This window comes from Hordeum vulgare, chromosome 2H (assembly GCF_904849725.1).
Source record: "Hordeum vulgare subsp. vulgare chromosome 2H, MorexV3_pseudomolecules_assembly, whole genome shotgun sequence".
Classification (NCBI taxonomy): Eukaryota; Viridiplantae; Streptophyta; class Magnoliopsida; order Poales; family Poaceae; genus Hordeum; species Hordeum vulgare.
The window spans coordinates 609,973,342-610,045,430 of record NC_058519.1 but is presented as its reverse complement, the minus strand read 5'-3'; the positions used below and the strand labels follow the sequence as shown (position 1 = coordinate 610,045,430).

At 46.5% G+C, this 72,089-nt stretch overlaps 3 protein-coding genes and 1 non-coding gene across 4 annotated transcripts; all 4 read right to left on the bottom strand.

The window, feature by feature from the left end:
• Positions 1-17,671: 17,671 nt before the first annotated feature.
• LOC123427775 (oligopeptide transporter 4-like) lies at positions 17,672-20,555 on the bottom strand. Its single transcript, XM_045111890.1, has 7 exons — positions 20,337-20,555; positions 19,941-20,198; positions 19,729-19,826; positions 19,039-19,602; positions 18,661-18,913; positions 18,380-18,562; positions 17,672-18,289 (listed from the first exon to the last, which is right to left on the bottom strand). Exons 1-7 carry the CDS (start codon positions 20,553-20,555, stop codon positions 17,672-17,674), a joined length of 2,193 nt encoding a protein of 730 aa, XP_044967825.1.
• A 2,180-nt stretch (positions 20,556-22,735) lies between these two features.
• LOC123433622 lies at positions 22,736-22,896 on the bottom strand. Its single transcript, XR_006624968.1, has one exon. It is a non-coding gene; the product is annotated as a U1 spliceosomal RNA (small nuclear RNA).
• Positions 22,897-23,453: 557 nt separating this feature from the next.
• Positions 23,454-26,232, bottom strand: LOC123427776 (UV-B-induced protein At3g17800, chloroplastic). The gene is made up of 3 exons (XM_045111891.1): positions 25,914-26,232; positions 24,461-24,738; positions 23,454-24,297 (listed from the first exon to the last, which is right to left on the bottom strand). Exons 1-3 carry the CDS (start codon positions 26,007-26,009, stop codon positions 23,493-23,495), a joined length of 1,179 nt encoding a protein of 392 aa, XP_044967826.1. The 5' UTR covers positions 26,010-26,232; the 3' UTR covers positions 23,454-23,492.
• A 411-nt stretch (positions 26,233-26,643) lies between these two features.
• LOC123427777 (protein AE7-like) lies at positions 26,644-29,428 on the bottom strand (the record flags this gene model as incomplete). The annotated part of the gene is made up of 6 exons (XM_045111893.1): positions 26,644-27,092; positions 27,526-27,571; positions 28,565-28,664; positions 28,760-28,865; positions 28,976-29,116; positions 29,293-29,428. Coding segments are annotated over 6 exons (630 nt in total), but the record flags the coding sequence as incomplete, so codon positions are not given.
• Between the last annotated feature and the right edge of the window lie 42,661 nt (positions 29,429-72,089).

The following is a 72,089-nucleotide window of genomic DNA, read 5'->3' as shown; positions in this document are numbered from 1 at the left end:
AATTCATAAGTGACATGATATGGCCATCATCATGTGCTTCTTGATCTCCATCACCAAAGCACCGGCACGATCTTCTTGTCACCGGCGTCACACCATGATCTCCATCAACGTGTCGCCATCGGGGTTGTCGTGCTACTCATGCTATTACTACTAAAGCTACATCCTAGCAAAATAGTAAACGCATCTGCAAGCACAAACGTTAGTTTAAAGACAACCCTATGGCTCCTACCGGTTGCCGTACCATCGACGTACAAGTCGATATTAACTATTACAACATGATCATCTCATACATCCAATATATCACATCACATCGTTGGCCATATCACATCACAAGCATACCCTGCAAAAACAAGTTAGACGTCCTCTAATTTTGTTGTTGCATGTTTTACGTGGTGACCATGGGTATCTAGTAGGATCGCATCTTACTTACGCAAACACCACAACAGAGATATATGAATTGCTATTTAACCTCATCCAAGGACCTCCTCGGTCAATTCCGATTCAACTAAAGTTGGAGAAACTGACACCCGCCAGTCATCTTTGAGCAACGGAGTTACTCGTAGCGATGAAACCAGTCTCTCGTAAGCGTACGAGTAATGTTGGTCCGAGCCGCTTCATCCAACAATACCGCGGAATCAAGAAAAGACTAAGGAGGGCAGCAAAACGCACATCATCGCCCACAAAAACTTTTTTGTTCTACTCGAGAAGACATCTACGCATGAACCTAGCTCATGATGCCACTGTTGGGGAACGACGCATGGAAAACAAAAAATTTCCTACGCGCACGAAGACCTATCATGGTGATGTCCATCTACGAGAGGGGATATTCGATCTACGTACCCTTGTAGATCGCACAGCAGAAGCGTTAGTGAACGCGGTTGATGTAGTGGAACGTCCTCACGTCCCTCGATCCGCCCCGCGAACTGTCCCGCGATCAGTCCCACGATCTAGTGCCGAACGGATGGCACCTCCGCGTTCAGCACACGTACAGCTCCACGATGATCTCAGCCTTCTTGATCCAGCAAAGAGAGACGGAGAGGTAGATGAGTTCTCCGGCAGCGTGATGGCGCTCCGGAGGTTGGTGGTGATCTTATCTCAGCAGGGCTCCGCCCGAGCCCCGCAGAAACGCGATCTAGAGGTAAAACCGTGGAGATATGTGGTCGGGCTGCCGTGGCAAAGTTGTGTCAAATCAGCCCTAAAACCTCCGTATATATAGGGGGAAGAGGGGAAGCCTTGCCTTGGGGTCCAAGGACCCCCAAGGGGTTCGGCCGAGCCAAGGGGGGCAACCCTCCCCTTCCAAACCGAGTCCAACTAGGTTTGGAAGGAGGAGTCCTTCCCCCTTTTCCCACCTCCTCTTTTTTTCTTTTCTCTTTGATTTTCTTCCTATGGCGCATAGGGCCTTCTTGGGCTGTCCCACCAGCCCACCAAGGGCTGGTGCGCCACCCCCAAGGCCTATGGGCTTCCCCGGGGTGGGTTGCCCCCCGGTGAATACCCGGAACCCATTCGTCATTCCCGGTACATTCCCGGTAACTCCGAACACCTTCCGGTAATCAAATGAGGTCATCCTATATATCAATCTTCATTTCTGGACCATTCCGGAAACCCTCGTGATGTCCGTGATCTCATCCGGGACTCCGAACAACATTCGGTAACCAACCATATAACTCAAATACGCATAAAACAACGTCGAACCTTAAGTGTGCAGACCCTGCGGGTTCGAGAACTATGTAGACATGACCCGAGAGACTCCTCGGTCAATATCCAATAGCGGGACCTGGATGCCCATATTGGATCCTACATATTCTACGAAGATCTTATCGTTTGAACCTCAGTGCCAAGGATTCATATAATCCCGTATGTCATTCCCTTTGTCCTTCGGTATGTTACTTGCCCGAGATTCGATCGTCAGTATCCGCATACCTATTTCAATCTCGTTTACTGGCAAGTCTCTTTACTCGTTCCGTAATACAAGATCCCGCAACTTACACTAAGTTACATTGCTTGCAAGGCTTGTGTGTGATGTTGTATTACCGAGTGGGCTCCGAGATACCTCTCCGTCACACGGAGTGACAAATCCCAGTCTTGATCCATACTAACTCAACTAACACCTTCGGAGATACATGTAGAGCATCTTTATAGTCACCCAGTTACGTTGCGACGTTTGATACACACAAAGTATTCCTCCGGTGTCAGTGAGTTATATGATCTCATGGTCATAGGAACAAATACTTGACACGCAGAAAACAGTAGCAACAAAATGACACGATCAACATGCTACGTCTATTAGTTTGGGTCTATTCCATCACGTGATTCTCCTAATGACGTGATCCAGTTATCAAGCAACAACTCCTTGTTCATAATCAGAAGACCCTGACTATCTTTGATCAACTGGCTAGCCTACTAGAGGCTTGCTAGGGACAGTGTTTTGTCTATGTATCCACACATGTATATATGTCTTCATTTAATACAATTATAGCATGGATAATAAACGATTATCATGAACTAAGAAATGTAATAATAACTAATTTATTATTGCCTCTAGGGCATATTTCCAACACATAACATGATGCAACAAACAATATGATGCATGAGATGAGAAGGGAGCATGCATCACTATTCTAGTCACTTTCATATGCATGAGATGAGAAGATAAACTTCTGGACAGAACTTCACACTAAGCTATCTTTACATGCATGAAGATGGCATGAACAGGTGCATCACGAGAAAACGATGCAAAAACATATAAAGAACGTTGAGAACGGAGCTACGGATAAACCGGAAACTACGAAACAAGATATGGAGTCCTACGGTTTAAATCCACCACAAGCACACTCCAATGGAACTCTTCTGGTGTTCCGAGGTTTCCACTGTTGGGGAAGGTCACATGGGAAACAAAAATTTTCCTACGCGCACGAATACCTATCATGGTGATGTCCATCTACGAGAGGGGATGAGTGATCTACGTACCCTTGTAGACCATACAGCAGAAGCGTTAGAGAACGCGGTTGATGTAGTGGAACGTCCTCAAGTCCCTCGATCCGCCCCGCGAACAATCCCGCGATCAGTCCCACGATCTAGTACCGAACGGACGACACCTCCGCGTTCAGCACACGTACAGCTCGACGATGATCTCGGCCTTCTTGATCCAGCAAGAGAGACAGAGAGGTAGAAGAGTTCTCCGGCAGCGTGACGGCGCTCCGGAGGTTGGTGATGACCTTGTCTCAGCAGGGCTCCGCCCGAGCTCTGCAGAAACGCGATCTAGAGGAAAAACTGTGGAGGTATGTGGTCGGGCTGCCGTGGAAAAGTCGTATCAAATCAGCCCTAAAACCTCCGTATATATAGGTGGGAGGGAGGGGACCTTGCCTTGGGGCTCAAGGAGCCCCAAGGGGGTCGGCCGAGTCCAAGGGGGGAGGACTCCCCCCCCCAAACCGAGTTGGACTTGGTTTGGTGGGAGGGAGTCCCCCTTCCTTCCCACTTCCTCCTTTTTTTTTCTTTTCCTCTTGATTTTTCTCCTCTTGGCGCATAGAGCCCTTTTGGGCTGTCCCACCAGCCCACTAAGGGCTGGTGTGCCACCCTCAAGGCCTATGGGCTTCCCCGGGGTGGGTTGCCCCCCCCCCCGGTGAACTCCCGGAACCCATTCGTCATTCCCGGTACATTCCCGGTAACTCCGAAAACCTTCCGGTAATCAAATGAGGTCATCCTGTATATCAATCTTCGTTTCCGGACTATTCCGTAAACCCTCGTGACGTCCGTGATCTCATCCGGGACTCCGAACAACATTCGGTAACCAACCATATAACTCTAATACGCATAAAACAACGTCGAACCTTAAGTGTGCAGACCCTGCGGGTTCGAGAACTATGTAGACATGACCCGAGAGACTCCTCGGTCAATATCCAATAGCGGGACCTGGATGCCCATATTGGATCCTACATATTCTACGAAGATCTTATCGTTTGAACCTGAGTTCCAAGGATTCATATAATCCCGTATGTCATTCCCTTTGTCCTTCGGTATGTTACTTGCCCGAGATTCGATCGTTAGTATCAGTATACCTATTTCAATCTCGTTTACCGGCAAGTCTCTTTACTCGTTCCGTAATACAAGATCCCGCAACTTTACACTAAGTCACATTGCTTGCAAGGCTTGTGTGTGATGTTGTATTACCGAGTGGGCCCCGAGATACCTCTCCGTCACATAGAGTGACAAATCCCAGTCTCGATCCATACTAACTCAACGAACACCCTCGGAGATACCTGTAGAGCATCTTTATAGTCACCCAGTTTCGTTGCGACGTTTGATACACACAAAGCATTCCTCCGGTGTCCGTGAGTTATATGATCTCAAGGTCATAGGAACAAATACTTGACACGCAGAAAACAGTGCAACAAAATGACACGATCAACATGCTACGTCTATTAGTTTGGGTCTAGTCCATCACATGATTCTCCTAATGATGTGATCCCGTTATCAAGTGACAATACTTGCCTATGGCCAGGAAACCTTGACCATCTTTGATCAACGAGATAGTCAACTAGAGGCTTACTAGGGACAGTGTTTTGTCTATGTATCCACACAAGTATTGTGTTTCCAATCAATACAATTATAGCATGGATAATAAACGATTATCATGAACTAAGAAATATAATAATAACTAATTTATTATTGCCTCTAGGGCATATTTCCAACATCCACATGATCAAACAAACAAATATAAGTGGGGTGGTGCAAAGAAACACACAACACCATCAACAATGCTCACACAAGCTTCAAAACAACTAAAACATGCAATCTGTCCTAACCAGCATCATAGCAGTTTGTCTACAACATTCAAAGTACCTACAACCACCCAAATGAGCCAAACAATATATGTGGCAAAATCCATTCGAAAGCTCTACAAGCATGAGCAAGAATCTACTGCAAAGGCATCACACATGGGAAGATCTATGGACACAAACTTGGACAAAAATAACCGATTCTGGGACTTAGTGAAAATCTCAGATTTTCACCAGCTGCTTATGCTCTGAAGCATTTTGGCAGCCTCCAAAATGATATCTACAGGAAGTTAAAGAGCATGAAATTTAACAGAGAGCTAGACAAACACAAAAGCTCACAAACCTTAGTTTGTTGCATTGGGCTTATTCCCAACACATGAGCTTGTGCAAACAAAACAACAAGGGAAGAAAATAACAGCAGTTTCTCAGACTTAGTGAAAATCACAGATTTTCACAAAGCTAACAATTTCAGCCAAGTGTCAACTTTGACAAGGCACAACAAGTTCATACAAACTCCTATGTATAAAACAAAGACTCCATGTTGTAGAGGGGTTCACCCACTACTGCCACATCAAGGATTCATCCTCATAGGGCCAAGACACCACATGACACTAAGCTCTAAACATGGCATCAAGACAGAAAAATGATAGTTTATGAAGTTGCTCTAAAGTGAAATCTTATTCCACCGTGGATTCCTGGGATGATTCTATCCCAAAAGCATATATAATACATGGGTACTTGCATGGAACATGTAGGCACAAAGCTATCTCGAAAAACAACATAGAAAACAACATGCTTGTATAAGACATCATCACATGTGAACAAAGCATATGTGGCATACACCATCACCTCAACATATTGGCAAGCATGAGGGGTTAGCCCTCATGCACAAGTGCATAGGTGCACTCATTGTTGGAAATATGCCCTAGAGGCGATAATAAATTAGTTATTATTATATTTCTTTGTTCATGATAATCGTTTATTATCCATGCTATAATTGTATTGATTGGAAACACAATACTTGTGTGGATACATAGACAAAACACTATCCCTAGTAAGCCTCTAGTTGACTAGCTCGTTGATCAAAGATGGCCAAGGTTTCCTGGCCATAGGCAAGTGTTGTTACTTGATAACGGGATCACATCATTAGGAGAATCATGTGATGGACTAGACCCAAACTAATAGACGTAGCATGTTGATCGTGTCATTTTGTTGCTACTGTTTTCTGCGTGTCAAGTATTTGTTCCTATGACCATGAGATCATATAACTCACTGACACCGGAGGAATGCTTTGTGTGTATCAAACGTCGCAACATAACTGGGTGACTATAAAGATGCTCTACAGGTATCTCCGAAGGTATTAGTTGAGTTAGTACGGATCGAGACTGGGATTTGTCACTCCGTGTGACGGAGAGGTATCTCGGGGCCCACTCGGTAATACAACATCACACACAAGCCTTGCAAGCAATGTGACTTAGTGTAAGTTGCGGGATCTTGTATTACGGAACGAGTAAAGAGACTTGCCGGTAAACGAGATTGAAATAGGTATGCGGATACTGACGATCGAATCTCGGGCAAGTAACATACCGAAGGACAAAGGGAATGACATACGGGATTATATGAATCCTTGGCACTGAGGTTCAAACGATAAGATCTTCGTAGAATATGTAGGATCCAATATGGGCATCCAGGTCCCGCTATTGGATATTGACCGAGGAGTCACTCGGGTCATGTCTACATAGTTCTCGAACCCGCAGGGTCTGCACACTTAAGGTTCGACGTTGTTTTATGCGTATTCGAGTTATATGGTTGGTTACCGAATGTTGTTCGGAGTCCCGGATGAGATCCAGGACGTCACGAGGAGCTCCGGAATGGTCCGGAGGTAAAGATTGATATATAGGAAGTCCTGTTTTGGTCACCGGAAAAGTTTCGGGCTCATCGGTAGTGTACCGGGAGTGCCGGGAGGGGTGCCGGGGACCATCGGGAGGGGTGTCACGCCCCAAGGGGTCTCATGGGCTATGGGAAGAGACAAACCAGCCCCTAGTGGGCTGGAATAAGTTCCCACTAAGGCCCATAAGGTTTGAGAAGGAAAAAACACAAGGTGGGAAGAGTTTCCAAGTGGGAAGGTGGAATCCTACTCCAACTAGGATTGGAGTAGGACTCCTCCACCTCCAATTTCGGCCAAACCTTGAGGGTTTGAGGCTGCCTCTTCCCTCCCCCTCCCTCCTATATATACTGAGGTATTAGGGCTGATTTGAGACAACTTTTGCCACGGCAGCCCGACCACATACCTCCACGGTTTTTCCTCTAGATCGCGTTTCTGCGGAGCTCGGGCGGAGCCCTGCCGAGATTAGATCATCACCAACCTCCGGAGCGCCGTCACGCTGCCGGAGAACTCTTCTACCTCTCCGTCTCTCTTGCTGGATCAAGAAGGCCAAGATCATCGTCGAGCTGCATGTGTGCTGAACGCGGAGGTGCTGTCCGTTCAGCACTAGATCGTGGGACGGATCGCGGGACGGTTCGCGGGGCGGATCGAGGGACGTGAGGACGTTCCACTACATCAACCGCGTTCACTAACGCTTCTGCTGTACGATCTACAAGGGTACGTAGATCACTCATCCCCTCTCGTAGATGGACATCACCATGATAGGTCTTCGTGCGCGTAGGAAAATTTTTGTTTCCCATGCGACATTCCCCAACAGTGGCATCATGAGCTAGGTTCATGCGTAGATGTCTTCTCGAGTAGAACACAAAAGTTTTTGTGGGCGGTGATGTGCGTTTTGCTGCCCTCCTTAGTCTTTTCTTGATTCCGCGGTATTGTTGGATCGAAGCGGCTCGGACCGACATTACTCGTACGCTTACGAGAGACTGGTTTCATCGCTACGAGTAACTCCGTTGCTCAAAGATGACTAGCGGGTGTCAGTTTCTCCAACTTTAGTTGAATCGGAATTGACCGAGGAGGTCCTTGGATGAGGTTAAATAGCAATTCATATATCTCCGTTGTGGTGTTTGCGTAAGTAAGATGCGATCCTACTAGATACCCATGGTCACCACGTAAAACATGCAACAACAAAATTAGAGGACGTCTAACTTGTTTTTGCAGGGTATGCTTGTGATGTGATATGGCCAACGATGTGATGTGATATATTGGATGTATGAGATGATCATGTTGTAATAGTTAATATCGACTTGCACGTCGATGGTACGACAACCGGCAGGAGCCATAGGGTTGTCTTTATAACTAACGTTTGTGCTTGCAGATGCGTTTACTATTTTGCTAGGACGTAGCTTTAGTAGTAATAGCATGAGTAGCACGACAACCCCAATGGCGACACGTTGATGGAGATCATGATGATGGAGATCATGGTGTGACGCCGGTGACAAGAAGATCGTGCCGGTGCTTTGGTGATGGAGATCAAGAAGCACGTGATGGTGGCCATATCATGTCACTTATGAATTGCATGTGATGTTAATCCTTTTATGCACCTTATTTTGCTTAGAACGACGGTAGCATTATGAGGTGATCTCTCACTAAAATTTCAAGACGAAATTGTGTTCTCCCCGACTGTGCACCGTTGCTACAGTTCGTCGTTTCGAGACACCACGTGATGATCGGGTGTGATAGACTCAACGTTCACATACAACGGGTGCAAAACAGTTGCGCACGCGGAACACTCGGGTTAAGCTTGACGAGCCTAGCATGTGCAGACATGGCCTCGGAACACATGAGACCGAAAGGTCGAGCATGAATCGTATAGTTGATATGATTAGCATAGAGATGCTTACCACTGAAACTATTCTCGACTCACGTGATGATCGGACTTGAGATAGTGGATTTGGATCATGTACCACTCAAATGACTAGAGAGATGTACTTTTTGAGTGCGAGTTCTTAAGTAATATGATTAATTGAACTAATTGTCATGAACATAGTCTAATGGTCTTTGCGAATTACGATGTAGCTTGCGCTATAGCTCTACTATTTTTATATGTTCCTAGAGAAAATTTAGTTGAAAGTTGATAGTAGCAAACTTTGCAGACTGAGTCTGTAAAACCGAGGATTGTCCTCGTTGCTGCGCAGAAGGCTTATGTCCTTAATGCAACACTCGGTGTGCTGCACCTCGAGCGTCGTCTGTGGATGCTGTGAACATCCGACATACACGTTTCTGATGACTACACGATAGTTCAGTGCAAAATACTTAAATGGCTTAGAAGCAAGGCGCCGAAAACGTTTTAAAACGTCACGGAACATAAGTGATGTTCTAAAGAGATGAAATTGTGATTTCATGCTTGTGCCCTTGTTAAGAGGTACGAGACCTCCAACAAGATTCTTTGTCCACAAAGTAAAGGAGAAAAGCTCAATCGTTGAGCATGTGCTCAGATTGTCTGAGTACGACAATCACTTGAATCAAGTGGGAGTTAATCTTCCAGATGAGATAGTGATGGTTCTCCAATGTCACTGCCACCAAGCTGTGAGAGCTTAGTGATGAACTATAACATATCAAGGATAGATACAATGATCCTTGAGCGATTCACGATGTTTGACACTGCGAAAGTAGAAATCAAGAAGGAGCGTCAATAGTTGATGGTTTGTAAAACCACTAAGTTTCAAGAAAGGCAAGGGCTAGAAGGGATACTTCGTGAAACGGCAAAACAGTTGCTGCACTAATGAAGAGACCCAAGATTAAACCCAAACCCGAGACTAAGTGCTTCTGTAATGAGGGGAACAGTCATTGAGGAGGAGCAACTCTAGATACTTGGTAGATAAGAAGGCTGGCAAAAGTCGAAAGAAGTGTATTTGATATACATGATGTTGATGTGTACTTTACTAGTACTCCTAGTAGCATGAGGGTATTGGATACCGGTTCGGTTGCTAAGTGATTAGTAACACGAAATGAAAGCTACGACATAAACGGAGACTAGCTAAAGGCGAGGTGACGATACGTGTTGGAAGTGTTTCCAAGGTTGATATGATCAAACGTCGCACGCTCCCTCTACCATCGGGATTGGTATTAAACCTAAATAATTGTTATTTGGTGCTTGTGTTAAGCATGAACATGATTGGATCGTGTTTATTGCAATACGATTATTCATTTAAAGAGAATAATGGTTACTCTGTTTTCTTGAATAATCACCTTCAATGGTTTATTGGATCTCGATCGTAGTGTTACACATGTTCATGATATTGGTGCCAAAAGATACGAGTTGATGATGATAGTACCACTTACTTGTGGCATTGCCGCTTGAGTCATGTTAGTATAAATTGCATGAAGAGGCTCCATGCTGATGGATCTTTGTACTCACCTGATTTCGAATCACTAGTGACATGCAAATCATACCACATGAGCAAGGCCTTGTTTTCATTGAGATGAAATAAGATAGTAACTTGTTGGAAGTGATACATTTTGATGTATGCAGTCCAATGGGTGCTGAGGCACGCAGTGGATATCATTATGTTCTTACTTCACTGACGATTTGAGTAGATACTAGAGTATTTACTTAATGAATCACAAGTCTGAAATACTGAAAAGTTCAATTCTGTTTCGGAGTGAAGTTCGTCGTAACAAGAGGATAAACTGTCTACGATATGATCATAGAAATGAATATCTGAGTTACGAGTTTTGGTACGCAGTTAAGACAATGTAGAAATTGTTTCGCAGTTCATGCCACCTGGAACATCATAGTGTGATAATGTGTCTGAACGTCATAGCCACGCACTATTTGGTATGGTGCATACTATGATGTCTCTTATCGAATTACCACTATCGTTTATGGGTTATGCATTAGAGACAACCGCACTCACTTTAAATAGGGCACCGCGTATTTCCGTTGAGATGACACAGTATAGACTGAGGTTTAGAGAAATCTAAACTGTCGTTTCTTGAAAGTTTGGGCTTAGACACTTATGTGAAAAAGTTTCAGTCTGATAAGCTCGAACCCAAAGCGGATAAATGCATCTTCATAGGATATCCAAAATAGTTGGGTACATCTCCTATCTCAGATCCGAAAGCAAAGTGTTTGTTTCTAGAAACGGATCCTTTCTTGAGGAAAGGTTTCTCTCGAAAGAATTGAGTGGGAGAGTGGTAGAACTTGATGAGGTTATTGAACCATCACTTCAACCAGTGTGTAGCAGGGCGCAGGAAGTTGTTCCTGTGGCACCTACACCAATTGAAGTGGAAGCTGATGATGGTGATCATCAAGCATCGGATCAAGTTACTACAAGCCTCGTAGGTTGACAAGGTCGCGTACTACTACAGAGTGGTACGGTAACCATGTCTTGGAGGTCATGTTGTTGAGCAACAGTGAACCTACGAGTTATGGAGAAAGCGATGGTGGGCCCAGATTCCGACAAATGGCTGGAAGCCATGAAATCCGAGAGAGGATCCATGTATGAAAACAAAGTGTAGACTTTGGAAGAACTACTTGATGGTCAGAGGACTATTGAGTAAAGATGGGTCTTTAAAAGAAAGACAGACGATGATGGTGATAAATCACTATTAAGAAAAGCTCGACTTGTCGCAAAGATGTTTCCGACAAGATCAAACTGTTGACTATGATGAGTCTTTCTCACTCGTAGCGATGCTAAAGGTCTGTTAGAATTATGTTAGTTGTTGATACATTATTTATGAAATATTGCACATAGGATGTCAAAACATTGTTTTCTCAACGGTTTCTTTGAGCAAACATTGTATGTGATACAACCAGAAGGTTTTGTCGATCCTAAAGATACTAGCAAGTATGCAAGCTCCAGTGATCCTTCAATGGACTGGTGCAAGCATCTCGGAGTTGGAATATACACTTTGATGAGATGATCAAAGATTTTGGGTTTGTACAAGGTTTATGAGAAACTTGTATTTCCAAAGAAGTGAGTGGGAGCACTATAGAATTTCTGATAAGTATATGTGGTTGACATATTGTGGATCAGAAGTAATGTAGAATTTCTGTAAAGCATACAAGGTTGTTTGAAAGGAGTTTTCAAAGGAATACCTGGATTGAGCTACTTGAACGCTGAGCATCAAAGATCTATGGAGATAGATCAAAAGCGCTTAATAGAAGTTTCAACAAGATGCATGCCTTGACAAGTTTTTGAAAGAGTTCAAAAATAGATCAGCAAAGAAGGAGTTCTTGGTTGCGTTGTGAGGTGTGAATTTGAGTAAGACTCAAAACCCGACCACGGCAGAATAAAGAGAATAGACGAAGGTCGTCTTCTATGCCTTAGCGGTAGAATCTAAAGTATGCCATGCTGTGTGCCGCACCAGATGTGTGCCTTGACTCAAAATCTGTTGATAGGTACAGAGAGTGATCCATGATTGAATCACTAGCAGCGGTCAAAATTTATCCTTAGTAACTAATGGACTAAGGAATTTTTCTCGATTATGGAGGTGCTTAAAGAGTTCATCGTAAAGGGTTACGTCGATGCAAGCTTTGACACTAATCCGAATAACTATGAGTAGTGAAACGGATTCGTATAGTAGAGTAGATATTTGGAGTATTTCCGAATAGCACATAGTAGCAGCATCTATAAGATGACATAAAGATTTGTAAAGAACACACGGATCTGAAAGTTTCAGAACCGTTGACTAAAACCTCTCTCAAGAGCAAGATGTGATCAGACCCCATAACAATATGGGTGTTGGATTCGTTGGAATCACATGGTGATGTGAACTAGATTATTGACTCTAGTGCAAGTGGGAGACTGTTGGAAATATGCCCTAGAGGCGATAATAAATTAGTTATTATTATATTTCTTTGTTCATGATAATCGTTTATTATCCATGCTATAATTGTATTGATTGGAAACACAATACTTGTGTGGATACATAGACAAAACACTATCCCTAGTAAGCCTCTAGTTGACTAGCTCGTTGATCAAAGATGGCCAAGGTTTCCTGGCCATAGGCAAGTGTTGTTACTTGATAACGGGATCACATCATTAGGAGAATCATGTGATGGACTAGACCCAAACTAATAGACGTAGCATGTTGATCGTGTCATTTTGTTGCTACTGTTTTCTGCGTGTCAAGTATTTGTTCCTATGACCATGAGATCATATAACTCACTGACACCGGAGGAATGCTTTGTGTGTATCAAACGTCGCAACGTAACTGGGTGACTATAAAGATGCTCTACAGGTATCTCCGAAGGTGTTAGTTGAGTTAGTACGGATCGAGACTGGGATTTGTCACTCCGTGTGACGGAGAGGTATCTCGGGGCCCACTCGGTAATACAACATCACACACAAGCCTTGCAAGCAATGTGACTTAGTGTAAGTTGCGGGATCTTGTATTACGGAACGAGTAAAGAGACTTGCCGGTAAACGAGATTGAAATAGGTATGCGGATACTGACGATCGAATCTCGGGCAAGTAACATACCGAAGGACAAAGGGAATGACATACGGGATTATATGAGTCCTTGGCACTGAGGTTCAAACGATAAGATCTTCGTAGAATATGTAGGATCCAATATGGGCATCCAGGTCCCGCTATTGGATATTGACCGAGGAGTCACTCGGGTCATGTCTACATAGTTCTCGAACCCGCAGGGTCTGCACACTTAAGGTTCGACGTTGTTTTATGCGTATTCGAGTTATATGGTTGGTTACCGAATGTTGTTCGGAGTCCCGGATGAGATCCAGGACGTCACGAGGAGCTCCGGAATGGTCCGGAGGTAAAGATTGATATATAGGAAGTCCTGTTTTGGTCACCGGAAAAGTTTCGGGCTCATCGGTAGTGTACCGGGAGTGCCGGGAGGGGTGCCAGGGACCATCGGGAGGGGTGTCACGCCCCAAGGGGTCTCATGGGCTATGGGAAGAGACAAACCAGCCCCTAGTGGGCTGGAATAAGTTCCCACTAAGGCCCATAAGGTTTGAGAAGGAAAAAACACAAGGTGGAAAGAGTTTCCAAGTGGGAAGGTGGAATCCTACTCCAACTAGGATTGGAGTAGGACTCCTCCACCTCCTATTTCGTCCAAACCTTGAGGGTTTGAGGCTGCCTCTTCCCTCCCCCTCCCTCCTATATATACTGAGGTATTAGGGCTGATTTGAGACAACTTTTGCCACGGCAGCCCGACCACATACCTCCACGGTTTTTCCTCTACATCGCGTTTCTGCGGAGCTCGGGCGGAGCCCTGCCGAGATTAGATCATCACCAACCTCCGGAGCGCCGTCACACTGCCGGAGAACTCTTCTACCTCTCCGTCTCTCTTGCTGGATCAAGAAGGCCAAGATCATCGTCGAGCTGCATGTGTGCTGAACGCGGAGGTGCTGTCCGTTCAGCACTAGATCGTGGGACGGATCGCGGGACGGTTCGCGGGGCGGATCGAGGGACGTGAGGACGTTCCACTACATCAACCGCGTTCACTAACGCTTCTGCTGTACGATCTACAAGGGTACGTAGATCACTCATCCCCTCTCGTAGATGGACATCACCATGATAGGTCTTCGTGCGCGTAGGAAAATTTTTGTTTCCCATGCGACGTTCCCCAACACTCATGCCCACCCAAACACATGCATGACCACCTACACACAAATACATACCAACACACACACAAGAATGGACTCATAAGGGGGTAGACCCTCATGCACATGTGCATGGGTGCACCCACGTGCACACACACACACATATGTATTTCCTCATCCCTTCACATATACACTAAAGCACATACGCACACTCATCACATACACACCACCTACACACACTAGTGCATGCTCAAGCACTTGCACACACATACACACATATGGGTTTGTGCAAATTTGCACAAGTATGTGGGGGTAACCCACACACACATGCACACACTAGTGCATATGCTCTCATGCACACATACACACAAACACCCACAAGTGCCCACATACACACATGCACCAAACATGGGCATATCCACCCTACTCACCACATACACAACCCACATGTCTATATCACCTACACACACCACATATACACTCACAAGCTAAATTGAAAGGGGTAAAACCCACTGGTTTGTGATGAAAACACAAACACACTTGCTGCCCAAGATAATGCAACAGAAAATAAAATGACCAAGGGGGGTACATGGATTCGAACCCAGGACCCCCCCCCCCCCCCCGGTCTACACACCACACCATACCACTGGGCTACTGCCTGCTCTTCAACAGAGAAGAGGAGGGACACAGGGTATCATCTCCTGTCGAGCCACTGTACCACAAAAACAAAGAATAAAAAGGGGCGCCTTCGGGGATTCGAACCCACGACCAACATGCGCCAAAACCACCTACACACCACTCTGCTATGATGCGGAACTTAATAGAGAGGGGGAAGTAACTCTTTTGAGTATCCCCTCTGATCCATCTACAGAACGACGACGGCCGGAACTGGGGAGCCTCAACGGCATTGCTACGGGCCAAATTGGCACGGCGGCTCTAGCGGGGAGGAAGAGGAGTCTCCCAGGGATCCATTCCCGTGCCAACCGCAGCAGGAGGAGGCCCGCTACGGCGGCGCACCTGTGCGCCTCATCACGACGGCGACGGCGACAGAAGCAGCGACGCTACGGCATTTGGAGATGCTACGCGCGAGGGGAAGAGGAAGGAGGGGATGAGCTGCTCACCCTGGCGTGCTCGGGGAAGGCTCGCTACCGCGTAGAGGAAGAAGAGGAAGCAGCCTTCGTGACGACCCGCGGCTTGCTCCAGCGACGACGACGCGGAGGAGACGCGAGGAAGGAGGAGCGGCCCCGCTAGCGTCGGAAATGGAACGGGGAAAGGACGCCCATCCTCGCGGACGCCTCGGACGCTGCGGGGAGAGGCTGTCGACAACGAGGGGGATGCGAGATCGACGGTGGCAACACTCTGAATCTTTGAAACTCACTGGACTTACCTGTCGAGGGAGAGGGAGAGAGATGGGAACGAGGGGTGGCGGCAGCTAGGAGGAACCCTAGGCACACTGGCGAAGGGGAGGCACTAAATAGGGCGGATGGGACGGCCTCGACGTCCGTGAGGGGGACGGCGCGCGCTCTCTCTCTCTCAGAACTGACGGAAAGCAGGCGAGGACGACAACGCCATCACACAAGAAGAGAGGAACGGAGGAGATGGGCTGCTGCGCGAGAGAATAGGAGAGATGGGCCAGAGGGAGGGAGGAAGCCCATCCACTGGCGCCAGATAACAGAGAGCGAAAAACCTTCTGGTTTTTCCATTTAAAACAAAACCGCAGCAATTAAATCACCTAGGGAAATCTAGGTCTCCAAAAACAAAAAGAAAATAACCATGGTCATAAGGGAATTATGACCCAATTAAATAAAATACAAAGATGAGTTTTGGAGCAAATAAAATAATTACAAAACAGAATTAATTTAATCTATTTTGTAAATAAAACCCCATTTAAGATAAGTTTTGAAATTCCCTAGTCACATCTCCACATCCACAAGAAAAGGCACTAAATGATCTACATTTTTAAAACAGGAATGGAGCAAGTAAAATTTGAGCTCAAAAGAATAAAGAAGAAGGGACCTTTTGAAATCTAGTTTGAAAACTAACATAGTTTGAAACCCCAACTTGCAAACACCACATCATCACACCATATACCACATGCACTCATCACACCACACATATGGATCAACAACACAAGAAATGGCATGAATGCAATGAATGGTATGATGCAAAGGAGAAGACATGAAATGCCCACATGAAATGACAGCTCTCATATAGCATGACCACATGAATCCAAACATGAAATGTTTCCAAATATGGCGAGGTTACACTTGGGGCATTACAGATACTCTACTGGGGGAGGAGAGAAACCCATTTTTGCTGAAGCTTCGATTCCTCCCTCGATGCTCGACTAAGGGCTCAACTCATTTTTGTCGCTCTTGCAACATGCAATTCGGCTCGACCCTTTTTTACCCTAGTTGTAAGTCCACCCCTCGACGTGCAACTGGGTGTGGCATCTTTTTGTCCCAGTTGCAAGTCAACTCTCGACACGCAACCATATACGTACAACGGAGACTGCAATTAGGGGCAATAGAAGGGTTGTCTAGAAGTTGTATGTCCACATTTAAAAAATATTCATATTTTTCTTTATTTTTCCCTTTTTTGTATTTTATAAAATATCGTGAAACCTTTGCTTAAAATTATGAAGCTTTTTAAAATCATATTTTTTTCAAATTCATGTTTTATTGTTTTAGAAAATAACGGTTTTCCCCAATATGTCGTCATTTTCTTTCACAAACATATGTTTGTATTTGCTAAATTTTAAAATTCATGAAAATTTTCAAAATTTCTATTCCATTCTAATTTGTGTACTTTCAAAAATCACAAATATTTTTTTATTTCACCAAATTGTTTGTAAGAAAAATAGAAAAAAAATTACACCATTTCTCACGTGCTCTACATCGAGACGCCTCATACTTTCGCCAATGAGACCCAATGTTTTACCAAATTCTTCGTGCATTTATTTGGTGCGTCCGCTCGCGCCGCAGGTGGGTCGTTGGATTACGCGTCGCGCTAGCGCGCGTCTATTGAAGATGATCTGGTCCATGCGCATTAAAAATGCTACAGTGACGCGTTAAAACTTTTATTGAATGTGAAATTTTTGTGCGGCTGTTGAAAATGTTATGAGTGTATATATAAGAGCTTACGTTGTACCGTGCTCAAAAAAAAATAATGGAAATGTATTTGGCTCAAGGATTTTGTGTCTCATAAAATAAGGGCAATTTCCGAATCTTTACACAAAATTAAACCAGACGGGCATCCTCTCCCATCAAACAAACCGCAGCTCTAATACCTACGAACTGAACAGTCTAACAGCTACACAATCTAATTTTCCAATTGACAAGGAGCAGCACACAGTCTATGATAATTCTACACGTTATGCTAGCGTTAAGCTAGGTGCATGCTTCATGTGTTGATCAAGACTTGAACTCTCGCCTGGTCTCAGAGGACGGGGCATCCGTCCACCATCACGCCCTTGGCGGTGGGGCAGGCGGCGAGGTCGCAGTACTCGCCCCTGGAACCCCACCAATCGAGCTGGCTGCCCCAGCTGGTGAGCGCGAAGTAGAGGAGCACCCCCATGATGGCCACGCCGCCGTCCATGGCCGCCGACAGCACGTAGTTGTACCGCTTCCACCACCCCTTGCGGTAGCGGAACAGGAAGAAGTTGAAGACCATGCCGACGAAGCCCCACGCCGTGTAGTTGAGCGCCGACGCCGGCGGCATCATGCCCGTGGCCCCCAGGATGACGGGCAGGTTTATGAGGCTGATCCAGCCGGCGTGCCGCGGCAGCGCCCTGGCCAAGAGCCACACCACCACCGGCCCGGCCAACCCGAAGAGGAAGAACCAGTTGAGCGCCGAGTAGTAGCCGAGCGGCCCGAAGATGCGGCGTGGGCCGACGAGGCCCCAGATCACCGACGCGTCGAAGAAGACGTGGTCGCCCGGGCACGTCCACGGGCTGCCCTCCGGGAGCTGGCCCTTCTCGCAGATGTGCGGCACGGTGGTCAGCAGCCACCACGCCACCACCGTGTTCACCGTCGACGCCACCACCGTCCCCACGAACTGAACGAACATGAACACGTTGGTTGGACTTGGACGTACGTGCAGGATTAATCTTCATAATTTGTAATCAGCGTGCAGTTAATTACGTACCTGCACCAGGAACATGGATCTTGGGGGGATCTTCATGTAGTGGCCGAGCTTGAAGTCGGTAAGGAAGGAGACGGCCTGGTTCATGCTCATGTAGCCGTACACCTTGAAGCACACGTTGGCGATCGGCTTCCCCGGCATGATCAGACCCCAGCAATACTCCGTGATGATATTCAACCCCGGCGTCTGCAATTGATGATTAATCCAACGCCACACAACTGATTAACGATATGATTGTGCACGTCCATCGATCCGTATACGGTGGGTCAGCATTTAGCATGTACCGTGTTTGTGGTTGCGGTGATGACACTGATGGGGAGCGTGAAGACGAAGGCCATGGCGCAGGCCACGAGGAGGCCCCACCACGGCAGCTGCACCTCCTCCTTGAACACGGTGCAGAGGACCATGGATACCGCCATGGACGCCGCGAGCAGGATGTAGAACCACCAGTTGGGGATGTCGTTGTATCTCTTCATCAGCCTCGCGTGCACGTCCATCTTGCCCTTGTAAGACTCCCGGAACCTCTGGTACATCTCCCTTAACGCAGAAATTAACAAATCAATCAAACAGGCAACACACAGACACAGTACGTACATAGCTGCAACACGAGCAGCTGAGATCCATATATGTAAAATGTGGTCGATTTAATAACAAAGACATACTTGCCGTAGAAGAATGTGACGTGGCTCAAGGTGGCGGCGATGGTGGCGAAGCCGAGGCCGTAGCTGACGGCGAAGAAGAGGCTGAGGTGTATCCTGCCCTGCTTCGTGTAGGCGTCCATGTCGATCTCGAACTTGTCGTTGACGATGTTGTGGATGTTGTAGAGCTGGCCGGAGGCGTCGAAGAGCTCGTTGGAGAAGAGGGGGTACCTGCTGGCGCTGTAGAGGTTGAGCACCCAGTAGGCGACGGGCAGCATGATGTAGACGAGCAGAACGTAGCCGACGAGGACGTTGGCGGTGGCGAAGAAGGGCGTCACCAGCGGGCTCCCCAGCCAAGAGACCACCGTAGACCAGTCGAGGGTGAAGGCGCCGATGCCGAGCCCGTTCAGGCCGGACCCGATCTGCTGCATCGTGATCGACTTTGGGAACACCCAGCACACCCACGACACCGCCGTCAACGTCGGGAACAGGTACCCCGGCACCGTGTACCACGCGAAGCTGCAGATGAGCGCGATCAGGAAGAACTTGCCCCGCGTCATCCGCCGCTTCTCCTTCTCATGCATCGCCCTGCCATCAAATTTCAGTTTCAATCTCAGTCCCTCAGATCAGATCATTTCCTTCTCGTCACTTGAATAAATTGATTAGGCTACACCTTGACGAAATAAATCATCGATCAGGGACGCACGGACGTACCTCATGAGAGAAACCTGCACCAGGCTCGCCGGCCACCACATGTGCGCAGGCTCCACCACGTACTTCCTCATGAGCCCTGCCCAGCCGTACCCCAACACCTACGTACGTGTGGTATGCATGGATGAAACACCGGTCAGATTCATAAACATACAGTTAGATCGATCGACTGAAACATCAAACGGATCTAACTATAATAGGTCAGTCGACGTCACCTGGGTCGTGATGACGAGGAGCAGGCTGGTGACGAAAGAGATGTTGCGCTTGTAAAAAGCCTTGATGATGGTGACGATGCCGATGGCGTAGGCGTTGCCGCCGCCGAAGGAGGCGCCGGCGTTGGCGAAGATGGAGATCAGCACGTGCTCCTTCACGTTGAAGGGCCCCGGGTTCAGCGAGCACTCCCGTCCGAAGACCCTGAACTTCTTCTCCGGCAGCACCCGCGCCAGGAAATGCCCGATCGGCAGCGCCACCACCTGCATCCATATCCATATCCATGCATGCATGAGCGATCCGCGAATCACCCCAATCAGCATGGGTGTGCATGGACATGGAGTAGTGCTGAGTACGTAGAGTAGAGTAGAGCAGTACGTAGAGTAGAGTAGAGCACTGACCTGGATGGAGATCTGGCTTATGACGATGGGCTCGGAGCGGTAGGCGAAGAACTGGTTGAGGAAGGAGAGGAGCGCGCAGGAGAGGAAGCCCATCGTCCACATCCGGAACGTCCACACCGGCAGTGACGGGTCGTCGGTCACCGGGACGGTCAGCCGGACCTGCTCCACCGGGGACACGTCGTCCTCGTCGCCCGCGCAGCCGGCACTTTCGATCTCCATTGCCGCTTGCGAGATAGATCAGAGTCTGAATAGTTCAAGAACGAGGTTGAGGTTGTCGGCTATAAATACAAGTGGTTTGTTAAGATCCATTGACCAGAATCTCAGATTCTCTAACTAACCCTACACTTCTGTCGATATTTCTGCGTTTTTTATGTTCGTCCGATAGCGCGTAGCTATCCCTGCCTTCTTTTCTTTTTTTGCGGGTGAGCTATCCCTGCATTCTACCGACGGGTTTCTTCTTCTTCTTCTTTTTTTTTTTTTTTTGAGAAAAGTTGGGTGCAGTGCTTTTTTTAGGGGTAGTTTGGGGCAGTGCTATCCCTGCAGTCTATGATGAGCTCGCTATTGCCCGTCAAAACTCGCCCTCTTAAATTGCTATATGGACATACTTATCTCCGTATGCTGGAACATCTAAATGCAACAAAAGGAAAAATTCTTTAGAAGTATCAACCCCAAATTACCTCTTGGAAAATCATATTCAATAATGACATTCAGCTTCTTGAACACGGGATCAAGCAGAAGTATGCAGAAACTCTCAAGACTTGGATATATATATAATGAAACTGTCATATAACACTCGGCAACCTTAGAAATACTTGAGTTACCGCAACGAGCCTTTTGTTGGCGCTCCTCTAGGCCTACGCGACCTTGGACAATCCGACCCCGGCTATCGGGTAGTTGCGTCCATGCCATCTTCATCGGCTCGCCAACATCTTAGAGGCTTAGATATGTGTCCTCTCCAATTCCTTGCTTGTCGGCGTCGTTGGTTTACGCTGCTTCACTTGCGCCGGCTCTCTCCACCTTGCTACGTCCTTGCCCTATCCACCTCCATGCCTTGCCTTGTGCCAAATCCAAAGCTCGTCTGTGCAGCGATGCTTGGTGCCACCCTCTATAGGCATGTGTAGCCCCACCCTCCTCATGTAGTGGTGGTTCCAACCAACAACATGACTTCCTCATCTTCGGTTCTTGTTCCGAAAGCTATGGGATCGCTTAGACTTAGGCAGGGTGAAATCCCTCCTCGACTTGCCAATGCTGACATCGGCAACACTTCGGATGTCGTTTCCCTTTGTGGAGGCATTGTCATGGCCTTTATCTGTGCTCCTCTTTGAACTCGGGGAAACCCTATAGGCCTAATTCTTCGAATCGGATGATGACGGCGTCACAACTCGTTATCCTTCATGACGCCATCTTGCTCACTCACAGCGTCCCGTGGATAGCACTAGTGATGTTGGATGTTGTTTGGGCTGAGCGTTCCATATCTCTATGGTTTGGGACACCAAGCCCTCGTACAATGTGTTTTATCCCTTTATTCTCATCCTCTTTTCTTCTATCAATCAAAAGATACGCAAGCTGGTTTCAAAAAAAAAGATACGCAAGCTTTGCGTGTTAGAAAAATTATAGGGGCCACGCGAATGTTTATCTTGGTGACACAAATTAGGCCCTAAGACTTAGATCGTCTTGATTTGAATTTGGGAAATGATTCCCTTCAACCAGCAGATCCTCCTCGCTCATCGACCGCGTCCCTCGTGTTATGCGTGTCTCCATGGGACCCATCATGACATCATCCCCTTCGTGCTTACCTGCAGCTTTCAGCTCCCGAACGAACCCCAGCCACTCGTCTACCTCATCTTGATTCCCTCTTCCTCTCGCTCGATCCAGAGAGGGGCAAAAGCGCGCCTGATCCCGCATCAACTGGCACCACCCCTTTTCGTCGGAGCACCCTCCAGCCACCGCTCTCCTGCGCAACCATAATCTCCTTCCCTTCCTCTTACCCTCTCGTTCGCCTCCCATCTTCTTCATTTCATCTTTCATTGAAAAAAATTATGCAACATCATTCATGTTGCAAGTATCCTCTAGCAACAACATCTATGTTCAGAAAAAGTTTAGACAAAAAAAAAAAAAAATCTGCAACATCATCTTTGTTGCAAAGATCTCCCGTAACAGCATCTATGTTGAAAAAATGGTGAAGACCAAGACAAAAAAAAATCTGCAGCAACGCCCCTATTGTAAATGTTTCTAGAAGATCAGATGGCTAGCTGGCTAAATCCGACGACAAAGTAGGCATACAATGTTTCCAATTCATCCATCGAACACATAGCAGCACCTTTTAACTTTTTTACTAAAATAATTTAGTTTAAATCAATTTAATTATAACATTTTACATTTTTTTTAATTTTAAATTGGTAGGGGCCGCGCGAACGCGTACCCCCGCTACCACAAATTATGACGTCCACTCTCCCACACGGGGAGATGGTAAACCAATGCTCCTCCTAGGTGCAATGGAGGACACTAGTTTAGGTCATAGGTCTTCTTGATCACCAATAGACCCCGTCCAGGTAAGTGATTTTTGAGGTGCTCCTCCGTTCCGATTTATACCCTCAGGCATCCTTCCTTCTCGTCTGGACAGGCGATGTGGTACTATGTATTCGCTAAATGCTGATTACGGTCAAGCGAGATTGTCCTCTCCTAGGCCTGTTGCTGGGTTGCCAATTCAAGCCCAGGTTCATAAGCCGTCGCCAGGACCAAGTTCCGAACGAAGGAAAAAAAAAAGAGCTGGAGAGAGGTTTCTCAAAAAAAAAGAAATGGAGAGACGTGTCCTTCTGAAAGAGAAAATGTCTCAAAAAAAATTCCAAGCCATGAAACATGCTCCAAAACTAAAAAGGCTTGTTACTAGTAGACCTGCAAGCTTTCTTCAAGCAGCACGACTGCAAAGAGGTTATTATATATCATAATAAGAAACATTTTCCTTTCCTCTGTTAAATTACAGTCTGATATCATGTGACTGTGAGGGGCCATGGAGCCATCAGCAGCCATGGACATGGACAGTGATGGTTTGTTTCGTGCCCCTGCTGCCGATATAGAGCAAAAAAGAGCAAGAGCGTCAGCTACACTGACAAGGCATACCAGAGAAAACCATTTCCAGATTATCAAAATGCACAATCAACTGTTAACAAAATGGTATTTGGATTCTACATGGCTCTCAGCCTCCCACAAAAAGGCTCCAAAACCAGCCGCCTCCAGGACAAGATGTGTGAGCTCTGTAAACGTAAGCGTTACAGTTTTACCATCTTTAGCATTAACAGAGCCATCATCCAGCACTTTGATATCCGGCCGACCAAACAGAGCCTGCGTTTGCTTCTCTATCAGCGAGACCGATTCCTTCGACCTGATGGTAGCGTATCTCTGCAACGTATCAGCGTCCAGCCGCGAGACGTAGGACCTCAGCTTGTTTGGGTTTGTTTCCTCGTCTTCCTCCACATCAACCATCTCCCCATCAGGTGTCATCCTTACCAGGGACTCCATGTCCATGAATGGATTAGGCTTAATGTCTCTCTCTGTAAATAGTTTTTCGTTGAGGCTTGGTGGGAGCGTCTTCATGGTTTTCTCTAGTTGGAATCGCTCATCCACCCTCTTGAGGAAGTAACCATACATGATGGATGCTGCGTAGAGCTTTCCGAGATTTAAGTTGCTGATCTCGACAACGGTATCTAGTGGCGCTGCCGCCTGCTCTCCCATGATAAGATTGAGATGGTTCTGTATCATCTCAAGAGCGTCTTGAGAGTGTATGCTTTGCAGCTTATACTCCTGGTTAGGCAATGAGGAGATGTCGCGCACAGGGCCACCTGATGGTGATAATGCAGGTGTCATTGATATGTCATTTTCCATGAACTTGAACAAAATCCAGCAGTAGATGATCTCTTCTAGGGTATTCTGCCTTTCCTTCTCTTTGACTTCTGCAATTCGCCTGTAGTTCAGGGATGCATTATTTAATTGCTATGAGTCAACAGAATATTCATGCCTTCTCCTTTCTATAACATTTACATAGCAGCATGTTTTATAGCAGATATGACGCGTAACTAGTTGTTGCTGATGTGGGCAAAACAATTCCAAAAATTATTGGTACTTACTTGTAAAGGAGGTCCTCGGGAACTTTTGCGGCCTTTTCCTTTTGGGCAATTTTCTCTGCTGTCAGGTTTTCAAGTTGCTGATCGACTGTTACAGGAATTAGGTGAGGCTGCGATTGCAGTATCTGCGCCAGAAGTTGACCACTTGGGGTTTCGAATTTAACAGGAGCGAGTTGTGCCTCGCCATCACCAGATTCCATCTTTGCTTTAACCTTTAAGCTTCTTGCTTGGTAATGATTGATTTGGAATCCAGCTTTAGAACGACTGGTATAAGGAAAGCCCTGTGAAACAAAGAAACATCATCCAGTTGACCCAAAAATGCAATTGAAACTTGAACGGAGAGATATGCAACTCCAATATAATATCATGGTATTTCCCATTCAGCTAAGGAATTACTTCTTCTTTAAACTAATAGAGGACGTTTTAGAGACTTGACATTGAAATGCAAATGCAGCACGGGTAAAATAAAGAGATTAACTGAAAATACACGAGTTGAGCAGAACAGTTTGAGAGCAAGAGATAAGACAAAAATTCGATAATCATCGGTCAGCATGTAATGCGAAATAGAAATTTCACATCACTTAAAGTGTTGGCCACAATCAACCCGTAGCAAACGCATCAGAAGTGAGCCGTTGAGCATAACAGGAGCACCAGAATACTTGTCCAAACCAGGTGCATAGAGTATAGATAATGTGAAATCTAATAGAAATTCTTGTAATTAATAAATGAAAAGAGTTAATGTTGCGTTCATAGGCATGATGCATGAAGAATAAAAAAAATGCAATACATCATATCGAATGCTATGGCACTCTAGGCAGGCAGCTACTCCCTCCGTTCACAAATATAAGATGTTCTAACCTTCTCTTTTTTCTGTATTGAATGCATATAGGAATGTTTTAGTGTGTTTGTGCACTCATTTCATTCCGTACGTGGTTCATATTGAAATATCCAAAACATCTTATGCTTGCGAACCGAGGGAGTAGATAACAATTCAGTGAGTTATGCCAAGAACAAAAGCGAATTCAGGCATGCTTCTCGTTCAGAGTTTCACCACGTACGCCTGCACGTATGGGTGCCATTAATTTCCTCTAGACCAAGTCTGAATTCTAGACGAAGATTATAACTAATAACTAAACTAGCACGCATGACGTACGTGCCCTGCCGTGGGAGCTAGGCCCAAACACGCCGACAACTAAACGCCACAGATTATTGTGCATGAGCAAAGTCGTTACGCGCCGGCCTGAAACCGGACGCCACGCCACGCCACACACTTCTTCCGGCGGCACACAAACTCAGACGCGCGGTTACAGTTGACAGAAGCAAAGCAAATGCACGCGGAGCTACAGGAACAAGCAGTCTGAGCATCAGAACCACGAGTTGGATTTGGATCCCACTTCAGTGGTGGCTGGGGGCTAGGAAACGGACGACGGGGGCGAGCGGGGAGCAGGAGCCGTACCTTGCGGAGGCGGCCGTGGCGCGGCCTGGCGAGGGGGGAGCAGGAGGGGGACGGGGAGGCGAGGAGCAGCGCCGCGTCGGCCCACGCCGACGACATGGTGGCGCGCGCGGAGAGGGGATGGGGGCGGCACAGCAGCGACGAAGGGGATTCCGTGCGCTGTTTGGGGCTCCCGAGATTAGACGGGGGCGGGGCAGTGGAGACGAGACTAGGGGGAGAGCGCGGCGCTGATCTTTTTCTATCTGGAGCGAGCGTGAGCGTGTGCGTGTGCCTGTGCCTGGCTCTTCCTTCCCTTTTCCTCCAAGCCAAGCGAAGCGAAGCGCGGCTGCCGTGAGCGTGCGGGACTGTTGGTAACTTTGTACGCCACACAAGAGAGTCTGGTTTTTCGGTATGGGCCACGCGTGGCCTCGGGACTGAGCTGCTCTTGTTTCCTCGGCACTGAAGCTTCCTTCTTCTTATACGGAAGCAGCATGGCAGGCCAACATTGGATTCAAGACCAAACACAAAGATCTCCCGCTCAAAAAAAAAACACATATATTTATAATAAAATCTAAACAGAAGAGAAAACAATTCTATTCAAACATGATTGTGAAATAATGACCGAGGAGAACGGTTATGCTGGACATAGACACGAGACAGCACGGATCACCACACCATCCCTCAGTAGTGCTGCCCTTTTATTTTTTCTTCAGCAACTCGAGCACGACTAAATAAAAAAGGATAAAACATCAAGTTCAAATAAAAGGATAAGCATGATATATTCAATTCATGACCCAGGATAACAGTAACCCAGACAGAATTTTAGAGACGGCACGGATCACCGCACTATTATCCCTCAATGTACAATCAGGACCGTACAAAAACGTAGCAGCACCCAGTTCTTCCAAGAAAAAAATAGCAGCACTCGACGACCTACATACTACCACTACGATACGAGAGCTGAAGCAGCAGCAATGTGCTTACAGAGAGGCATGGGGCCTCAAAATTCATGCACACGTCCTGCACCGCCTATAATTCTTCTCAAATATCTGTTGTGGTCTAGGAATATATCCACACACTGGTTTCCAGTCCTACTCAGGTCTCAACCGAGCGTCGGTGACAAGCATTCCTCCACTATGTCCAGCAGGTTTGAATTCTCCAGCGCGGCCGCCACACGTTCTTTGTCGCTCAGTTGCTTGTTCACTGGGAAAAAAGGGATAAAAAACATACTGAGATATTGTTCTAGGCTAAAAATAGTGTGGTACTCCCTCCTTTTTGGTTTAGAGGGCTTATCTCAAAATTTTCAGATTTTCATTATATAAGGCTCACTTTGAGTCCAATTGAGTTAATTAGCTTCGAGTCTCACACCATATTTAATGTAAGTAGGGGAATTATTGACGCATGCATCTTTTTTTACATGCACCATGTAAATCCAATGAGAGAGAGGGTGTTGCACTTATTGCCTTGGAAATTGAATAAGTGAGGAATATTTCATTGGGCAATTTTGTATCCACAAAACTCGTGTCATCCACTCACAATCTACCTTGTTGATGAGATTTCAGATTTGAGTCCTATAAACCGCAAGGGAGGGAGTAACTGTAAGGTATAAAGATGAAGTATATCGTAGAACACATACCGGCAGCTTCAGTTGCATGTGATCCAGGAGTCAACCGTATGTCCACCTACAGGGGTCAGAAATCAGTACAATGTCTGGTTGTTTTGAAGGAACTATGGGCAGGACATTGACAGGAGCAAAATCCACCCTACTTAATTAGTCCTCAATAAATTTGCTTATGAAATGCTTAGCAATATGTTAATGAATTACTCCCTCCATCTCAGTTTATAAGTCCGGCACGTGTACCTATGTCGTCAATTTGACCAACTTAATGATAAGCATATATTACAAAAAATATATCATTAAAAACATTAGATGTTCTATTTTCTAATGATATAATTTTTATATTAAACAATAAATTTTATATAAGTTAAATTGACGACCTAGGTACACGTGCATGCCTTCTATTTTATAAACTGTGACGGAGGTAGTACCATTGTTTCCAACCATTAATGATGCATTTACACCACACATAACTGAAATTAGAAACTGCACTTATTCTGCCTCCAGAGTGTGTTTGCGGTATCTGAATTTTGAAGTAAAAACTTCTTCTATAATGGCAGTAGCAAGTTAAGGGCCAGTTCTTTTGGGGCTTATGTATGGCTGTGGAAATAAGCTGCCCCCTCCCCAACTTATTCTAGAAGCCCAACCTAAAATTTTATTTTATAAGCCTAATAATGAAGGGTTAACTAGTAGGCTTCTTCTTTAAAATAAAAATTTAGGTTAGGCTTCTAGAATAAGATGGGGAGAGGGTAGACAGCTAGCCATAAGCCCCAAAAGAACTGGCCCTAAGTGGTCTGGCACAGATGGCTCATCAAGCTCGGTGTTCTAAGACTTCCTAAATTAAAATATGAATACGCTGACATGTTAATCAAATTACCATGGCTTCAGCAACATATTAAGGCAGCTTGTTATTTTCCTCTCTTCCTTTCTGTTTTAAGCAGTTCACGATTGAACTATTTATTATTTTCTTCTCTTCTGTTCTCTTTTTAAGCAGTTTACGATTACTTGTGGAACTATAATAGCAGGAGTTCCTTTTTACCGCACACCAACAGTATACCTTGTAACGAGGTGGAAGACTCCGCATCAGCTTCACACGTAAGCAAAGGCCAATGATAGTGGCCATACTGCAATGCTCCACTGTTGGGGTGAAAGTAACCCTGAAACCAAAGCGAGCAGGAATCCTCACGATTTAATCTCATCATGATGCCTGAATTGCTGCAGCCAAATTTCCAATAGACAGGTGCCAACTTACCTGACATGACTAAGTTCATCATTGATTTCGACCGAGTCTTCATTTACCACATTAAGATCTTCCAATGAGTATGGATGTTCTGGGTCCTTTATGTCTCTAATATGATGTAAGAATATTAAGGAGTACAAGGTATTTATGCTAACACGGCACCAGGTCAATAAAGTATAGCAGCAAAGCAAGCTACACTAGATCCATAAAGGAAAAAAAAAAGGATATCAAATATCTCAAGCTGGTCTATGGCCTCTGTTGCATTTTCATCTATGTCTTCTGGTGCCTGACGGGTGCGCCTCTCTCTTTTCTCATGAATCACAGGGTTAGCATTTATCAACTCCATTACTATTTTCCCTCTGCAATGCTCTGATTGGATAAGTCAGACAAATTCCAGCAAGTCAATAGCATGAAAATAGTGTCAACGGCATTACTAAATCCTTATTACTATCATGTCTTCAATTACGGCCCTCTAAGGCTGTGTTTGGTTTTCTTAACAAGCAGAACATGAAGGAGGGGGGATTCAGGAGGAAGGAGGTTGCTACCTGCCGGCGGAGCTCCGGGGGGAGGCGCTGCTTGGTGGGAGCGGCAACTCCAATCCACGACGCCGCTGCTAGGCCTCGGCCCTGTTGGGCGGGCGCGGCTGCTCCAGGGAGGCGCGTGAGGCGGGGCAGAGGAGGTTTAGGCCGGCTGGACGTGCGGCTGCGGCGGCGGAGTGCCGGCGGGGTGGCGGTGGAGGCGGCGGGAACCCTAGCGGCCCCTGTGTGGCCGAGGGTTTTTTTTCAGATCGGGATCGGAGGTGGGAGGCTCTCCTCGTGGCTCCTTTCACCGTGATGAATCGTTTTGCAGTCGTCTGACCCTAACTTTTTCAATTTCTCAACCAACCATTTTCGAATGCCCCCTAGAAGTTGTAGAATATTTACCCACCTTTGCCACCCGATTTATAAATTAATACTGATAAATTAACACTGATAATATTTACATTAAAACAAAATAAAATATGTGCAAAAACTGTTCAGGATATATGATTGCATAACTATATTTTCCACCTGCTGATTCCTTCTAATTTCCACAAGAGGTTCAGATCCATAGTAAGAAGGACCTACAGGGACCTTTGTAAGCATGTGCAGGAGCATCTCCCATGCCCATGCGCGTGCGTGTGAGCAAGGGTCAACATTGGTGCGTGTGGGAGCAGCCTGTACAGGAAGCAGCTCCCATGGCCACGACGACCATGGCCAGGAGCTCCGCTCCGACCAAAGCGTCCGCAGGGGACGAGCTCGCGAGGGCTGGCAGCTGCTCCCGTGCAGGCGGAGGTGCCCTTGTGGCGGCGGCGTACTTGCCTTTTGTTTAGGGTCTATCAGATCCGAGAGGGATGGAGGGAGGAGGAGAACCAACCTCTACGCCGAGAGGATGCGCGTCGGCGACGAGCTCGCGAGGCGCCGGACGAGATCTGCCGCAAGAGAGAGAGTGGTGGGGGAGGAGAGCGGCGCGTCTGGGGTGGGAATCGACAGGGAGAGAAACCCTACCCTCTTTCTCGCGTGGGTGTGGGCGTCCGTGCACGCGCGGGTGCACCGACGCAGGCTCGCGGAAACTGCACCTCCTATTCGCCGCTCAGTGCGGCAACCAGTCGGGGCTCCGCACATGGCGACCCTCGACTCGGACGGCCCAATAGGTGCACAACTACTGTAGTTTTTTTCCCTTTCTGCTTTTTTTATGGAACTCCATAATATTTTTTTGAAAATCTAGAACATTTTTTTAAAAGCAATAAACATTTTTCGAATTTAAATAACAATTTTTGAAAGTCCAGAACATTTTTTTGAATTTCGAAACATTTTTTAAATTCCAGAACATTTTTTCAAAATCTTGAACAGTTTTAAATTCCGGAACATTATTTAAATTCCGGAACATTTTTTCAAAATCCGGAACAGTTTTACAAATTCCAGAACATTTTTTCAAAATCTTGAACATTTTTTTAAATTCTGAAACATTTTTTCAACTTCCAGAACATTTTTACAAATTTCGTAACATATTTTCAAAATCTTGAACATTTTTTCAAATTCCAGAATTTTTTATAATTCTAAAACATTTTTTCAAATTTCAGAACATTTCTTGAAAATGCAGAACAATTTTGAAACAGAAATAGAAAAAAAAAACGGTTCAAACCTCTAGAAGGTTCCCAAAACCGGGCAAGGCTCCCTCGCTACCTGGTCCAGCCCAATCCCCCCGCCCGCTCTGTGTGAGGCCTCGACACCGCTTCACACAGAGCGGCAAATAGGATTTTTCCGCGGAAACGGCCGAAACTTGTGTTTCCACTCAGCCTGGCTCGGAGGCCTTTTTCATCGGTCGGGCCAGGCCCAACTGGACATGCAGCATACCAAACAACCAAATAAATTGCATGATGGATGCGAGCCAAATGCAATACAAGAAACCAAACACGTAAGGTGTCGACATTGTCGGCCGGGCCTTGAATGCTACAAGCATGTGCCACTCATCACTGATTTTTGTGGACAAAATCTACGAAGTGATGCTATACTTGCTTTAGACGGAATTTTTGCAACAAAAGTCTCGTTACGGAAGACAGAGAAGGGGTGAAAGATGTTATAATTTTTGCAAAGGATCTTGTTGGTGGGAAATAGAGAAGATATTTTACAACCAAGATCTTGTTGCGGGAATAAAGATCATTGGAGCCTTGTCCGACATATCCATCGTTCAACGTTGCAACCGTTCTGCCGCCGTCGTATAGTTCCTGCAATATTATTTATGTTGCATCATTTTTCTGCAACAAGGTCTCTGTTATAAAATAAAAGTTACACACGTTTCTACAACATGATTTCTATTGTAAAAAATTGTACAACATGATCTTTGTTGCGATTTTTTTAATAAAAAACTTCCACGATACGATCTTTGTTGTAGAAAATATTCTATAACAAACACTGTTGTAAATAAAATTCTATAGATGTTTCTGCAACACGATCGTTGTTGCAGAAAATATTATATAACAAACTAAATGTAACAAGGCCGGTGTTTAAAGAGAAATATTTAGGACTCCCTACACCTGAAGGGCGGATGTCAAAGGGGTGTTTTCAGAATCTGCAAGCTAGTCTCACCAAGAGGCTAATCCAATGGGGAGATGGCTTGTTAGCTCAACCTGGTAGAGAGGTATTAATAAAGTCAGTAGCACAAGCTCTCCCTACTTATATAATGGGTATCTTCAAGCTTCCGTTTTTAGTATGTGATGATCTAACAATGATGGTTAGAAACTTATAGTGAGGATCTAAAAATGGTCGTAGGAAAGTGCACCCAAAGACTTGGCATTATTTGTTGCAACCGAAGTGTAAAGGTGGGCCTGGATTTTGCGATTACAGGCTATTTAATCAAGCACTCTTGGCACGCCAAGCTTGGCGACTAATTGATAGGCCCGACAGCCTTTGTGCACGATCGCTCAAGGCACGATACTACCGAGAAGGTAAGCTAGAGGATACAGTTTTCTCTAGGAATGCTTCGCCGACTTGGCAAGCAATTAGCTATGGTCTTGAGCTATTGAAAAAGGGCTAGTATGGAGGGTCGACAATGGAGCAAGCATAATAGTGTGGAGAGATAACTGGGTACCGAGACCACATTCTTTTTAACCGGCATCACCAAAAGGCCTTTGCCGCATTTGCTCCGTATCTGAGCTCCTTAATGCTAATGGGTCCTGGAATGTTGAGCTTCTTTAGAATTACTTCTTGCCTTGTGATGTAGATGAGATCCGCAAAATCAGAGCTTCCCCAAGACATGAGGAGGATACTTTAGCTTGGGGTTTGGGGAGGTTTGGACAAATTTCTGCCAAAACTGCTTAGATCTTGCTTTTGAGGAAACCAAGAGAGAACATGATTCTTCATCAAGCTCTAACCCAAATGGTCGAAAGGTAATGTGAAAACTGATTTGGTCTGCTGATGTATGACGGGGGATAACCCCAGGGTAGGCTCATCGTGCCTACTCCTTCGCATACAAGATTAAAGGAAAACCACAACTTGTTCCATACGGGCCAAATCCCCCTGGCCGGCTTGGAGGCCCCTGCCGGCTAGAGGCGAGACGGCCAAATCCCCCTGGCCGGCTTGGAGGCCCCTGCCGGCTAGAGGCGAGACGGCCAACTCCTCCTGGTCGTCTAGGAATCACCTGCCGGCTAGGGGCGAGGTGGCTACCTCCTTCTGTCTGTTTGGGAAGCGTCTGCCGGCTAGAGGCGAGACGGCCGTTCCTTGGCCGGCTAGCGAGGCCGCTAGCCGAACAGGGAGCTCAAGTCACATCAGATCATAGGCCATGACGAGACCCTACGATTAAAGGTGAATACGTGTCAGCAAGGGTACAAGGTTGGAGAGCACGACAGATACAGTGTCAGCGGCCATGACGCTGACCTACTCCGGCTCCGATCTGTCAACCCTGCACAGTACCAGCCCGTCGCCACCCACTCCATTACCAAGTTGGGTGTGGCAATAGTGGAGACGGCCGTACTGGCAACCCATGACGAATCTCGCAAGACGACGCTGGACGTACTACACGTGTCCTGCGTCGGCCTTACGTGAGATCTTCATTGGCTGGCTGGCGGGTCCCATAGCCAGATGGGACCTCGAAGCCGGCGGGCCCCTCCAGCGACAAGACAAGACCACTGTGGACCCCCTGGCCAGCCGGCGAGGCTGCCAGGCGGGTCCCTCCTTTGTACTTTTATCCTTATTGTAGGTCAGTGGGTTCGTCTATACCCCCCGATCCCCCTCCATGCAGAGGGTGGGTCAATTTCTCACACACACACCCAGGAGAAGTAGACGTGAGCCGACATCTCCTTCTTCCTCCTCCGTCGAACAGCTCAAGGAGCACACTGTAACCTTTCTGGTGCATTATACATTCCGGCAGGATTAGGGGTGTTATCTCTATGGAGAGGCACGAACCTGGGTACATTGTGCGTCTCTCACTTGTACCAACCCCGTTTCCGGAGCCCGTCGGTGTCCTTTCGGTCCCCACCACACATCTTTAGCCTACCCATGGCTTATGTCGTGAGTAAACATCAACATTTGGCGCCCACCGTGGGGCCGTCCGCGGCATCGGTCGGAGTTACGCTCTGGGCGGGGCCCTTCGCCAGCACCGCCGTATGCCTCGCGTCCGGATCGATCAGCATGCCCGTGGAGCCTGCCCTTGCGGAGGTTTCTGTGATGCTGGTCGATGTCCCAATCCGTCTCATAGACTGTGATGAGGAGTCTAACGACGGGTCGCTCCCAAGCATCGTTATGTTGCTTTTGCAAACTTCGGCGTCCTCTTCAGCGACTTGCGCCTCGACGATGAGCCTCACTACCTCGGCGAGGGCATCGACATCGACGCGCTATGCGCCAGCTTCAGTAGGCTCTCCCTCGAGGAGGTGCCTGCGCATGATGAGTACCCTAGCGAGGTGCTCGTCTTCGATGGTTCACCATCATCTACGGGGTGTCTGGCCCCGCACCACATAGCTGTCGTCTCCAACCTCATGGAGGTGATGGTCATTGGTGGCGGCACCAGCAAGCCTCACGGTAAGGCGTCAGCACAGGCAGTTGACCCCGCTGTGGGTGCTGTCAACACGCTTCATGCTACCCTTGCTGGCTTGAAGACGCGTATCGCCATCTCTGCAAACCCAATCGATGCTCAGGCCTCGCTCGAGGAGGCCCGCAGGCAGATCCTGGAGGAGGGCATTGTCATCGCCGCTGCCAAGCGCCGGATGGAGGCCGCGTAGCACGAGTATAACTCTGCTTATGGCCTCACTCCGACTGATGATGGTCCTAGCCGACTCGCCGAGGTCCGCGGCCGCGGCCGGGTCATCGTTCATATCCTAGGTGGCAAGCAGCCCATTTACGATACCCCCGTGGCTAACTTACGGGCTGCTCAAGCGGCTATGGCAGAAATGCCTAGTTTGGCGGGCGAGGAGCGCGTCCTTCAAGAGAAGCGGGTCAAGGATCTCCTTGACGCCGCTAATGAGCACTAGTCTCTTCTTGACCCTCGTCATGCATAGTCAGTGTCTCCGGGAGCCGACCTCGGAGCACACTGTGACAGCCCGATGCCGACGTTCCAGAAGATTCCCTTTTCTTTCCGTTTTTGTCGTGTGGGTATTTTCATTTGTCGCATCATCATCGCATCATTCACATCATCTGCATTGCATCGGTGTCTCCGTTGCCGCCCGTATTCAAAACTTGCATCCGTTGTTAGTTGCCGGTTCTCGTCGTTGTCCGTTCTGAGTCCGATCGCACACTGTAACGACCAAGATGCGGTCCTTTCCGATCTGGGGGTTGAGGCCCCCGAATAGGAAAGAAGCGCATCTAAGTGTTTTGCAAGCAAGTAAACATAGCACCTAATAATAAATATAGTAGACAATCTGGGATTCAACTGTCTTCTTATTAATACAACAGAGTACAACGCAGATACAAACAAGGTAGTTCTGGTACGGACTACAAAACAAGGAAAAATGCTATGCTACCCGCTGCAGGCCCACGATCACGACCACGGCTCAGTCCTCCAGATAGTTCACGTAAAGGCGATCTGTCTCCTCGTCGTACTGCCACGCCAGCTGGGTGCCGTCGGGATCATCGAGCTCTGGGGTACCTGTACCTGCTGGGAGTTTCGGAGGAATCTGTGAGCCACGGGGACTCAGCAATCTAAGACCTTGGTGCCAGAACTAGTCATGTTATTGGGTAAGGAAGGGGTGAAGGGTTTCAGGCTGCTGCATCCTATGACTGAATAAGTGGCTAACTTACGCGAGAAGGAAGTGATAGTGGTCTACGCTAACGATCGGGAATACTTGATCAGAAAGTGATCCCGAACACCTACCTACGGCAATCATAACCCCACCGTGTTCCCGGTCGAAGAGAGATCTTCGAAGGGACAGTCACGGTTACGCACACAGTTGGCATATTTTATTAGTTTATGTTTAAGTTCTCTAATACCGGATGTTAACAAAATATTCCAAGTTGCCACATAACCGTGGGCACGGCTTTCCGAAAGATTAAACCCTGCAGGGGTGCTCCAACTAGTCCATCACAAACGAACACAGGCCGCAAAGGCATCCTCTATCACGAATCTCGTGATCTCGTCGGATTCCTTAGAGGAAAACCTCAACTCTGGGGAAAACCAAAGCTTCACCGGAATTCCTATACGCAAGATATACCGCTAAGGCAAGACAGGACTAGCAGGACCTCCCGACGTGTCGACGACCCTGATAAGAGCCGCGTATCTCAGTCTCAGGACACGCCGGATGAGTCACACTACAGGTATACCAAACCTCAGGTTGCCCTGTGGTGGCCCCATAGTCTGCCCAGTTTGGACCAACACTCATGAGGAGCACTGGCCCGGGTTGTTGATTAGAATCCTCGGGGTAGCTATTCCCTATGCAGTTTATTATTAGGTGATTAGCAAATAGTACCAATGTTGGGTCCTGCCGGACAAGCCTTAACACTACGCGATTTATCAAGGGGGTCCCCATAACAACCCCGAACGTGTTAGGAGCGATCATTATGGAATCAAACACCGGTAACCGGTAACTAAGGCGGCAATAACGGAACAAGACACCCGGCAAAAGGCTAGGCCTCCCATCATTTACCAAGTATATAGATACATTAATTAAATAACAGAAATTAATATAATGATATCAATCTCATGTCATCACGTGAGTTTAAATCACCTGCAACTAACAACGCTAACATTAGTAGCTGAGCAAGCCTACCTAGCCATGCAAGTTGCTAGGAAAGGGTAAGGTGTTTAGGCTCATGGCATATGAAGAGGCAATATATTTTCAGTGGTAGGCAGCAAGCAATATGACGTGGAATCGAAACTAACATAACAAGTCTAGATATGGGATCAAGGTCATGTCATCTTGCCTGTGATATCCTCAGCTTGGAATGGTTCTGGATCGTCCTGCACGTACTCTCCTGCCTCCACGTAATCGGTCTCCGCTCCTGGTGCTACCCAACACAAGAATGACATCCAATGAACAGAAGCACCACAAAATGCAACAATCACATGATGCATGAGATGAAAGTTGAGCATGCACCACTATTTCTAACACTAGCACAAGCAAGATAAACTACAGCAAGTTCCTGGACAGAACTTTGCACTAAACTATTTGGACATGCATGGGAATGATATGAACAGATGCATCTCGTAAAAACGGTGCAAAACCATGTAAAGAACTTTGCAAACGGAGCTACGGATCAACGGGAATCAACGAAACACGATATGAAGCCCTACGTGAAAGATTCATCACCACACATACAATTGGCACAAATCTGGTGTTCCCAGGTTGCCAAGACATATATTAACCCAACATGAATGAAATGGAGCAAGGTAGAACACCCCAACAACAATTAAACACAAACTTTGAACAAAATGGCAAAACTACGCAATCTGCCAGTTTCTGCATCTTAGCTGTTTGTGAGCCACATGCAACATAGCTACAGGTCTTCAAATATGACAAATAATATATGTGGCTGTTGCCAACCAAGAACACTACAAGCTCCAACAAGAATCACAGCAAAAGGAAATAAACTCTAGAAGATACAAGGCCACAAACTTTCCCAAAACCATCAGTTCTCAGGGACTTAGTGAAAATTCCTGCACCTGAGTTTCTGTTTCTGTTCTGAAGCTTTTTTACAGCAATAAAAACACAAGCTACTGGACTCCAAATGACTTGAAAATTGACAGGAAGCTTCACAAACATACCAGGTTCAAAACACTAGCACTGAACTAAGTCCAGTTCTCAACAGAATGACCAGCACTTCCTTATATACAGGGGAAGAAAATGTTTCCAGCATTCCAGACTTAGTGAAATTTTCAGAGTTCAAAAATCTGGAGTTTTCCAGCCACATGCCCACTTTGTCTAGGCATATTTTGCACACACATGTCACCAAGAGGTGATTGACACCACTATGGTGTTGAGTACAAACCCCTACTACTAACACACAAAATTCATGCCCTTGGGCTCCATCTATACCATGGAAACAAAGCCCAAACTTTCAACAAAATGAAAAGGCAACTCCATAAGGTTTGCTTATGAGATGACAATTACATAGGAGAGTTTCATGTGCACAATGACAAAGTGACATGGGGGTTTGAACCCCATGTTTGTGTCATGCACATCAACAACACCAACCCACACAATACCTCACTAGCACTAGCATCAAGCTCAACACAAAGGTAACTCTAAGCTAACAAAAGAGTATGCACACCCCCCACATATGGGCATGTGATGGTGCACACTCTCACAAGCATCACTAGGATCTTCCTAGTATTCATGTCATCCTCAATATGCAACCACCACAACAATCCACACCCTCACTAAATCCATGCAATCAAAAGAAACTACAATATCAACTTAGACCACCTAAAACTCCCAAAGATGGGCTCCACAAGAGTAGCTAGTGCATCTTATCTCCTTAAGGCACAACACACACAATAAAAACACATCACAAGCACAACTCCTACCAAGTGTTCTTCACACCACTAGATGTAACCCACAAAGGTTTACAAAGCTAGCAATACAACCTCTATCATCTTGCAAGTGTGCAACACACACACAAAGGACCCTGTTCCTAACTACACTAGCAAGGGAAAAGATGATAATACCATCTTGCTGCCCAACACAAGGGAGGGGAAGAACAAAAAAAATAAAAAGGCAGCAATAAAATTAAAAAAAAAGCTAAAACAAATATCAGGGTCCTAGGATTCGAACCCTGTACCTCCTGGTTTACAAGTCACCACTTAGCCACTGCACCACCTGCACTACTGTCGACAGGAACGAAGCAGGAAAACAAAAGAACATGCTTCGTTGGCCACCGAATAGGAAAAAAAACAAAATAGGCCAAGAGGGGGATCGAACCCTGAACCTCTCATCAGGCACGCATGAGATCGACCGCTGGGCTACGAAGAGGTATCTGACAGAGGGGGATTCCCATACAAGTAAAACTACCAAAATTCGTCTCCTGTCTACAGAGAGCGCCGACGACAGAGAAGACTGGCGGGCTGCTCGCTTGCCGGTGCTGCCGCACGGCGCTACCGGCGACGAGGGGGGGTTCTCGCTGGCCAGGGCGCTACCGACGAGAGGGGGGAGGAAGCCCCTGCTACAACCCCTTTCCAACAACAGCAACACACAACGCAAACTCGACCCTGCACGCACACACAACCACAACCTCCTGACGAATGGCGGCAGAGAAGAACGACGAACTCTGTCGCGGATCTGGACCGGACCGAGGAGGAGGAAGCACGGGGCGGCGGCCCTCACCTTGGGGAGAAGAGGGAGCACCGGACAGGAAGGAGGAACGCCGGAGGCGAAGAAGAAGAGCTGATGCAGTTCCTCCGTAGACCGAATAAGAGGACGCAGTTCGCCCGGTTCGCCCCGTTGATGAGGACGAGCTCGACGGGGGGGGGGGGGGGGGGGCGCTCCTCGGGGTCCTAGCGCCGGGAATGGGACGCGGGGAGCCGCCCCGAGCCCCCGGACATGGCGGCCGTGCCGCCCGACGACGCCCGCGGAAAGACGCCGGCGACTCTCTCTCTCTGCACCCTCTGCTAGCTACAGGTAGCTCACCTGGGAGGAAAGGAATAGATGGAGATGGGGTTGGGAGAGGTGGCGGCGGCGGCTGAGGGGAGAAGAGGAACCCTAGGCTACGAGCACGGACGCCAACACATCTTATAGGGGGTCCTCGACGTGCTGCTCACGGCGCCGTCAGCTCTCTCTCTCTCTCTCACGTGCTGACGGAAAGAGGACAGCGAGGGAAGGAGGAGGACGCCGTCAGGAAAGAAAGGAAAGGAGAGGGCTTCGCGTGGGCTCTCTCTGGAGGGAGCAGCTGGGCCGGAAGGAGAAGGAGGCCCATGCTGTCCAGGGCAAAGAAATAAAGCTGGGAGGGGAATTTCTTATTTAGTTTTAAACACCCACAGAGAAAAATAACCCACAACATAATCTACCGTGGCAAAAATTCAAAAGGAAAAATCTGCTGGACATAAGGAATTATGGCCCAACATGGAAAAATAGGAATGCAATATTTGGAGATGTTTGAAATAAATGCAAAACAGTAATTAACCTAATGTTTTGAGTCTATTTGCACCTCTAAAAATCAAAGAACAAACCAGATAAATTGCACCTCCTCATAAACACATTTTTATCTAACCGTCAGACATTTTAGAATCATTTTTGGGAAGAAGGAATTTTTGACATGGAAAAGAAAATAGGAGGGAAAAGGAGTTTAAATTGCAAAAGCTTCAAATGACTAGCACTCACTCCTACACTACACACACCATTATCACATGCATCTCAAGATTGTGCAAAACCACCACTTAACCCTAGCAAGATCACATGCACTCACAACACCACAACACTACTCCTAGTAAAAACAAATGCAACATGATCATGGCGTGCAATCATAAGTATGGCAAGGAATGATATGTAATGCATGCATGCAAGGGAAGTAAGCACTAGGGAACACACATGAAATCATGGCACAAAATGATATCATCACAAACTCTGACAAGGTGGCCCCACATGGAAGGTTACAAGAAGGGAAAGACCTACACTTGGGGCATTACACACACGCACGCGCCCGCGGCATCGTCGAAACCCTGTTTTAAAAGTGCGTTTAAAACTTTCTCCGATTGAGCTGGAATTTGTCGCGCGGTATTATTTATATATAGCTAGGCCGCCTGTCAAGTTTCGTCGCGTTCGGAGTTCGTGTGGTACCCGAACGGTCGACCGTAGCGGCACCGTATTCGGTCTACCGTCGGACGTTTGTCGGTGTTTTAAAAATCGTTGCCGTGCCGCCCGTTCTCCCTCTCGTCTCCGGTAAACCCCTCTACACGGCCGCGTACCCATTCCCGTGTTCGGAATCGTCCGAACCCGATCGCACGGTTGGATCCGGAACGCGATTCCGGATAACCGAGCCCCCCCCCCCCCCGTTTGTCTATATATAGCCCCATGCCATTAATTAGAGAGCCACTCCCTCCTCTGCCTCGAAATTCGTGTCACCTACCCGAAACCCTAGCCTCCCACCTGCTCTCTCTCTCCTCCCCCGCGCCGCCGGCCCGCCAGGCCCAGATCGGGCCCGGCCGAGCCCATCCGGCGCGCCGCCGCCCAACCGCCGCCACTCGTCGCCGCGCACGCCTCCCGCGCACCCCGTGCGCGCCTCCCGCGCCCCACGCCGCCTCCTAGAACAGCGCCGTCGCCGGGACCTCGCCCCTTCGGCCGCGCCGCCGCACCTTCCCACCGGCCACTGGCTACCGGCCGCCGCCGGATGCGCCAACGTCTGCTCCCTGCCGCGCCGCCGCCAACCGCCTCGTGCCTGCGTCCCCGACGAGATCCGATCAGCCCCACCTCCTTCCCGTCGCGTCGCGCCGTGCAGCCCGCCGCCTCGCGCCGGTAGCGCCGCCGCCGGCCGCCTCGCCGGTCGCCATGCCCGCTGCAAGGCAGCAGCGCCGCCGCCTGGGAGCCCCGATCCAGATCGAATCGGGAGGAGCCCCATTGACCCGAGCCGCAGCTGGGCCGCGCCTGGGCCTCGCTCGCGAGCGCCGCGCTTGGACCTGCTCCAGCCGCAGCCCAGCGCCAGCAGCCTGGGCCGGTTCAACCCCGAGGCCACTCCACCTATGCTGCACCGGGCCGGCCCAAGAGGCCTTTTCCTGAGGTGAGCCTCTATTCCTCCCCCCTATGCATGATATCTATGTAGCGCTCACTGTTGTTTCGGCCCCGTAGACTGATTAGGCCCGTTAGTAATTTAGGGATTTTTCAGAATTCATATAAATCCCAGTAAATAAACGTATATTTAAATGGACGTAGATTTTTATCCATAAGTCGGTTCGAGGCAAGTTTTATATGTTTTTCGCGTAGTTTTACGCGTAGATTACGTTTGTGCACCTTGCGTATTTGTTCGATTTAGTTTAGCGTGTCAAATGCTTTGTTTACCGTGCTGTCTATATAGGATAGACGCCGTATTTATTTTTCGCGCTAGACCGTATTGCCCGAATGCCGTTTTAGAAATGCCTATGTTTTAAGGACCATTATTCCATGTATTTTAGAGCGGTCATAGGTATTTTTTTTGCATGTATGGTTTGCCGGTAATTTATTTTCCCGCGTATAGGTTATTTTTCTCGCTTTTTAGTGTGGCTTTATTTTGTGTTGCAACCCCACATATTTTATATGTTTCCGGGATAGAAAAATACCATGGATTTTTCTGTGCAATTAGTTTTAGCTTTAGAGCAAGTTGGTTCGCGCGATATTTCGCCGTGATGCCCTTTTGTTTATTTCGTAGGATTTATTCCGTGCCTCGTTTGAATTAGTTGTCAACTAGGGAGTTCTTCTTAGATGTTTTGTTTAGCCCCTGGTATTTTTAGTTGCAATAGAAATGCATGTTTAGGTGTGGTTTGACTGTCCTCAAGTTGCTAGAAATAGTGCTGTTTTGGAGGAGCTGAAATATTTCTAAGTCTGGAATCTGTTATATTTTATTGTTGTCTTGTCTTGCTTGCATATTGTGATATGTAGCTCTTTTGAGGTTGGTCCAATGGAGTTAGTTGTACCCCTTGTGTTTCTCTAGCTTGCTGTAAATGTTCATGCCATTTGGAGTCCTGTAGCTTAGGATTTTGTTGCTGTCAATATTGCTTCAGATCGAAAACTGCACTTTCATGAGGTGTAATTTTCACTAAGTCTGAAATAGTGTGTGAGATGCCATTTTGAGTCTTCTTTTCCTAGTGCTCCTTGCTGCCATGCTAGTTGTTGTTAGCTGTTCGTAGTAGTGCTTCTTGCCATCTTCCGTACCATGCCTTGCTTGAGCATATCGGAGTTGTGTAGCCGTAGTTGTGGGGCATAGGAAATGCTATGTGGCTGATTTTGGCAGATTGTAGTGTTTTCTTGTTATGCTCGTAGTTTTTGAACCGTAGCTCCGTTTTGATCGTGTCCTACATGAAACTTGCTTAGAATCTCGTGTAGTTTCATTTTCTCTTGCTGGTTGCATGTGTTGAAGTGCTCTTAGCCGTCGTTGCACACATATTGCATTCATGCCATCATATCTTGCGGTGCTTGTAACTTTTGATCCGTAGCTCCGTTGGAGATGTTCTCTATGTGTAGATTGCTTGTCTTGACGCGTAGAATCACGTGAACCTATTTGTTTTGATGTTTAACAAATAATTAAATGTGTTAATTCAGATCTGGACAGAATTGTAAATTAACATGTGAGGTCGTCTCGGAGATGCTATATGACATTTCTGACCTCATTTAAAATGCCTAGATAGATAGTTTAATTACACTTCACCTCTTGCCATGTTTAATCACATTTAATATTGCCGTGTACTTAATCGGGATAGAACTAAATAATTAACGTGGAGTTTCGTCAATATGCAACTCGTGCATATTGAACTTCACTTAATGTGTAGTGTTTGATTGAGTGATTTGTCATGCCGTGACTTGCATGTTTTCATCTACTCATGCATCATTTGTGTTGTGCATCGTGTGGTGAATTCCGTGTGATGATTTTTGTTTCCGGTTTGCTTCGTCTTGATAGAGCTCCGCACGCGTGCCGGATTGTGAGGACCCGTTCGACTACGTCGGTTCGTCTGCTTCACGGAGGCATTCTTCTTCCAAGCGGGATCTCAGGCAAGATGATCATTTCCCCAGATACCATTACTATCATTGCTATGCTAGTTATTTCGATGATGTCGTTTATGTCTCGTTGCCTATCACATGTTGAATATCAGCCTCTCAACAATGCCATGAAAACCATCAACCTGTTCAACCTAGCAAACCACTGATTCGCTATGTTACCGCTTGCTTAACCATGTTGTAGAGTTGCTAGTTGCAGGTGCAAATGCTTCTATGCGAAAGCATGGGTTCCTTGTTATATCACCATATTAATGCTATTTAATTTAATGCACCTATATACTTGGTAAAAGGTGGAAGGCTCGGCCTTTTCTAGCCTGGTGCTTTGTTCCACCTTTGCCCCCTTAGTTTCCGGCTACCGGTGTTATGTTCCATAATCGAGCGCTCCTAACACGATCGGGGTTGTTATGGGGACCCCCTTGATAACTCGTTTTAGATTAAAGCTGGTCTGGCAAGGCCCAACATTGGTACTACATTTGCCTAATCACCTAATAAAAATTGCATAGGGACTTCCCGGGCCCCGAGGATAATTTAATCAACCCCCGGGCCAGTGCTCCTCATGAGTGTTGGTCCACCCACCTAGCAGTCGGCGGTACCACCACGGGGCAACTCGAGGTTTGGTTCCCGTCCACTTTGCATAGACGGTGTGTCCTGAGAACGAGATACGCGGCTCCTATCGGGTTCGTCGACACATCGGGTGGCCTTGCTGGATTAGTTTTACCTTTGACGAGATATCTTGTGCATCGGGATTCCGGTGATGCTTTGGGTAATCTCAGAGTTGAGGTTTTCCACTAGGGAATCAGACGAGATCGCGACCTTCGTGATTGAGGATTTCTATGCGGCTTGTGGTAATTTGTGATGGACTAGTTGGAGCACCCCTGCAGGGTTAAATCTTTTTAGAAAGCCATGCCCGCGGTTATGTGGCAACGTGGAAACTTTGTTTAACACTGGTTCTAGATAACTAGAAGTTAACTTAATTAAAATATGCCAACTGTGTGCGTAACCGTGACTGTCTTTTTCGTGAGTTCCTTCTCCGATCGAGGACACGGTGGGGTTATGCCTGACGTAGGTAGGTGTTCAGGATCATTCATTTGATCATCTGTAGTTCACGTACGCTATGCGTAGATTTTCCCCCTCTTATTTCTGGTACTCGTAAGTTAGCCACGAGATATATGCTTAGTCGCTGCTGCAACCTCACCACTTAACCATGCCTCACCCATTAAGCTTTGCTAGTCTTGATACCTTTGGAAATGAGATTGCTGAGTCCCCTATGGCTCACAGATTACTACCACACCAGTTGCAGGTTCAGGTAAATGTTACATGACGCGAGCGCGTTGATTGATCATTTGGAGCTGCTTCCTCTTCTTCTTCTTCTTCTTCTTCTTCTTCTTCTTCTTCTTCTTCATCGATCTAGGATAGGTTCTAGGCCGACAGCCTGGGATAGCAAGGATGGACGTCGTTCTTCTTTTGTCGTTTTGTTTTCGTCCGTAGTCGGACCCTGCTCTTACTCTTGATGATTATGTAATGTACTGATGTGACTCTGATGTAGCTTGTGGCGAGTATAAGCCAACTCTTTATATATCTCTTCTTTTCAGTACATGTACTTGTAACGATATCCATTCTTGCGACATGACGAGATGCGCTTCTATCCCTGACGAGGCCCTCGTGCCAAATTGAGGATAGGGTCGCATCTTGGGCGTGACAAGTTGGTATCAGAGCAGTACCGACCTAGGAGCCCCCTTGATTGATCGAACTTGACCGAGTCGAGTCTAGTGAAAAACTATTTGAGTCTTAGTTATATATCAGAGAGTAGGATTCTTTTTTCTCCTCTTCTATGCTCTGGTGAGGAATCTTGACGTAATAATTTAATTCTGCTCATCTTCTCACTCAAAAAAAATTTAGGATCACGTGGATATTCTTGGGATCTATATGATGCCGATGTGATGGAGTTCTGTCTTGGTGCCTCCTGTCTGACTTGATTTTCTTCCGGGGAGTTGAGCTCCAGGGGATTCTTGAGCACATCGTTATCATTCAGATTTCTTAGTATCTCAAAACGAAGGATGTTCGTAATTGCTTCAATACTAGTAGTGGCGAGATAACCCCGATGTCCCCAGTACTGGTGCAGATTGTTCTGGAGTACTGCCATACTTTGTATCTTTGTGATCACGAAGGTCTGTAGTAGATGAAGGTCCAAGATTCTGGCCGTGTGTTGACGGATGTGATACATGTGACGGGTTAGTATAGGAGTTGTGTGATATTACTCCTTGTATCCGTGTACCAGATTGCATGACCAGATATTTCGGGAATTCATAGGTGGGAATTCAAGTAGTTACTTATAGGACATTCTTCCAACAAATGCATGATGTTAGGTTGGGGTTCGACATCTAGTGGATTCGTTTGTTCACGGTCGACTTACAGCGGTACACGTTGTGTCTTAAAGAGTCCTTGTAGCTTGCTACGACTCGGGGACACTTCGTATGTCGGGTGCACTGCCTTGCACTTGATGGCTACTGTAAAATCGAGCCCGTGCGATCCTGTCCACGAAAATAACGGACAAAATCTTTCTCATGAGTTTGTTCTGGCTTGTTTCATAAGCCTCATCCTTTGTTTTGTTGAATATGGTAATTCGTGTTGCTTCGATGTCAAGTGGTGATTTCAGATCTTTCCTAATATGTGTTCTCATATTTTTATGTGAATGCAACTTCTTTGCTCAATCAGATCGTCTTATCAACTCTTTTCAACCGGAGTCATCGTATCAATTCTTTCCAACCGGTGTGCTTCTCTTCAATGAACTCAATCCTCCCCAATTGTTGCTGATTATTTTCTCATTTGTATTCCGGAGTTCATCTCATCTAGCCCAAGTTGTCTTTGTTTTTCCCCACCCTCCCGACCTTTTTCTCAGTGATTCAATTTTCATCCAAGAGTTTTATTTTCATTGTGCTCCCCCTGTCTGTGCTTTTCTCCCTTACTGTGACAGCCCGATGCCGACGTTCCAGAAGCTTCCCCTTTTCTTTCCGTTTTCGTCGTGTGGGTATTTTCAGTTGCCGCATCATCATCGCATCATGCGCATCATCTGCATTGCATCGGCGTCTCCGTTGCCGCCCGTTTTTCAAAACTTGCATCCGTTAGTAGTTGCCGGTTCTCGTCGTTGTTCGTTCCGAGCCTGACCGCACACGCACGCGCCCGCGACACCGTCGAAACCCTGTTTTTAAAGTGCATTTAAAACTTTCTCTGATCGGGTTGAAATTTGTCGTGCGGGTTTATTTATATATAGGTAGACCGCCTGTCGAATTTCGTCGCGATCGGAGACCGTCTGGTACCCGAATGGTCGCCCGTAGCGGCACCATATTCGGTATACCGTCGGACGTCTGTCGGTGTTTAAAAATTCGTGCCGCGCCGCCCGTTCTCCCTCTCGTCTCCGGATATCCCCTCTACACGGCCACGTACCCGTTCCTGCGTTTGGAATCGTCCGAATCCGACCCCGCGGTTGGATCCGGAACGAAATTCCGGTTAACCGAGCCCCTCGTTTGTCTATATATACCCCACCATCACATTTAGACAGCCATCCCATTTGCCTCGAAATCCATGCCCCTCAAACCCTAATCCCACCTATCTCTCCTCCCCTCAGCCTCCAGCCTCGCAGGCCCGCCGAGCCCATCCGAGGCCCACCCGAGCCCGAGCCGCCGCCGCCCCCGATCTGCCTCCCGCAGCTCCAATCCATGGCCTTCCCTGGCCGAGGCCTTCTCCCGCAGCCCGTCGGCCCCGTCGGCCGGAGCCCCGTAGCCGCCGCCGCCAGCTCGTCGGCGCACCTCGCGCCCTTTGCCATAGCTCGCCGCCGCCCGCGCCAGGACGCCGCCAGCCCGGCCGCCATGAGCCGCAGCGCCTCGCGCCGTTCGCCTGCCTCGCCGGGGCACCGCCCGTCGTCGGCCCCGCCGCCTTGTGAGCTCCTGCGTCGAGCCCGCCTCCCGCTGGCCGGATCCGGTCCGGTCCGGTTCCGGGGAAGGGCCACCTCGCCCGCCCTTGCCTGTTGCTGGCGAGCTCCAGCCGTCGCTGCCCCATCGGGATCGGGCAGGAGCCTCACGCTCCTCCTCCCGTTGACCGCGGAGGATCCCCTCGCGAGGCTGCGTGGGCCACGCGAGGCCCAGCTCGCCGCTCCAGCCAGGCCAGAGAGCCCCAGCGCCCCAGGCCTTCGCTCCCCAGGCCCAGGTAGCTCGGCCTGCCTCCCTCGCCGACCTGGGCCAAGCCCAAGGTGAGGTTCCTCCCCAGACCTCTATTTGTCGCTCGAGTGTGTTTTAGATATCCAGCGCCCATAGTTTAGGCCCGATAGATGTTTTTTTTCCTTTTAGGGTATTTCTCTGGATTTAATTAAATTCCAGATTTAGACGTATATTTAGACGACCGTAACTTTTATTCTGTTAGTCGGTTTGAGGCGTGTAGTATATGGTTTGGTGGTATTTTTGCGCGTAGAGTACGAATTTAAAACCTGCACATTTATTTGACGCCGTTTAGAGTGCCTAATGCCTAGTTTAGCGTGCTGTCCTAGTATCTTTTATCCCGTTTTAATTCTCGTGCGTTCCCGGTTTGTTCGAACACCGTAGATAAAATGCCCGTGTTTTAGGGACCATTTTTCCATGCATTTTAGAGCAGTCATTTGCATTTTTGCGTGTATGGATTGCCTGTAGTTTATTGTCCCGTATATAGGTTATTTTCTCGCATTAATGTGTGGCATTATTTTGTGTTGCAAACCCCACATATTTTATATGTTTTCGGGGTAGAAAAATCCCATGGGTTTTTCTGTGCTATTAGTTTTAGTTTTTGAGGAAGTTAGTTCGCGCGATATTTTGCTATGTTGCCCTTTTGATTAATTCGTAGGATTTATTCCGTACTTCGTTTGAATTAGTTGTCAACTAGAGAGTTGATCTTGGATGTTTTGTTTAGCCCCTGGTATTTTTAGTTGCAATAGAAATTCATGTTTAGGTGTGTTTTGCTTGCTCTCAAGTTGCTAGAAATAGTGCTGTTTTGGACGTGCTGAAATATTTCTAAGTCGGGAATCTGTAATATTTTGTTGCTGTCTTGTTTTGCTTGCATCTTGTGATCTGTAGCTCTTTTGGGATTGGTCCAATGGTGTTAGTTGTACCCCTTGTGTTTCTCTAGTATGCTGTGAAGTTTCATGCCATTTGGAGACCTGTAGCTTAGGATTTTGCTGCTGTCAATATTGCTTCAGGCTGAAAACTGCACTTTCATGAGGTGTAATTTTCACTAAGTCTGAAATAGCGTGTGAGATGCCATTTTGTGTCTTCTTTTCCTAGTGCTCCTTGCTTCCATGCTAGTAGTTGTTAGATGTTTGTAGTAGTGCTTCTTGCCCTCTTCCGTGCCATGCCTAGCTTGAGCATATCGGAGTTGGGTAGCCGAAGTTGTGAGGCGTAGAAATATGCTATGTGGCTGATTTTGGCAGATTGTAGAGATTTCTTGTTTTGCTCGTAGTTTTTAAACCGTAGCTCCGATTTGATCGTGTCCTACATGAAACTTGCTTAGAATCTCGTGTAGTTTCATGTTCTCTTGCTGTTTGCATGTTTTGAAGTGCTCGTGACTGTCGTTGCACACATTTTGCATTCATGTCACCATATCTTGCGGTGGTTGTATCTTTTGAACCGTAGCTCCGTTGGAGATGTTCTTTATGTGTAGATTGCTTGCCTTGACGCATAGAATCACGTGAAACTATTTGTTTTGCTGTTTAACAACTAATTAAAGGTGCTAATTCAGATCTGGACAGAATTGTAATTTAACATGTGAGGTCGTTTCGGAGGTGCTATATGTCATTTCCGACCTCACTTAAAATGCCTAGATAGGTAGTTTAATTTCCGCTTAACCTCTTGCATGTTTGACAACATTAATATTGCCGTGTAGATATCCGGGAGTGAACTAAATAATTAACGTGGAGTTTCATCAATATGCAACTTGTGCATATTGAACTTCACTTAATGTGTAGTGTTTGGTTGTGTGATTTGTCATGCCGTGACTTGCATGTATTCAGTAGCTCATGCATCATATGTGTTGTGCATCGTATGGTGAATTTCGTGTGTTGATTTGTGTTTCCGGTTTGCTTCGTCTCGATAGAGTTCCGTAGCGTGCCGGATTGTGAGGACCCGTTCGACTACGTCGGTTCGTCTGCTTCACGGAGGCATTCTTCTTCCAAGCGGGATCTCGGGCAAGATGATCATTTCCCCAGATACCATTACTATCATTGCCATGCTAGTTATTTCGATGCGATCGCTTATGTCTCGTTGCCTACCACATGTTAAATATCAGCCTCTCAACAATGCCATGAAACCTCCAACCTGTTCAACCTAGCAAACCACTGATTGGCTATGTTACTGCTTGCTTAACCCTGTTGTTAGCGTTGCTAGTTCTAGGTGCATTGCTTCCATGTGAAAACATGGGTTCCTTCTTATATCACCATATTAATGCTATTTAATTTAATGCACCTATATACTTGGTAAAAGGTGGAAGGCTCGGCCTTTCTAGCCTGGTGTTTTGTTCCACCTTTGCCCCCTTTAGTTACCGGCTACCGGAGTTATGTTCCATAATTGAGCGCTCCTAACACGATCGGGGTCGTTATGGGGACCCCCTTGATAATTTGTTTTAGAATAAAGCTGGTCTGGCAAGGCCCAACATTGGTACTACATTTGCCTAATCACCTAATAAAATTGCATAGGGACTTCCCGGGCCCCGAGGATAATTTAATCAACCCCCGGGCCAGTGCTCCTCATGAGTGTTGGTCCAAAACAGAGCAGCTTATTAACGCTACCCGGGGCAACTTGGCGTTTGGCGTGGTAACCATCGCTCATCCGTCGTGTCCTGAGAACGAGGTACGCGACTCCTATCGGGATCGTCGACACGTCGGGCGGCCTTGCTGGATTAGTTTTACCTTTGACGAGATATCTTGTGCATCGGGATTCCAATGATGCTTTGGGTAATCTCAGAGTTGAGGTTTTCCACTAGGGAATCCGACGAGATCGCGAGCTTCGTGGTGGAGGATTTCTATGCGGCTTGTGGTAATTTGTGATGGACTAGTTGGAGCACCCCTGCAGGGTTAAATCTTTCGGAAAGCCGTGCCCGCGGTTATGTGGCATCGTGGAAACTTTGTTTAACACTGGTTCTAGATAACTTGAAATTAATTTAATTAAAACATGCCAACTGTGTGCGTAACCGTGACTGTCTCTTTCGTGAGTTCCTTCTCCGATCGAGGACAGGTGGGGTTATGTCTGACGTAGGTAAGTGTTCAGGATCATTCATTTGATCATCAGTAGTTCACGTCCGTTATGCGTAGATCTTCTCCCTCTTGTTTCTTGTACTCGTAAGTTTAGCCACCAAATATATGCTTAGCCGCTGCTGCAACCTCACCACTTAACCATGCCTCACCCATTAAGCTTTGCTAGTCTTGATACCTTTGGAAATGAGATTGCTGGGTCCCTTGTGGCTCACAGATTACTACAACACCAGTTGCAGGTACAGATAAAGGTTACTTGACGCGAGCGTGTTGATTGTTCATTTGGAGTTACTTCTTCTTCTTCTTCTTCTTCTTCATTGATCTAGGATGGGTTCCAGGCCGGCAGCCTGGGATAGCAAGGATGGACGTCGTTCTTCTTTTGTCGTTTTGTTTTCGTCCGTAGTCGGACCCTGCTCTTACTCTTGATGATTATGTAATGTACTGATGTGACTCTGATGTAGCTTGTGGCGAGTGTAAGCCAACTCTTTATATATCTCTTCTTTTCAGTACATGTACTTGTAGCGATATCCATTCTTGCGACACGACGAGATGCGCTTCTATCCCTGACGAGGCCCTCGTGCCAAATTGTGGATAGGGTCGCATCTTGGGCGTGACACACACCGCAACCCCAACGGCCGTCATCATGCCGAGGGTTCCTCCTCGCATCGCACTTCTGGCCAGAAGGGCGAGGGCAGTCTAGACAGGCCTTCTCTGTGCCAAAGCGAGCCAGCTTCAGGCCGGCATCGTAGAGATGCTCGTGACGAGGGGGATTCGGTGCGTGAGGTTCCTATTCAGAGGCGTCGGGAGGGGGCCAATGCCACAAGCTCCCAGGACACCCTTCCGATCTCAGCCCGGATCGGCCCTCACGTCCCTCACAGCGACAACGACGCTCGCAGACGCCTCAACCTTCTGGCGGAGTCGGCCCTCCTTGAGGAGGATGGTCCCATTGGTCCGGCGTGCTTCGGTCCCCAGATCCGAGGGGAGCCATTCCCTAGAGGCTTCACACTTCCTTGGGATACCCCCAAATACAACGGCAGAGCCAAGACAGAAGACTGGCTAGTCGACTACACCATCGTAGTCGGCATCACTCGAGGCAACAAGTGCGTAGCAGTCCGCTACGTGCCTCTCATGTTGGCCGGCTCGGCTAAGACATGGCTTAATAGCCTTCCAGCCGGCAGCGTCAACTCTTGGATTGACTTCGAGGAGGCGTTCGTCCGCAACTTCACTGGCACCTAGAAACGCTCTGGTCGGCCTCACGAGATGGCCATGTGCGTACAGAGGCCTGCCGAACCCCTTCGCGACTACGTCACGCGTTGGACGGAGCTGCGCCACTCCTGTGAAGGAGTGCATGAGGTACAAGCCATTCAATATTTCATTGACGGCTGCCGAGACGGCACCCTACTCAAGCACAAGCTCATGTGCTCCGAGCCCACCTCTCTGGTGGTGCTAATGGCCAAGGCGGACAAGTAAACCATGGCCGACTCCGCGATGCGGGTCAAGGTCACCGCCTCGGACAAAATTGTCCCAACGCCGTCTACTCCCAAGCCGGCTGGCGACAACCGAGGCGGCCAGAACAACAAGCGCAAGGTGGATCAACTTGATTTGCGCTCTACAAGCAAGCAGGTGGCTAGCGTGGAGGAAGATGCGCCGGCTACCCAAGCCGGCTCTGAGCGGCAGCGGACCGGCAAGAACAACTAGCAGCCCATGCTCACATTCGAGCAAATGCTCGACGCACCATACAAGATGCACACTGGGGCGAAGCCGGCCACTCATACCCTCCGGCAGCGTAGCTTTGCACAGCGACTGTCGCGAGGAGGGGGTCTGCCGGCTCCCCCGATGACAGCTGCTGCGCCTCGTGCTCCGGCTCCTGGGTCGGCTCCGGCTCCACCACCACCGCCTCACAACGACGGTCGTCTCCATGATGAGTACCCTCACCAAGACGGAGCTTACGTCGTCTTCACCAGCGAGGGTGACGACAAGCATAGCCAGCGACAACGCATGCGTGAGGTGAACGCCACGGTCCCCCCGGTTCCCCAGTTCATGCATTGGTCTGAAAAGCCAATTACGTGGAGTGATGTCTACTACGCAACCTTCTCCTTGTAGACGTTGTTGGGCCTCCAAGTGCACAGGTTTGTAGGACAGTAGCAATTTTCCCTCAAGTGGGTGACCTAAGGTTTATCAATCCGTGGGAGGTGTAGGATGAAGATGGTCTCTCTCAAGCAACCCTGCAACCAAATAACAAAGAGTCTCTTGTGTCCCCAACACACCCAATACAATGGTAAATTGTATAGGTGCACTAGTTCGGCGAAGAGATGGTGATACAAGTGCAATATGGATGGTAGATATAGGTTTTTGTAATCAGAAATTACAAAAACAGCAAGGTAACAAATGGTAAAAGTGAGCACTAACGGTATTGCAATGCGTGGAAACAAGGCCTAGGGTTCATACTTTCACTAGTGAAGTTCTCTCAACAATGATAACATAATTGGATCATATAACTAGCCCTCAACATGCAACAAAGAGTCACTCCAAAGTCACTAATAGCGGGGAACAAACGAAGAGATTATTGTCGGATACGAAACCACCACAAAGTTATTCTTTCTGATCGATCTATTCAAGAGTCCGTAGTAAAATAACACGAAGCTATTCTTTCCGTTCGATCCATCATAGAGTTTGTACTAGAATAACACCTTAAGATACATATCAACCAAGAACCTAATGTCACCTAGATACTCCATTGTCACCTCAAGTATCCGTGGGCATGATTATACGATATGCATCACATAATCTCAGAATCATCTATTCAACCAACACATAGAACTTCAAAGAGTGCCCCAAAGTTTCTACGAGAGAGTCAAAACGTGTGCCAACCCCTATGCATAGGTTCCCAATGTCACGAACCCGCAAGTTGATCACCAAAACATACATCAAGTACTCACATGAATCCACATGTGCCAACCCATATGCATAGGTTCCCAATGTCACGAACCCGCAAGTTGATCACAGCAGATAGACACGTGCAACACATACATCAAGTGTTCTCAAAGACTCAATCTGATAAGATAACTCCAAAGGGGAAACTCAATTCATTACAAGAAGGGAGAGGGGGAAGAACATCATCAGATCCAAATATAGTAGCAAAGCCCATGGTACATCGAGATCAAGACATCTCAAGAACGCGAGAGAGAGAGAGAGAGAGAACAACACATAGCTACTGGTACATACCCTCAGCCCTGAGGGAGAACTACTCCCTCCTCGTCATGGAGATCACCGGGATGATGGAGATGGCCACCGGAGATGGATTCCCCCTTCGGCAGGGTGCTGGAACGGGCTCTAGATTGGTTTTTGGTGGTTACAGAGGCTTGCGGCGGCGGAACTCCCGATCTAGGTTTCTTTTGGGGGGTTTCTGAATTTATAGGAATTTATGGCGGTGGAATTATGTCGGTTGGGCCCACGAGGAGGTCACAAGCCTGCCCTGCGCCACCTAGGGAGGTGGTGGCGGCGTCAGGGCTTGTGACTCCCTCGCGGATCTTCTGTCCTTCTTCCAAATCTTCGGGGGTCTCTTTGTTAGGGAACGTCGCATGGGAAACAAAAATTTTCCTACGCGCACGATGACCTATCATGGTGATGTCCATCTACGAGAGGGGATGAGTGATCTACGTACCCTTGTAGATCATACGGCAGAAGCGTTAGTGAACGCGGTTGATGTAGTGGAACGTCCTCACGTCCCTCGATCCGCCCCGCGAACAATCCCGCGATCAGTCCCACGATCTAGTACCGAACGGACGGCACCTCCGCGTTCAGCACACGTACAGCTCGACGATGATCTCGGCCTTCTTGATCCAGCAAGAGAGACGGAGAGGTAGAAGAGTTCTCCGGCAGCGTGACGGCGCTCCGGAGGTTGGTGATGACCTTGTCTCAGCAGGGCTCCGCCCGAGCTCCGCAAAAACGCGATCTAGAGGAAAAACCGTGGAGGTATGTGGTCGGGCTGCCGTGGAAAAGTCGTCTCAAATCAGCCCTAAAACCTCCGTATATATAGGTGGGAGGGAGGGGACCTTGCCTTGGGGCTCAAGGAGCCCCAAGGGGGTCGGCCGAGCCAAGGGGGGAAGACTCCCCCCCCAAACCGAGTTGGACTTGGTTTGGTGGGAGGGAGTCCTTCCCTTCCTTCCCACCTCCTCTTTTTTTTCTCTTGATTTTCTCTTCTTGGCGCATTGGACCCTTTTGGGCTGTTCCACCAGCCCACTAAGGGCTGGTGTGCCACCCTCAAGGCCTATGGGCTTCCCCGGGGTGGGTTCCCCCCCCCCCCCCGGTGAACTCCCGGAACCCATTCGTCATTCCCGGTACATTCCCGGTAACTCCGAAAACCTTTCGGTAATCAAATGAGGTCATCCTATATATCAATCTTCGTTTCCGGACCATTCTGGAAACCCTCGTGATGTCCGTGATCTCATCCGGGACCCCGAACAACATTCGGTAACCAACCATATAACTCTAATACGCATAAAACAACGTCGAACCTTAAGTGTGCAGACCCTGCGGGTTCGAGAACTATGCAGACATGACCCGAGAGACTCCTCGGTCAATATCCAATAGCGGGACCTGGATGCCCGTATTGGATCCTACATATTCTACGAAGATCTTATCGTTTGAACCTCAGTGCCAAGGATTCATATAATCCCGTATGTCATTCCCTTTGTCCTTCGGTATGTTACTTGCCCGAGATTCGATCGTCAGTATCCGTATACCTATTTCAATCTCGTTTACCGGCAAGTCTCTTTACTCGTTCCGTAATACAAGATCCCGCAACTTACATTAAGTTACATTGCTTGCAAGGCTTGTGTGTGATGTTGCATTACCGAGTGGGCCCCGAGATACCTCTCTGTCACACGGAGTGACAAATCCCAGTCTCGATCCATACTAACTCAACTAACACCTTCGGACATACCTGTAGAGCATCTTTATAGTCACCCAGTTACGTTGCGACGTTTGATACACACAAAGCATTCCTCCGGTGTCAGTGAGTTATATGATCTCATGGTCATAGGAATAAATACTTGACACGCAGAAAATAGTAGCAACAAAATGACACGATCAACATGCTACGTCTATTAGTTTGGGTCTAGTCCATCAGGTGATTCTCCTAATGACGTGATCCAGTTATCAAGCAACAACACCTTGTTCATAATCAGAAGACACTGACTATCTTTGATCAACTGGCTAGCCAACTAGAGGCTTGCTAGGGACGGTGTTTTGTCTATGTATCCACACATGTAAATGAGTCTTCATTCAATACAATTATAGCATGGTTAATAAACGATTATCTTGATACAGGAATTATAATAATAACTATATTTATTATTGCCTCTAGGGCATAATTCCAACAGTCTCCCACTTGCACTAGAGTCAATAATCTAGCCCTCACATCACCATGTGAATTACATTGTAATAAATCTAACACCCATACAGTTCTGGTGTTGATCATGCTTTGGCCGTGGAAGAGGTTTAGTCAGCGGGTGTGCTACATTCAGATCCGTGTGCACTTTGCATATATTTACGTCCTCTCCCTCGACGTAGTCGCGGATGAGGTTGAAGCGTCGTTTGATGTGTCTGGTCTTCTTGTGAAACCGTGGTTCCTTTGCTAAGGCAATGGCACCCGTGTTATCACAGAACAAGGTTATTGGATGCAGTGCGCTTGGCACCACTCCAAGATCCGTCATGAACTGCTTCATCCAGACACCCTCCTTAGCCGCCTCCGAGGCAGCCATGTACTCCGCTTCACATGTAGAATCTGCTACGACGCTTTGCTTGGAACTGCACCAGCTTACTGCACCCCCATTAAGAATAAATACGTATCCGGTTTGCGACTTAGAGTCGTCCGGATCTGTGTCAAAGCTTGCATCGACGTAACCTTTTACGGCGAGCTCTTCGTCACCTCCATACACGAGAAACATCTCCTTAGTCTTTTTCAGGTACTTCAGGATATTCTTGACCGCTGTCCAGTGATCCACTCCTGGATTACTCTGAAACCTACCTGCCATACTTATGGCCAGGCTAACATCCGGTCTAGTGCACAGCATTGCATACATGATAGAACCTATGGCTGAAGCATAGGGGACGGAGCGCATATGCTCTCTATCATCATCAGTTGCTGGGCACTGAGTCTTACTCAATCTCGTACCTTGTAAAACTGGCAAGAACCCTTTCTTGGACTGTTCCATTTTGAACCTCTTCAAAACATTATCAAGGTATGTGCTTTGTGAAAGTCCTATCAGGCGTTTTGATCTATCCCTATAGATCTTAATGCCTAGAATGTAAGCAGCTTCTCCTAGGTCCTTCATAGAGAAACTTTTATTTAAGTAACCTTTTATGCTCTCCAAAAACTCTACGTTGTTTCCAATCAGTAATATGTCATCCACATATAATATTAGAAACGCCACAGAGCTCCCACTCACTTTCTTGTAAATACAAGATTCTCCAACCACTTGTATAAACCCAAATGCTTTGATCACCTCATCAAAACGTTTGTTCCAACTCCGAGATGCTTGCACTAGTCCATAAATGGATCGCTGGAGCTTGCACACCTTGTTAGCATTCTTAGGATCGACAAAACCTTCGGGTTGTATCATATACAACTCTTCCTTAAGGAAACCGTTAAGGAACGCCGTTTTGACATCCATTTGCCAGATTTCATAATCGAAAAATGCAGCTATTGCTAACATGATTCTGACGGACTTAAGCATCGCTACGGGTGAGAATGTCTCATCGTAGTCAACTCCTTGAACTGGTGAAAAACCCTTTGCCACAAGTCGAGCTTTATAAACGGTCACATTACCGTCAGCGTTCGTCTTCCTCTTAAAGATCCATTTGTTCTGAATGGCCTTGCGGCCTTCAGGTAGTACCTCCAAAGTCCACACTTTGTTCTCATACATGGATCCTATCTCGGATTTCATGGCCTCTAGCCATTTGTTGGAATCTGGGCCCACCATTGCTTCTTCATAATTTGCAGGCTCATTGTTGTCTAACAACATGATTGATAAGATGGGATTACCGTACCACTCTGGAGCAGTACGTGGTCTCGTCGACCTGCGTGGTTCGACAGAAACTTGAACTCGAGTTTCATGATCTTCATCATTAACTTCCTCCTCAACCGGCGTCGCAATGACAGAGGTTTCCCCTTGCCCTGCGCCACCATCCAGAGGGATGAGAGGTTCGACAACCTCGTCAAGTTCTATCTTCCTCCCACTCAATTCTCTCGAGAGAAACTCCTTCTCGAGAAAAGCTCCGTTTTTAGCAACAAACACTTTGCCCTCGGATTTGAGATAGAAGGTGTACCCAACTGTCTCTTTTGGGTAACCTACGAAGACGCACTTTTCCGCTTTGGGTTCCAGCTTTTCAGGCTGAAGCTTTTTGACATAAGCATCACATCCCCAAACTTTAAGAAACGACAACTTTGGCCTTTTGCCATACCACAGTTCGTATGGTGTCGTCTCAACGGATTTTGATGGTGCCCTATTTAAAGTGAATGCAGTTGTTTCTAATGCATAACCCCAAAACGATAACGGCAAATCGGTAAGAGACATCATAGATCGCACCATCTCTAATAAAGTACGATTACGACGTTCGGACACACCATTACGCTGTGGTGTTCCAGGCGGTGTTAACTGTGAAACAATTCCACATTGTCTTAAGTGAGTACCAAACTCGAAACTCAGATATTCACCCCCACGATCAGACCGTAGGAACTTGATCTTCTTGTTACGATGATTTTCCACTTCACTCTGAAATTGCTTGAACTTTTCAAATGTTTCAGACTTGTGCTTCATCAAGTAGACATAACCATATCTACTTAAATCGTCTGTGAAGGTGAGAAAATAACGATATCCGCCGTGTGCCTCCACGCTCATCGGACCACACACATCGGTATGTATGATTTCCAACAAGTCACTTGCACGCTCCATTGTTCCGGAGAACGGAGTTTTAGTCATCTTGCCCATGAGGCATGGTTCGCACGTGTCAAGTGAATCAAAGTCAAGTGACTCCAAAAGTCCATCAGCATGGAGTTTCTTCATGCGCTTTACACCAATATGACCTAAGCGGCGGTGCCACAAAAATATGGCGCTATCATTGTTAACTCTAACTCTTTTGGTCTCGATGGTATGTATATGCGTATCGCTATCAAGATTCAATATGAACAATCCTCTCACATTCGGTGCATGACCATAAAAGATGTTACTCATAGAAATAGAACAACCATTATTCTCTGACTTAAAAGAGTAACCGTCTCGCAATAAACAAGATCCAGATATAATGTTCATGCTCAACGCAGGCACTAAATAACAATGATTTAAGTTCATCACTAATCCCGACGGTAACTGAAGTGACACTGTGCCGACGGCGATTGCATCAACCTTGGAACCATTTCCTACGCGCATCGTCACTTCATCTTTCGCCAGCCTTCGTCTATTCCGTAGTTCCTGTTTCGAGTTGCAAATATGAGCAACAGAACCGGTATCGAATACCCAGGCACTACTACGAGAGCCGGTTCAGTACACATCAATAACATGTATATCAAATATACCTGATTTTTCTTTGGCCGCCTTCTTATCTGCCAGATACTTGGGGCAATTGTGCTTCAAGTGACCCATACCCTTGCAATAGTAACACTCCGTTTCAGGCTTAGGTCCAGCTTTGGGTTTCTTCGTCGGATTGGCAACAGGCTTGCCGCTCTTCTTTGAATTGCCCTTCTTGCCTTTGCCGTTTCTCTTGAAACTAGTGGTCTTATTCACCATCAACACTTGATGCTCTTTACGGAGTTCAAACTCTGCGACTTTCAGCATCGCAAACAACTCGCCGGGAGACTTGTTCATCCCTTGCATGTTGTAGTTCAACACAAAGCCTTTATAGCTTGGCGGCAGTGATTGAAGGATTCTGTCAGTTATAGCTTCTTGCGGGAGTTCAATCCCCAGCTCAGCTAGACGGTTTGAGTACCCAGACATTTTGAGCACATGTTCACTGACAGATGAGTTTTCCTCCATCTTGCAAGCATAGAATTTATCGGAGGTCTCATACCTCTCGATCCGGGCGTTCTTCTTAAAGATAAACTTCAACTCCTGGAACATCTCAAATGCTCCATGACGCTCAAAGCGATGTTGAAGTCCCGGTTCTAAGCCATACAAGACTGCACATTGAACTATTGAGTAGTCATCCTTACGTGCTAACCAAGCGTTCTTAACATCCTGATCAGCCGTAGCGGGTGGTTCATCTCCTAACGCAGCATTAAGGACGTAATCCTTCTTCCCAGCTTGTAAGATTAGCTTAAGATTACGAGCCCAGTCTACAAAGTTGCTTCCATCATCTTTCAACTTAGCTTTCTCTAGGAACGTATTAAAATTCAAGATGACTGTCGCGTGAGCCATGATCTACAACACAAATATATTCAAAGTGGACTTAGACTATGTTCAAGATAATTAGAGTTTAACTTAATCAAATTATTCGCTAAACTCCCACTCAAAAAGTACATCTCTCTAGTCATTTGAGTGGTTCATGATCCACTTACACTAGCTCAAGTCCGATCATCACGTGAGTTGAGTATAGTTTCAGTGGTAAGCATCCCTATGCTAATCATATCATCTATATGATTCATGATCGACCTTTCGGTCTCATGTGTTCCGAGGCCATGTCTGCACATGCTAGGCTCGTCAAGCTTAACCCGAGTGTTCCGCGTGCGCAACTGTTTTGCACCCGTTGTATGTGAACGTTGAGTCTATCACACCCGATCATCACGTGGTGTCTCGAAACGACGAACTGTAGCAACGGTGCACAGTCGGGGAGAACACAATTTCGTCTTGAAATTTTAGTGAGAGATCACCTCATAATGCTACCGTCGTTCTAAGAAAAATAAGGTGCATAAAAGGATTAACATCACATGCAATTCATAAGTGACATGATATGGCCATCATCACGTGCTTCTTGATCTCCATCGCCAAAGCACCGGCACAAACTTCTTGTCACCGGCGCCACACCATGATCTCCATCAACGTGTTGCCATCGGGGTTGTCGTGATACTCATGCTATTACTACTAAAGCTACATCCTAGCAAAATAGTAAACACATCTGCAAGCACAAACGTTAGTATAAAGACAACCCTATGGCTCCTGCCGGTTGCCGTACCATCGACGTGCAAGTCGATATTTCTATTACAACATGATCATCTCATACATCCAATATATCACATCACATCGTTGGCCATATCACATCACAAGCATACCCTGCAAAAACAAGTTAGACGTCCTCTAATTTTGTTGTTGCATGTTTTACGTGGTGACCATGGGTATCTAGTAGGATCGCATCTTACTTACGCAAACACCACAACAGAGATATATGAGCTGCTATTTAACCTCATCCAAGGACCTCCTCGGTCAAATCCGATTCAACTAAAGTTGGAGAAACCGACACTTGCCAGTCATCTTTGAGCAACGGAGTTACTCGTAACGATGAAACCAGTCTCTCGTAAGCGTACGAGTAATGTCGGTCCAAGCCGCTTCAATCCAACAATACCGCGGAATCAAGAAAAGACTAAGGAGGGCAGCAAAACGCACATCACCGCCCACAAAAACTTTTGTGTTCTACTCGAGAAGACATCTACGCATGAACCTAGCTCATGATGCCACTGTTGGGGAACGTCGCATGGGAAACAAAAAATTTCCTACGCGCACGAAGACCTATCATGGTGATGTCCATCTACGAGAGGGGATGAGTGATCTACGTACCCTTGTAGATCGTACAGCAGAAGCGTTAGAGAACACGGTTGATATAGTGGAACGTCCTCACGTCCCTCGATCCGCCCCGCGAACAATCCCGCGATCAGTCCCACGATCTAGTACCGAACGGACGGCACCTCCGCGTTCAGCACACGTACAGCTCGACGATGATCTCGGCCTTCTTGATCGAGCAAGAGAGACGGAGAGGTAGAAGAGTTCTCCGGCAGCGTGATGGCGCTCCGGAGGTTGGTGATGACCTTGTCTCAGCAGGGCTCCGCCCGAACTCCGCAGAAACGCGATCTAGAGGAAAAACCGTGGAGGTATGTGGTCGGGTTGCCGTGGAAAAGTCGTCTCAAATCAGCCCTAAAACCTCCGTATATATAGGTGGGAGGGAGGGGACCTTGCCTTGGGGCTCAAGGAGCCCCAAGGGGGTCGGCCGAGCCAAGGGGGGAAGACTCCCCCCCCCAAACCGAGTTGGACTTGGTTTGGTGGGAGGGAGTCCTTCCCTTCCTTCCCACCTCCTCTTTTTTTTCTCTTGATTTTCTCTTCTTGGCACATTGGCCCCTTTTGGGCTGTTCCACCAGCCCACTAAGGGCTGGTGTGCCACCCTCAAGGCCTATGGGCTTCCCCGGGGTCGGTTGCCCCCCCCCCCCCCGGTGAACTCCCGGAACCCGTTCGTCATTCCCGGTAACTCTGAAAACCTTCCGGTAATCAAATGAGGTCATCCTATATATCAATCTTTGTTTCCGGACCATTCCGGAAACCCTCGTGACGTCCGTGATCTCATCCGGGACTCCGAACAACATTCGGTAACCAACCATATAACTCTAATACGCATAAAACAACGTCGAACCTTAAGTGTGCAGACCCTGCGGGTTCGAGAACTATGCAGACATGACCCGAGAGACTCCTCGGTCAATATCCAATAGCGGGACCTGGATGCCCATATTGGATCCTACATATTCTACGAAGATCTTATCGTTTGAACCTCAGTGCCAAGGATTCATATAATCCCGTATGTCATTCCCTTTGTCCTTCGGTATGTTACTTACCCGAGATTCGATCGTCAGTATCCGTATACCTATTTCAATCTCGTTTACCGGCAAGTCTCTTTACTCGTTCCGTAATACAAGATCCCGCAACTTACATTAAGTTACATTGCTTGCAAGGCTTGTGTGTGATGTTGCATTACCGAGTGGGCCCCGAGATACCTCTCCATCACACGGAGTGACAAATCCCAGTCTCGATCCATACTAACTCAACTAACACCTTTGGAGATACCTGTAGAGCATCTTTATAGTCACCCAGTTATGTTGCGACGTTTGATACACACAAAGCATTCCTCCGGTGTCAGTGAGTTATATGATCTCATGGTCATAGGAATAAATACTTGACACGCAAAAAATAGTAGCAACAAAATGACACGATCAACATGCTACGTCTATTAGTTTGGGTCTCGTCCATCACGTGATTCTCCTAATGACGTGATCCAGTTATCAAGCAACAACACCTTGTTCATAATCAGAAGACACTGACTATCTTTGATCAACTGGCTAGCCAACTAGAGGCTTGCTAGGGACGGTGTTTTGTCTATGTATCCACACATGTAAATGAGTCTTCATTCAATACAATTATAGCATGGATAATAAATGATTATCTTGATACAGTAATTATAATAATAACTACATTTATTATTGCCTCTAGGGCATATTTCCAACACTCTTTTGGTCCAAAATAAATCATCGTAAAGTTTCATTCCATTTGGACTCCGTCTGAAAATGGGCCAAAACACGGAAAAAACAGAAACTGGCACTTGGCACTCAGTTAATAGGTTAGTCCCAAAAAAGATATAAAATAGCATATTCATGCATATAAAACATCCAAAGTTGACAAGATAATAGCATGGAACCATCAAAAATTATAGATACGTTGGAGACGTATCAAGCATCCCCAAGCTTAACTCCTACTCGTCCTCGAGTAGGGAAGTGATAAAGAATGAATTTTTGATGCTTTCATGCTACCTAGCATAGATGTCCTTTGTAACTCCACTTATGTGACATGAATGTTCAGATCCGTTAGATTCAAAACAATAGTTTTCTATTGACGTGGAGACAATAATACTTCAAGCAAACTAGCAAGGTAATCATGAACTTTCAAAATAACAAGGCCAAAAAGAAAGTTATCCCTATAAAATCATATAGTCTGGCTATGCTCTATCATCCTTGCACAACAAATTTAAATCATGCACAACCCCGGTATTGGCCAAGTAATTGTTTTCACACCTTTACTTTCTCAAACTTTTTTGACTCTCACGCAATACATGAGCGTGAGCCATGGTTTTAGCACTATAAGTGGTGTGAAGTGTGGTGGAGGTTGCAAGGCAAATAAGGAGAAGATGGTCACATTGACTAGGATATCAATGAGCTATGGAGATGCTCATCAATAGATATCAACGTGAATGAGTAGGGATCGCCATACAAATGATGCACTAGAGCTAGGAGTATGTGAAAGCTCTTAAGAAAACTAGTGGGTGTGCATCCAACTTGCTTGCTCACGAAGACCTAAGGCAATTTTGAGGAAGCCTATCATTGGAATATACTCCCTCCGTCCCAAAATAAGTGTCTCAACTTTGTACTAGCTCTAGTACAAATTTGTACTAAGCTTGACACAGTTATTTTGGGACGGAGGGAGTACAAGCCAAGTTATATAATGAAAATTTCCCACTAGCTATATGGTGGTGACAAAACGAGAGACTCTCAATCATGAAGATCATGGTGCTTAATAAGCACAAGTGTGGAAGGATAGTAGCATTGTCCCTTCTCTCTTTTTGGGTGGGCTCTTTGGCCTCTTTATAATAATTATTATTATTTTATTATTTTGGTGGGCATCTTTGGCCTCTTTTTGTAAATGGGCTTCGGTGGCCTCTTTTATTTCCTCACATGGGACAATGCTCCATCAATGATGATTGATACGTCTCAAACGTATCTATAATTTTTGATGGTTTCACGCTGTTATCGTGTCATCTTTGGATGTTTTATGTACCTTTTATATCTTTTTTGGGACTAACTTATTAATTCAGTGCCAAGTGCGAGTTCCTATTTTTTCTGTATTTTTGGCTCTTTTCCGATCTGATTTTGGAACGGAGTCCAAACGGAATAAAAACCCCGAAATGATTTTTTTACCGAACGGAAGAAGATTAGGGGGCCTCTGGGCCAAGCCAGGTGGGCTCCAGGGAGCCCACAAGCTCCCACTCCGCCACCAGGGGGGAGGCGGCGGTGGCAGGGCTTGTGGACTCCCTGGCCGCCCCTGACCTAGATCCTTGGCCTATATATTCCCGAAAATTCAGCAAAAAATCAGGGGAGCCTCGAAAATACTTTTCCGCCGCCGCAAGCTTCCGTTTCCGCGAGATCTCATCTGGAGACCCTTCCGGGCACCCTGCCGGAGGGGACTTTGGAGTTGGAGGGCTTCTTCATCATCATAATCGCCCCTCCAATGACTCGTGAGTAGTTCACTTCAGTCCTACGGGTCCGTAGTTAGTAGCTAGATGGCTTCTTCTCTCTCTTGGATCTTCAATACAAAGTTCTCCATGATCTTCATGGATATCTATCCGATGTAATCTTCTTTGGCGGTGTGTTTGTCGAGATCCGATGAATTGTGGATTTGTGATCAGATTATCTATGTTATATATTTGAGTCTTTGCTGATTTCTTTTATGCATGATTTGATATCCTTGTAAGTCTCTCCGAGTCTTGGGTTTTTTTTGGCCAACTAGATCTATGATTCTTGCAATGGGAGAAGTGCTTGGTTTTGGGTTCTACCATGTGGTGACCTTTCCCAGTGATAGTAGGGGCAGCAAGGCACACATTAAGTAGTTGCCATCAAGGGTAAAAAGATGGGGTTTTCATCATTGGTTTGAGATTATCCCTCTACATCATGTCATCTTGCTTAAGGCGTTACTTTGTTCTTTTGGACTTAATACACTAGATGCATGCTGGATAGTGGTAGACGTGTGGAGTAATAGTAGTAGATGCAGAAAGTATTGGTCTACTTGTTTTGGACGTGATGCATATAGATATAATCATTTCCATAGATATCGTCACGACTTTGTGCGGTTCTATCAATTGCTCGACAGTAATTTGTTCACCCACCGTCTACTTGCTTTTATGAGAGAAGCCACTAGTAAACACTACGGCCCCCGGGTCTATTCACATCCATCGTTTACACCTCCGCTTTTACTTTGCTTGTTACTTTGTTGCTTTCAGTTCTCACTTGGCGAACAATCTATAAGGGATTGACAACCCCTTCATAGCGTTGGGAGCAATCTTTTGTGTTTGTGCAGGATCTTGAGATACTCCCCCACTGGATTGATACCTTGGTTCTCAAACTGAGGGAAATACTTACCACCGATGTGCTACATCACCCTTTCCGCTTCGAGGGAACACCAACGCAAGGCTCCAAGGCCACGGGGGAAATCCTTTGCATACTTTCCTAGGAAGTCCCTTAAGGCGTAGCCGCAACTGAAGGATTCCTGGTGCCGTTGCTGAGGAGTATCAAGTAATACTCCTATTTCTGGTGCCGTTGGATGGTCTTTTGTTGCAGTAGCAGAAGCATTTCTAGCACCGTTGTCGGGGAAGCACAGCTGACATCAGAAGTATTTCTGGCGCCGTTGCTGGGGAGGAGAAATCAAGATCTATCCAAGTAGGTCTCACAAACTCTTCTCTTGCATTTACTTTTGTTGTCAGTTGCCTCTCGTTTTCCTCTCCCCCAATTCACATTTGTCGTTTTCATTTGCCTTCCTGCTTCGTCGTTTTCTTTTGCCTTTGTCGTTTCCCTTTGCCGATTTTCTTGCTTGCTTGTGTGCTTGTTTGTTTGTTGAAGTCATCATGGATGAAAACACCAAACTTTGTGACTTCTCGAGCACTAACAATAATGATTTTATTAGTACTCCAATTGCTCCCGCCACTATTGCGGAATCGTATGAAATCAATGCAGCTTTGCTGAATCTTGTTATGAAAGAGCAATTCTCTGGCCTTCCTAGTGAAGATGCCGCATCCCATCTCAATACCTTCATTGAGCTTTGTGATATGCAAAAGAAAAGAGATGTGGATAATGACGTGATTAAGTTGAAACTTTTTCCTTTCTCGTTGCGAGATCGCGCAAAAACTTGGTTTTCTTCTTTGCCTAAAAATAGTATCGATTCTTGGGATAAGTGCAAAGATTCTTACATATCCAAGTATTTTCCGCAGGCTAAGATCATCTCCTTACGTAACGATATCATGAATTTCAAGCAACTTGATCATGAACACGTTGCACAATCTTGGGAGAGGATGAAGCTTATGATTAGAAATTGTCCCGCTCATGGCTTGAGTTTGTGGATGATTATACAATTCTTTTACGCTGGCTTGAATTTCGCTTCTCACAATATCTTGGACTCCGCCTCAGGTGGAACATTCATGGAAATCACGTTAGGAGACGCTACAAAACTCCTAGACAATATCATGACCAACTACTCTCAGTGGCACACTGAAAGGTCGCCTGCTAGCAAAAAGGTGCACGCTATAGAAGAAATTAACTCGCTTAGTGCTAAGATGGACGAGTTGATGAATTTGGTTGCTAGTAGAAATTCTACCGTAGATCCTAATGACATGCCACTATCTTCTTTGATTGAGAGTAGCAACTCTAGTTTGGACGTGAATTTTGTTGGTAGGAACAATTTTGGCAACAACAATGCTTTTAGAAGAAACTATGTTCCTAGGCCTTTTCCTAGTAACTCCTCTAACAATTATGGCAATTCCTACAGCAACAATTATGGAAATCACAACAAATTACCCTGTGATTTAGAGAGTAATATCAAAGAGTTCATCAACTCTCAAAAGATTTTCAATGCGTCCATAGAGGAAAAACTACTCAAAATAGACGATTTGGCTAAGAGCGTTGATAGGATGTCTTGTGATATTGATGCTTTGAAAGTTAGATGCGCTCCTCCCAAGGTCAACTTGGATGAAACTTTGAAAGCTATGTGTGTCTCCATGAATGACAGCAAAGAAAGAACCGCCCAAATTCGCGCTAGGCATGAATGGTTTAAAAGGGTGTGTTCTAGTGATGCAAATCACGAAGATCTTAAAGTGCTTGGTGTGTCTCCTCTTGAATCTTTGTTTTCGCGTGTCAAACCTATTTATGGAGGGGCTGGATATGAATCCACTTTGGTTGAAAAAAACCCAATGATTCGGAGTCCACCTATCATGATGATAAAGGTGTGGAGAGTGGAGTAGAAGAAGTCAAAATTTTGGGTAGTAATGAAACTCCCACTTTGGATTTCAAGAAATTCAATTATGATAATTGCTCCTTGTTTGAATGCATTTCTTTGATGCAATCCATTGCAAACTCTCCACACGCTTATAGCCAAAGCAAAGCCTTTACCGCGCATATTGTAGATGCTATGATGAAATCTCTTGAATAGAAGCTCGAACTAGAAGTCTCTATACCTAGAAAACTTCATGATGAGTGGGAACCTACTATCAAAATCAAGATCAAAAACTATGAGTGCAATGCTTTGTGTGATTTGGGTGCTAGTGTTTCCGCGATTCCAAAGTCTTTATGTGATATTCTTGGTTTTCATGAGATTGAAGAGTGTTCTCTTAATTTGCATCTTGCGGATTCTGCTGTCAAGAAACCCATGGGAAGGATCGATGATGTTCTTATTGTTGCAAATAAGAACTATGTACCCGTGGATTTAATTGTACTTGACATAGATTGCAATCCTTCATGTCCCATTATTCTTGGTAGACCTTTCCTAAGGACTATTGGTGCTATCATCGATATGAAGGAAGGGAATATTAGATTTAAATTTCCTTTAAAGAAGGGCATGGAGCACTTTCCTAGAAAGAAAATAAGATTGCCTTATGAATCTATGATGAGGGCTACTTATGGTTTGAGCACCAAAGATGACTATACGTGATTCCATCACTTTCGCCTAGCTAAGGGCGTTAAACAAAAGCGCTTGTTGGGAGGCAATCCAACGAATCTATCCTTTTTCTTTATGTTTTGTGTTTTCCACACTTTCATAATTCTGTTATGATTGTGTTTCTTTTTGCGTTTGTGCCAAGAAAAACCGTTAGGATTAGTCTTGGGGATGATCGTTTGGTCATGCTGGAAAAGACAGAAACTTTCTGCTCACAAAAAGAATTTTAATTTTTCTTCTGTAAGAGCTTTTGAGTTTATTCTTTTTTCTGCTGATTTCTACGCAAATTCTTCAGACTGTCGTAATTTTTCAGAATTGTTAAAGTAACATAGGTATACGAAATATACAGATGCTACAGACTGGTCTGCTGTTAACACATTCTGTTTTTGTTGTGTTGGTTGCTTATTTTGATGAAACTATGGATATTATCGGGGGGTATTAGCCATGGACGATTCAAAATATAGTAACCCAACATAAGCACAAGTAGAATTCAAGTTTGCTACAGTACCTAAGGAAGTGGTGGTTTGCTTTCTCATACTAATGTTATCACGAGTTTATGTTTAAGTTTCGTGTTGTGAAGTTTTCAAGTTTTGGGTGAAGTTCTTATGGACAAAAAGATAAAGAGTGGCAAGAGCTCAAGCTTGGGGATGCCCGAGGCACCCCAAGAGATTCAAGGATGTCGTAAAAGCCTAAGCTTGGGGATGCCCCGGGAAGGCATCCCCTCTTTCGTCTTCAATCCATCGGTAACATTACTTGGGGCTATATTTTTATTCACCACATGTTATGTGTTTTTGCTTGGAGCGTCTTGTATCGTAGGAGTATTTTATTTTTGTTGTGTCACAATCATCCTTGCTGCACACCTAGAGAGAGAGACATGCACTCACCGTGATTTTGTCGAGCTTCACTTATATCTTTTGGTAGACAATTCAGCTCACATGTGCTTCACTTATATCTTTTGAGCTAGACACTTTTGCTCTATGTGCTTCACTTATATCTTTTAGAGCACGGTTGTGCGTGGATTGGTAGTTGATCTATGCTTTGAAAGTAGTCTCAAAAGGGGTAGTTATCCAAAGGGATACGAAAACTTCCACCTTCATGTGCATTGAATAGTTAGAGAAGTTTGATTCATCTCAATTAGTTTTGAGTTGTGGTCATGGTAATATTGAAGTCATGCTAGTAAGGTGTTGTGGGTCTAGAAATACTTGTGTTGAAGTTAGTGATTCCCGTAGCATGCACGTATGGTGAACCGCTATGCGGTGAAATCTGAGCATGATTAGTATATTGATTGTCATCCTTTGCGTGGCGGTCGGGATCGTGCGATGGTTTATACCTGCCAACCCTTCCCCTAGGAGTATGCGTTGAATGCTTTGTTTCGATTACTAATAGAACTTTTGCAACAAGTATATGAGTTCTTCATGACTAATGTTGAGTCCATGGTTTAGATGCACTTTCACCTTCTACCATCACTATCTTCTTAGTGTCGTGCAACTTTCGTCGGTGCACAAGACCCACCATTAGCCTCCCTCAAAACAGCCACCATACCTACCTACTATGGCTTTTTCAAAGTCATTCCGAGATATATTGCCATGCAACTACCACCATGACATGTGCCACCACGTCTACATTGCCATTACATGATCGTAAGATAGCTAGCATGATGTTTCCATTAATGTCCATGCCATGCTAGATCATTGCCACGGTACACTATTGAAGGCATTCCATATAGAGCCATCGTTGCTCTAAGTTTTGAGTTGAAAGTGTGATGATCATTATTAATGGAGCATTGTCCCATGTGAGGAAATAAAAGAGGCCAAAGAAGCCCACCATAAAAAAGGGGGCCAAAGAGCCCACCAAAAAAAATGAGAGAAAAAGAGAGAAGGGACAATGCTACCACTTTTTCCACACTTGTGCATATTAAGCACCATGATCTTCATGATCGAGAGTCTCTTGTTTTGTCACCACCATATAGCTAGTGGGAAATTTTCATTATATAACTTGGCTTATATATTCCAATGATAGGCTTCCTCAAAATTGCCTTAGGTCTTCGTGAGCAAGCAAGTTGGATGCACACCCACTAGTTTTCTTTAAGAGCTTTCATTTACTCGTAGCTCTAGTGCATCATTTGTATGGCAATCCCTACTCATTCACATTGATATATATTGATGAGCATCTCCACAGCTCATTGATATGCCTAGTTAATGTGACTATCTTCTCCTTTTTGTCTTGTAACCTCCACCACATTCCACACCATCTATAGTGCTATAACCATGGCTCACGCTCATGTATTGCGTGAGAGTTGAAAAGGTTTGAGAAAGTAAAGGTGTGAAACAATTACTTGGCCAATACCGGGGTTGTGCATGATTTAAATTCGTTGTGCAATGATGATAGAGCATAGCAAGACTATATGCTTTTGTAGGGATAACTTTCTTTTGGCCTTGTTATTTTGAAAGTTCATGATTACCTTGCTAGTTTGCTTGAATGATTATTGTTTCCACGTCAATAGCAAACTATTTTTTTGAATCTAATGGATCTGAACATTCACGTCACATAAGAGGAGTTACAAAGGGCACCTATGCTAGGTAGCATGAAAGCATCAAAAATTCATTCTTCATCGCTTCCCTACTCGAGGACGAGCAGGAGTTAAGCTTGGGGATGCTTGATACGTCTCAAACGTATCTGTAATTTTTGATGGTTTCACGTTGTTATCTTGTCATCTTTGGATGCCTTATGTACCTTTTATATCTTTTTTGGGACTAACTTATTAATTCAGTGCCAAGTGCTAGTTCATGTTTTTCTGTGTTTTTGGCTCTTTTCAGATCTGATTTTGGAACGGAGTCCAAACAGAATAAAAACCCTGAAATGATTTTTTCCCGAACGGAAGAAGATCAGGGGGCCTCTGGGCCAAGCCAGGTGGGCTCCAGGGAGCCCACAAGCTCCCACTCCGCCACCAGGGGGGAGGCAGCGGTGGCAGGGCTTGTGGCCTCCCTGGCCGCCCCCTTACCTAGATCCTTGGCCTATATATTCCCAAAAATTCAGCAAAAAATCAGGGGAGCCTCGAAAATACTTTTTCGCCGCCGCAAGCTTCCGTTTCTGCGAGATCTCATCTGGAAACCCTTCTCGGCGCCCTGCCAGAGGGGACTTTAGAGTTGGAGGGCATCTTCATCATCATCATCGCCCCTCCAATGACTCGTGAGTAGTTCACTTCACACATACGGGTCCGTAGTTAGTAGCTAGATGGCTTCTTCTCTCTCTTGGATCTTCAATACAAAGTTCTCCATGATCTTCATGGAGATCTATCCGATGTAATCTTCTTTGGCGGTGAGTTTGTCGAGATCCGATGAATTGTCGATTTGTGATCAGATTATCTATGTTATATATTTGAGTCTTTGCTGATTTCTTATATGCATGATTTGATATCCTTGTAAGTCTCTCCGAGTCTTGGGTTTTGTTTGGCCAACTAGATCTATGATTCTTGCAATGGGAGAAGTGCTTGGTTTTGGGTTCTGCCATGTGGAGACCTTTCCGAGTGACAGTAGGGGCAGCAAGGCACACAACAAGCAGTTGCCATCAAGGGTAAAAAGATGGGGTTTTTATCATTGGTTTGAGATTATCCCTCTACACCATGTCATCTTGCTTAATGCGTTACTCTGTTCTTATGGACTTAATACACTAGATGCATGCTGGATAGCGGTCGACGTGTGGAGTAATAGTAGTAGATGTAGAAAGTATCGGTCT

Bases quoted from the DNA above. Each gene is read 5' to 3' on its own strand.
- LOC123427775 (XM_045111890.1), bottom strand. From the start codon at position 20,555: ATGGAGATCGAAAGTGCCGGCTGCGCGGGCGACGAGGACGACGTGTCC. The intron at 20,199-20,336 runs GTCAGTGCTCTA...ATATGGATGCAG, and splicing joins TAAGCCAGATCTCCATCCAG to GTGGTGGCGCTGCCGATCGG. The intron at 18,914-19,038 runs GTATGTCTTTGT...TTCTGCGTTAAG, and splicing joins GTCACATTCTTCTACGGCAA to GGAGATGTACCAGAGGTTCC.
- LOC123427776 (XM_045111891.1), bottom strand. From the start codon at position 26,009: ATGTCGTCGGCGTGGGCCGACGCGGCGCTGCTCCTCGCCTCCCCGTCC. The intron at 24,739-25,913 runs GTACGGCTCCTG...TTTGTTTCACAG, and splicing joins GCCACGGCCGCCTCCGCAAG to GGCTTTCCTTATACCAGTCG. The intron at 24,298-24,460 runs GTAAGTACCAAT...CCTGAACTACAG, and splicing joins CCCGAGGACCTCCTTTACAA to GCGAATTGCAGAAGTCAAAG.